The sequence below is a fragment of the Amblyomma americanum genome, chromosome 3 (assembly GCF_052857255.1).
Source record: "Amblyomma americanum isolate KBUSLIRL-KWMA chromosome 3, ASM5285725v1, whole genome shotgun sequence".
Taxonomy (NCBI): Eukaryota; Metazoa; Arthropoda; class Arachnida; order Ixodida; family Ixodidae; genus Amblyomma; species Amblyomma americanum.
The window spans coordinates 36,874,189-36,946,277 of record NC_135499.1 but is presented as its reverse complement, the minus strand read 5'-3'; the positions used below and the strand labels follow the sequence as shown (position 1 = coordinate 36,946,277).

The 72,089-nt window shown below is 46.8% G+C and overlaps 1 protein-coding gene across 1 annotated transcript; it reads left to right on the top strand.

Moving 5' to 3' along the window:
* The first annotated feature begins 39,796 nt into the window (after nt 1-39,796).
* LOC144124521 (uncharacterized) lies at nt 39,797-60,060 on the top strand. The gene is made up of 3 exons (XM_077657244.1): nt 39,797-40,175; nt 40,253-40,414; nt 47,596-60,060. The coding sequence occupies exons 1-3, from the start codon at nt 39,924-39,926 to the stop codon at nt 47,842-47,844; spliced, it is 663 nt and encodes a 220-aa protein (XP_077513370.1). The 5' UTR covers nt 39,797-39,923; the 3' UTR covers nt 47,845-60,060.
* Nucleotides 60,061-72,089: the final 12,029 nt, after the last annotated feature.

The following is a 72,089-nucleotide window of genomic DNA, read 5'->3' as shown; positions in this document are numbered from 1 at the left end:
TTGATGGGGTCAGGCCACAGTACAGGCTGCTATCAACAGACCGTAATTATAACCGGGATAATCACATTTTTCAAATAGTTAAGATTACATACTTAATATTTTAGTCAGTTATTCAAAATTGCACACTGCAGTGTTTTTGCACTGCTGACAGAGAAAAAAATAATGGCACTTGCAGCCTTTCCTAAGGGGCCTGTCACACTAGCCCGACACGACGCCGATGCAGACACAACGACACCGATGATCGGCCGACCGGGTCGGCACACCGTGTCTGTGGCAGACCAAGCTGTCACACTAGGCCGACAACGACACCAACGCGTCCGACGGCCAGATGTCTTCGTAGTGTGACGTGCTTTGACGCCCGCGACGCCGACAAACCCAGTCTGCCGACCGTGTCGACGCGAGATCGCTCGCCGAGCTAAAACATTCACCAGACACGAACACGATTCCGCTCTAGTGCTGTTTGTTTAAGTTCATAACAAGCTCTGGGATAGATGAATGTCGAAAAAAGTGTCATTACTGAGGATCGTTGGCTAATACCAAGGTGCTGGTTGAAGTGATAACTACGATACAAGCAAATTTCAGCCGCCTGCTGCTGCTGCTGCTGCTGCTGCTGCTGCTGCTTCGTGCGGCTCGCCTGACGTCTGCTAGATCCGCTGCTGAAGGCGTCGCGGAAATCGAGCATAACTTTATTTTATTATGGGACAGGTTGGCAGTAAAGGGGTGACTAGAGAAGTTTCTTTATTACGGCGCTGGCTAGTTCCAAGGCGCCCTGAGCTGCGGCATCGATGCGAAACCAGCTAGGCTTAGCGACGAGCACGGCACCCAGGAAGCAGCGCAGTTCGTCGCATTGGCGCTCCCGCAGGCGGCGTCATTGCCGAAAGCGCAGCTGTTTCGCAGGCATGCTGTCGTTGCTCGAATATAGCAGGCGGCCTTTCTGATAGCATGGCTGTTTTGTCTTTTTTTGGTGCGAACGTGAAGTAAACCGAGCCTGCTCGCCGGCAGGCCAGCCTGGATCCCGTCCGCCGCCGTAATAAAAATCAGCTTAAGATTGTTTTTGACGTAAGCAATAAACGCTGAGACAAAGAAATGTGCCAAATGTATCATTCCTGAGGATCGTTGATCAACACCGAGTTGCTGGTAAAAGCAACAACTCTGATACGAGCAAAATTTCTCGCCAGAATCGCCTCGCAAGCTGCCGCTGGCCCGCCGTTGCGGTTCGGCTCGCCTGTCGTCCGCTGGCTCCGCAGCCGAAGGTGTCGCGGATATTGACCATTATTTTAGTGGAACCGGCGTGGAACCGGCGACATGGCAATGCCCATCTCAACTGTTCTGCTGTTAATGCAGGTTTTGTCTGCGTGCCAGACTGCTGGAGGAACGTCTTCGGAGCCTACCTTCATGGACGACGTGTGCCGGCTCAAGGATGAAAATCACCGTCCTTTTTTCAAGCCCGAAAATCAAGTGTGCCCAGCTACCGACAAAGCCGAACTTTTTTCAACGTTGTGTTTGCAACAGTGTGCACTGGGCGTAAACGATCTTCGGCTACAAATGCTGCGAAGCGGCACTTCACCAGCGGGGCGTGGAACCGGCGACATGGCAATGCCCATCTCAACTGTTCTGCTGTTAATGCAGGTTGGTTTTCATCATCGTTCTCTTACCCGCCAAGCTTTTTTGCTGCCGGTTCCACCCCACACGTTGTTTTTGATTGTGTCATCACAGCGAAATTATGTGCGGTCGCGAAATGTTCATGTTAGACGGCAACTATCTCTGTTTCGTAATCCTGCATTTTATTTTTTCCTATTGCTGGTGTGTTGCGGAGATGTTGAATTGAACCCAGGTCCCTCTGAACAGCTGACTCAATTACTCGAAGGCCAAAAAAATATGATGTCGAAATTAACATCAATAGAAGCAAAACAAAACCAGATTACAACGGAAATGAATGATTTGAAAGAGCGTCTATGCTCTCTTGAAAAGCAGCTTACAAGAATGGATGACATGAGTAAAGCAATAGATTCTATTTCAGTAGAACAGCGCCAGGAGCATGAAGCGCTGAAGTTTCTCAATGCCAAAATTGAAGATTTAGAAAACAGAGGAAGGCGGAATAACCTGATCATTTTTGGTTTCGAGGACTCTGAAAACGAAACCGCTGCCAAGTCAGAAGAACTTGTCCTTAGTCTATGCGCCTCCGAACTTTCACTTCCCTCATTGGCAATTGAACGCGCTCACAGGCTAGGTAAATTCGAAGCTGGCAAAGATCGGCCTGTCATTGTAAAATTTGCCTCTTTCAAAGTACGGCAGTCGGTGCTCTCAAGTGCGCATAAGCTGAAGGACACTTCTTACAGCATATCTGAAGATTTTTCACGTGGTGTGCGCGAAAAAAGAAAGATTTTGTGGGACTACGCAAAAAGAAACAAACAGGATGGAAGGAAACCAGTGCTAAAGTTCGATACGCTGCACTTAAACGGAAAACGTTATCAGTATGATAGCGATTCAGGGGGTGTGGTCGAGCTGTGACCACTGGGCTCGTCCCTGAAAACAAGGCCGCTGAGTTTGCTGCTCATAAACTGCCAGAGCATTAAAAATAAAATTGATGAATTCTGTCTTCTTGTTCAATCTACAAATCCATCAATTGTTCTTGGTACTGAGTCATGGCTCGATTCGTCTGTCTTGAATTCTGAGGTTTTCCCTTCCGGATATCAGTGTTTTCGTCGCGACCGTTGCACAAGAGGCGGGGGTGTGTTCATTCTCGTTGCTTCGGGAATACCATGTGTAATGTTAGACTCTTCTACTGTTACGGAGTCTGTGTTTTGTAAATTAAGATTATGGAATGGAAAAAGCCTGACAATTGGGGTATTCTACCGCCCACCTGGTTCATCGCGAGCAGAATTTGAGCACCTATCAAGTATTCTCGACACTGTTGACGGTGATCCTATCTTGTTGGGCGGGGACTTCAACCTCCCTGGCATAGATTGGTCAGCCAGTTCCCCGAGAGACAGTGCTCAAGGTTCCTTGTATTCGACATTTTTCGATTTAATTGATTCATTCAGGTTCCATCAGTACATTCATGATGCGTCTCGCAATGATGGCTCTGGGAATATTCTTGATCTATTGCTGTGCAATACCCCGAACGTTATAACAGATGTTAGAGTACTGCCGGGAATAAGTGATCACAATATAGTGATAGCCGACATTTCAATTGGAAATGTGTCAGTCGCAAAGAAACTCGCGCGAAAGGTCTATGTATTTAGTAAGGGAAATTATGAGAGCATTAACATAGAGTTAGAATCATATTTTTTGGTTTTCGATACATTGGCTGATGAACTTAGTACTGAGCAGTTATGGACCATTCTAAAAGAAAAACTCTTACAGCTACAAGACATGTTCATCCCCACGCAAACTATATCTCCTAGAAGAGCTAAAAACAAACCATGGTTCAACAGCCAGTTACGCGCTCTCACGAAAAGAATAAAGCGAGTTTATCTGAAACTTAGAAAAAGGCGTTGCCCTGGGAATCTAGCTGAACTAAAAAGGTTGAAATTTGAGTTTAAATCGCTAACAGGAACAGCGAAACTTTCTTACTTTTCTTCACTTGGAGACAGGCTGGCACAGGATTCGAAGCAATTCTGGAAACATGTTCGCAGTCGCGGCAAAGATGACTGCTCGGTACCAACGATAAAAAGTGGTGATACGCTCATTGAAGACGACGCATGTAAGGCTGACACCTTTAGTAAATATTTCTTGTCGGTATTTACTTCATCCCACTCGCGAGCTTTACAGATTCCAGCAAGTGCTGATCTGATGCCAGAAGTTATCTTTAGTACACCAGGAATTCGCACGTTATTGCGCAATCTGAACCCGTCTGTTGCAAGCGGCCCAGATGATTTACCAGCAGCAGTTATCAAAAATTGCGATGATACATTGTCATTGTATTTTACACGATTATTTGAAAAGAGTTTGCAAGAAGGCACTCTGCCGAAAGACTGGAAATTGGCTCGCGTTGTGCCTATCCATAAAAGTGGACCGAGAAATTTGGTAGAAAACTATAGGCCAGTGTCTCTAACAAGTATAGCTTGCAAGACAATGGAGCATGTAATTTACAGTTCTATCATGTCGCACCTCGTTAAACACAATTTGCTTAATCCTGCTCAGCACGGATTTCGCCAAGGTTTGTCTTGCTCTACACAGTTGGTTGAGTTTACTTATGATATCGCAGTTGCTATTGATAAACAGAAAGTTATTGATTGCATTTTTTGGACTTCCAGAAGGCATTTGATATTGTTCCGCATGATCTCCTTGTTTCTAAATTACGCAGCTACAATTTGAATGAAAGAGTCATTGTATGGATCTCTGAATACCTATCCCTACGGGAGCAGTGTGTAGTTGGTGGTCGCTCCTCAAACTATGGTTCTGTCACTTCTGGCATCCCCCAGGGCTCTGTTCTGGGGCCACTTCTTTTTTTGTTGTATATAAATGATATTAATGCTGATGTTACTTCTTCGTTCAGAATGTTCGCAGACGACTGCGTGATTTATAGAATTATAGATAGTTCACTTGATGTGCAAAGCCTGCAAAACGACTTAGATAAGATAGCCATGTGGTGTAATGATTGGGACATGAATTTGAATACTAAAAAGTGTGTACACGTCACCTTTTCGAGGAAGCGTTCCTACCCTGCTTATATCTACACTATCAACCATGCGGCCTTGAAAAAAGAACAGAATTTTAAATACTTAGGCGTTTATCTTACTGCTGACCTGAGGTGGTCAAAGCATGTTAATTACGTCGTAAAGAAAGCTGCTGGTATATTAGGTTTGTTAAGAAGAAATTTCAGCCACCTTCCACAGCATCTCAAAGAACAGCTATATTTTACTCGCGTCCGCACAGTACTCGAATATGCATCAGTGTGCTGGGACCCACACACACAAGAACTTATTGACAAATTGGAAAAAATTCAAAATAGGGCAGTCCGCTTTGTACTTGGAAACTATTCCAGGACACTCAGTATCTCGGAAAGCAAAAGGAATCTTCAGTGGCCAGAACTTAAAACTCGAAGAAGAGACCTGAGATTAAAATTTTTGCATAACATTTTCTATTCCAAGACTGGCATAGACGGATCAAAATATTTGAAGCCGCCTTTCTATGTCTCGAAGCGAAGGGACCACAATTTAAAGCTTCATGAATTTCCTTTTAAAGGTGACGTACTCCGTTATTCGTTTTTTCTGCGAACAGTTCGCGAATGGAATGCTTTGCCGCCACATATTGTTAATGTTCTACCTAATGATGCCTTTTTTCACGCGTTAAGTGCATGATTTTTTTGTTTTTTGAATGTGAAAGTGCCCCCTGCTGTAATGCTGAAAGGCGATGCAGGTACCAAATAAATAAATAATAATAAATAAATTATACTGTTAACACCAAAGCGATATTAAGATATATTATAGCGCAGGCTACTCGCGAAGCGGCGTCCGTTGCGCTGCAGGCAGCAGCGCAGTTCGTCGCCTGACGCGACCGCAGGCGGTGCCGTTGCAGAAACCTCGCTACTAGCCCAAGCATGCTTTGTCGCTGCTCGTGTATAGCAGGTGGTCTTTCTGATAATACGGCTATTTTGTCTTTTATGGTGTGAACTTCAACACCAAGCCAAGCAGTAATCAGACCGCTGCGAGTGGCAAAGCGTACGCTTTGAGCTCGAGAGCATGAGTCGAGAGGCGCAGCGATGCTTGCTGCTGTGTGTCCCTGCTTACAGTGGGGCTGCAATTCGCAAGCAGCGACCGGTGCAGCGCGCCGGCCGAGTTTTCGCACATGGGTCGCCTGCTTTTTACTTCTGTCGCGAGTGTCACACAGGTGAGTGCTCCTCATCAGCACCTCTGAAAACAATGAAACACTCTGTTCTTCATGGCGTCGTGGGTATAGCAGTAGCTTCGCATTCCACAGGTTCCTTGTTCGAATCCGCGTGGTCGAGAATTTTTTCTTTTTATTATTTTAGTTTTATATCTCTCCCGTCTTGTTTACCCGCGAGCGACTGGATTTATTTTTCGAGCCATGCCTTTCTGACTCAGCAATAAGTTCCGCTTAGTATGGGCTGCACTCAATCTAGGTTCATAATCAGGAGTGTTGAGTTTGTTTTACTATGGTGGGATTTATTTAAAAGAGTGAAAAATGAAGCGTCCAGGCCCATGAATTTCGCATAGCAGGAAATGACAAAAGAAGAGTGAGAACGAGAAAGGGCCCAGTCAGCGGGAGGTGTCGCACGTTGTCTCGCATGGCATGGGAGTTGGCGAACCATCGGCCAACTGCCGTCTTGTGTGAGAGACGAGCGCCGACGCCGACAGTCGACCGACTGTTTTCGTCGGCGCAGTGTGACATAAAGCCAGACATCACGACGACATGGTTTTGGCAGACCGAATCGGACGACTGTTGGCCTGTCTTTTGCACAGTTGTTGTCATTTTAATATGTAAACAACCTCCCCCCCCCCCCCCCAACTACCTACTGTCAGCTGACTGCTAATGCAAAACACATGCTTATCTATTCAATATATAAGTTGTGTGTGTGTGTGTATCTGAATTGTGTATGCATTAAAAATTCACATTTTAGCACACTGCTGTCAAACACATATGCAGATAAGAAATTATGACTTTTCCAGTTGTTTGGAACCGGTAAAATCAGTTCTAATTAAAGCTGTTCTACATTTTACAGAACAGTGACACAGTAACAATAGTGACTTATTTTTTGTTGTTTTTCAGTCCATAATTAAAGCCAAAATAGAAATAGCACTGTGTGACTGCAAAGGGGCTTAGACATGCATCGCTTGGCTGTAGTGCAAGGCGCTTTGTTCTCGACAGAGACAGCGGGCCATCAGGTAGTCCTTTAGCATATCTTCATCAGCTGATATTGCCGTTGCACAAGTCAGACTACAGCATTGAAAACAAGTATGGGAAGTTCTGCTGAAGGCCATGTCATTGCTGCCATGTACAAAATAAGCTGGCATATACTCTGTGCAACTCCAAAGCATCCTCAAATGTCGCAGTGAGTGGAAAACAAAGTGGGTGCCTTTGTATTGCATAAGAGCCTACACATGTGTTTCTATTACTATAAACATAATGAGATGTGCGAGCCAGTAAAGTGGATTACAGGTAGAGGAAATGCAAGAACCAATTTGGAGGGTTTACACTGCAATGGCTCCTGGCTTAGGCTGGGAAAGAATACTTTGTACAGTCAGGGAAACAGGATATAATGACCGTATAATCTTGTTATCTCGAGCAAACACCAACATCTCAAGCAGAATTTGTAAACTTGGATTTCCAGTATGAGGACTATGATGTTGCACAATAAAATGAAATAAAAATTGAGCCATTTAAGTATGTGACAGGCATATATGCGCATGTTCTCTGATACAACTTTAAAGCAATGTTTAAGAATTATTTTCACTAATTAGTAAAATGTAGACTGGTTGAATGTAAAGGTGACCAGTTCACAATCTAGCAAGCAAAAGTGAGCATTGCTTACTGTTAATTGATGTTTATGCCACTCAACATGTGTTGAATTTTAGAGTGTGCTATTAGTTGCCGACTATCAGCATTTTCAGCAAAATATACCTATTTCACTGCCAGTCTGGTGTTCAAAGAAAGAAATTAATGGAGGCATGGATAGGCATCAGAAACTTGGAAAAGACCAATTTGCAGTTAGGCCGAAGAAAGCTAAAAAAAAAAACCCAGAAAATCAGTGATGACTTTTGCCTTTACTGGTGTCTCTTTGCTGAAAATTGAAGTTGACGGCCTTTGTGCTCAAGACGAACCAACAGCCCTGTTAACACTATCCTGAATATATAAATATCACATGCATAAACATGCATTCGCAGCATTCTCACTGAGCCATGTTATGAAGGCGGTGTGTTGCTAAGCTGAAGAGACGATAAGAGAGAGAAACCAAGAAAAATCTGACCTAGATAGGCACAATAATGCATGCTTAGATTTTGACTGCACAGGTTCAGTTGGCTAGACCTAGCTTGTGCACAGTGTGCAAGCTAGCGTAAATGCAACTGTATGCCGTCCGACAAAACTATTGTGTAAGTCTGCCCCAATATTACTTGAAATAGATTGTGAGGAAAGTTCTTACGCGTAAGAGAACATTGCGTTGGCTTGCCGAGCTGAGCAAGTGACTAAGAACTTCATTAGAACAATTTATTTGAACATTTATTATACCAAAACAGTACTAAATGACAATACTTGAGTGGTCAGCTTTGTGTAGAAGTAATCAACCATTAGCATCCAAGTACAGCCATACGGCTACAAAAGAAAGCTTTGTAGCTCTTCTTTGTGGCCTTATGGCTGAACTTTGGTGGATGTCAGTGAGTGATTACTTGCTTATTACAAATATTCTCTGCCTTGAGGGAATTACTTTAATTAGTGGACGAGCATCATCATTTATTGCGTGCATTTCTGCAGTGACTAGCTCAAGGGACAAGAGGTTAGTAAGCCATGCGAGGTGGAAGGCCATTCCAGCCATTAGTGGCAAAAACAAAAATCAATATTGAAATGCAGTGGCATGAGCTAACTAGGCACAACAGTACTAGTGCGGCTAGTGCAGAAGGAAACATGAGTAAGAACAGATTAGTTGGTTATGTGACGGTAAAGAGTGAAAAAAAAACCCTGCAGTTTCTGCACGACATGAAGAAATTTGAAGATTCACCTGTGGTGCTGTGAAACTGGAGCTTCAACAATAGTCTGAGAAAATAAAACAAGGGCTCAGGTCTGAACTCATTCTAGGATTTTGGTTAAGTTCGGTTTGTGCCATGCACCATTAGAACGCCCAAGGTGATGCCACACAGAGGATTTGAACGCAAGTATCTTGGAAGACGGCGATGCTAAGTACATGTTATGGTGTAAATATCCTAGGCTGTGGGAGGGCGTACAAGCATTATGAGGAGACCATGCGAGCCATGAGAATGGCTGAGTGTTTCAACCAGTATCCAGTGAATATACCTTTCTCGGTAAGGCCTTCTAAGTAGGCAAAATGTAGTTTTGCTTACAATAAAAAAATATGAGTGCATTCTTAGTAACATTAGCAAACAGGCCATTCTAGAGCATGCAAAATGTTGTTTTGGAGAACTAAAATATGGGTAATGATTGCAAGTTGGCAGACCACTTAATATAGCCATCAATGAAGGCATGTAACAAAACACTGAAATGAAATCCATAATGTAGGAAGTAAAAAGCTGAGGCTCAAGGGCGATGCCTTGGGGGACATCCAAGAGTGCAGGAAAAGGCAGGATGCTTAAGAATTGGCAAGGGAAATCTGCCGACAGCTGGCTTGGATCCAGTTTAGAGCGATTGGATACAAGTTAAAGCACGAGGAAGTAAAAAGCTGAGGCTCAAGGGCGATGCCTTGGGGGACATCCAAGAGTGCAGGAAAAGGCAGGATGCTTAAGAATTGGCAAGGGAAATCTGCCGACAGCTGGCTTGGATCCAGTTTAGAGCGATTGGATACAAGTTAAAAGCACGATGAAAATGCCATACATAAATAAGCGAATCACATGCTTTTTCAAAGCCAACAAGAAAAGCATCGAGGGGGATATTGCACTCAAGGTGCATGTCGCGAAGAACAAGAGCAAGTTGGCTATTGCAGGAATGTTTTCTAAAAAGCTTGCCAATTTGGATGAAACAACTTAATGGGCCAAAAAAATCTAGCTGGGCAAGAGTACAAAATGTGTTTGGTGATTTGCAGCACATGGCAATGGCATAAATAGGGCCATACGTGCTGGGAAATGATGGGTAAGAAACATAGAGGGGCCGAACTATGATGAGGCAGGAAGCTATCTCCACAGTATGCACTAGATATGCGTACACCGGGCTTCCTGTCCTGTTGATGTTTACTACAAATTTCACAAAATTTGGTACGAGTGTACTGTCGGGTGAGCCGGCGGTAAGTTTGCATGTTGAAACTGCGTTAAGGGACGAGGACAACAGAGTAAGAATTGCTACTATGTGCAGTGGTGCTGTTTTCTGTCGACTTTGTTCCTAACATACCTTTACCAGCTCTACAGGGCTCATTTTGCAGTTTGCTGTTTTAAGTGGTGTCAGGTAAAGCCAATCGCTATTCTTCAACCAACAAACTGCTGTGCCATACAACACATCCTTCTAATCATCTTCATCATTTGCAAGATAAATGTACTTCTTTAGTCTCATATTCAAAATAACACAGATTAATTGCTTGCGTCATCATCAGAACTAAAAACATTAACCATACTTTCACATATACAGCCATTCCTCATTAGTGCAGTCCTTGTTAATATGGGCTCAAACTATTAGCAGTATGTCTGGGGAAAAAGAAATGGCCGCTCTATCAATAAAGCGGATCAGGTGGCGTAAAGCCCTGCGCGTTTCCCAGGCAGATGCGCCCGGGAACAGTAGTTCGCCCGAGGTAGCAGAGGGAAGCCCCAACTCCCCATATTCTATGCGCAGTGCGGTTCGCGGTCCCGAAAATGCGGGACACTTACATAGTAGGTAGTCCACTGTTTCCAGCGCGCCGCAGTCAGCACATAGACCGTCCCCGACGCCTCCTATTCGCTGGCGGCGTTCGGCAGTCCACACACAGCCAACTCTGATACGCAGCAGGAGACGTCTAGCCCTGGTGCCGAAGTCCACGAAGCTTATAAGGCGCGGAGGGTTCCCGGATGCAACATGGGGATCCGGGTGTCGTGCCATCAGCCTACGGTGGATGGTGTTGCGGGCCACGTCAAAGGGCGTCACGGCGTCGCTCTCGGGAATCACACTGTCCCCATGCGCGTTCTTCGCTAGCCGATCGGCTGCCTCGTTACCGGGCAGGCCAATGTGCGAAGGAACCCTTTGCAACACGATGTCACAACCGCGATCGCGCACTGCACGCAGCTTGGCAGACAGTTTCGCCACACAGGGGCTGCCGCGGTCGGGATGACGTAGTTGCAGCAGGGCGGCACGTGAGTCACTCGCTATCACCACAGCTGTCATCCGGGACTGTCCGGCGATGATGTCCGCGGTGAGGTGGAGCCCAGCCAGCTCGGCCACAGTCGAAGAGGGACAGTGCGGCACTCTACACTGTCGCTCGATTCCAAGAGCCGGGACGGAGCAAGACGCTGTGGCGTACTCTCCATTCTCCATCACAGAGCCGTCTGTGTAGAGGACCACTCGGTCTGCATAGTCGCCATATAGACGCTCGGCCGCCTCCTGAAGGATGGCACAGCGGGGGGTGTCGCGCTTGGATCGCACTTGCGGTAGTTCCGTCTCTATGCTCAGCGGCCGATTTCGGTGTGGCGGCGGCACGGCAGGTGGTGCGATGGAGCAGGTTAGCGGCGCCCACTCGTCAAAGAAGCGCGCCACGTGCCCCATGCGCGAGTGCGGCGAATTGCGGAGCCTGGCTATGAGTTCTGCTGTGCCCTGCTCACGGTGAAGACGCTCGATGTGATTGAGAGCCGCTCGCTCTGCCCGGAGTGAAACCGGCCAGGCCCCGAGCTCGGCGTAGGTGGGGCCCGCCTGCGAGGTGTTGGGGAGTCCAGCAAAGCGACGCAGGGCCTTCCTGTGGTCGGCATCCAGCTGTTTCCACTGCCTGGCGCGGACACCAACCAGCGGGAGCGCATAGAGAGATCGCGCCACGGCTATCCTTCGTACAGTTGCCTCGCGAGTGGGATTGAGATTCCCTCGCCGCCTGCGAGGAGACGGGCAACATACCCTGTGATGCGGCGATTCCGAGCTCGGAGTCCTTGCACCGCCGTCTTCCACCGCAGCGCGTGGTCAATGGTCACCCCCAGGTACTTGACGCTGGTCTGTCAAGGGAGTGGGCTTCCGAAGAGGTGGAGCTGTGGTGTGTTCTTGCGATAGCTCGGCCGGGGGTGCACCATCATTGCCAGAGTTTTCGCAGGCGAGATGATTAGGCCGATGTTGCCCAGGTGGTTGACGACCGCATCCAGGGCATTCTGCAGTTTCCGCGCGGACAGCTGGGCCTTCGTAGGTTGGACCAGAGGCAAGGATCGCCACATCGTCCGCGTATACCGCCATTTGGACGTGGTGCCGGGAAGCGGGGAGACAGCGGGGCAGCCGTGCAAGCGCCAGGTGAAAAAGGAACGGGCTCAGCACGCTTCCCTGCGGGACGCCGGAATGGATGGAGCGGGGCGAGCTGATGGAGTTGCCCACCCGCACTCGGAAAGTTCTGCCGCTAAGGAAGGCCTGCACATATGCTAGCAGCTTGCCGCTAACGCCCAGTGAGCGCACGGCAGCGAGGACGATGGCGTGCGGCAGCAGATCGAACGCGCTGCGTACGTCCAACAAGATGAGGTATGACACCTCTCTTCGTCCCCTGGCATCCTCGAGCGCCGAGACCACCTGGGAGATGCAGTCCGCAGTGCAGCGGCCTCTACGGAATCCGCTTTGTTCGGGGTACGATCACTTTGGCGCTTGCGAGAGAGGCGGATGGTCCCAGCATTCCGATTGGCACGCCCGACAGTGCCTGTCGTCGAATCGCGTGCGGCGGTACAGGCATGCATGCTTGTAGAAAAACACGCAGATTTCTTGCAGTAGGAATAGCCCGTATTAATTGCGGCGTACTCGAGACATCCGTTCCGTTAACGCTTTTTTTTTTGCCGCAGGATTTTCGTCGAAGGTACAATCGTGGTCGGCTGTGATATGTGTGGGAAACGACATGTGGACCATTTATATCCAAGAGACCGAAAAACGCGTCACATCGCGATCGCGAACTCCTCCTCGTTCGATTGCGATGTTTTCACAACGGTCGACGATTTGCCAAAATAACAGAAGGCTTCCCCCTCTGAAAGTTAGGCTACCCTCTGGATTTCAGAACAGCGACGCGATTCTTATTGCGAATTCTTGATGGGGTCAGGCCACAGTACAGGCTGCTATCAACAGACCGTAATTATAACCGGGATAATCACATTTTTCAAATAGTTAAGATTACATACTTAATATTTTTAGTCAGTTATTCAAAATTGCACACTGCAGTGTTTTTGCACTGCTGACAGAGAAAAAAATAATGGCACTTGCAGCCTTTCCTAAGGGGCCTGTCACACTAGCCCGACACGACGCCGATGCAGACACAACGACACCGATGATCGGCCGACCGGGTCGGCACACCGTGTCTGTGGCAGACCAAGCTGTCACACTAGGCCGACAACGACACCAACGCGTCCGACGACCAGATGTCTTCGTAGTGTGACGTGCTTTGACGCCCGCGACGCCGACAAACCCAGTCTGCCGACCGTGTCGACGCGAGATCGCTCGCCGAGCTAAAACATTCACCAGACACGAACACGATTCCGCTCTAGTGCTGTTTGTTTAAGTTCATAACAAGCTCTGGGATAGATGAATGTCCAAAAAAGTATCATTACTGAGGATCGTTGGCTAATACCAAGGTGCTGGTTGAAGTGATAACTACGATACAATCAAGTTTCAGCCGCCGGCTGCTGCTGCTGCTGCTTCGTGCGGCTCGCCTGACGTCTGCTAGATCCGCTGCTGAAGGCGTCGCGGAAATCGAGCATAACTTTATTTTATTATGGGACAGGTTGGCAGTAAAGGGGTGACTAGAGGAGTTTCTTTATTACGGCGCTGGCTAGTTCCAAAGCGCCCTGAGCTGCGGCATCGATGCGAAACCAGCTAGGCTTAGCGACGAGCACGGCACCTGCAGGAAGCAGCGCAGTTCATCGCACTGGCGCTCCCGCAGGCGGCGTCGTTGCCGAAAGCGCGGCTGTTTCGCAGGCATGCTGTCGTTGCTCGAATATAGCAGGCGGCCTTTCTGATAGCATGGCTGTTTTGTCTTTTTTTGGTGCGAACGTGAAGTAAACTGAGCCTGCTCGCCGGCTGGCCAGCCTGGATCCCGTCCGCCGCCGTAATAAAAATCAGCTTAAGATTGTTTTTGACGTAAGCAATAAACGCTGAGACAAAGAAATGTGCCAAATGTATCACTCCTGATGATCGTTGATCAACACCGAGTTGCTGGTAAAAGCAACAACTCTGATACGAGCAAAATTTCTTGCCAGAATCGCCTCGCAAGCTGCCGCTGGCCCGCCGTTGCGGTTCGGCTCGCCTGTCGTCCGCTGGCTCCGCAGCCGAAGGTGTCGCGGAAATTGACCATAATTTTAGTTTATGGTGAGATTATACTGTTAACAGCAAAGCGATATTAAGAGATATTATAGCGCAGGCTACTCGCGAAGCGGCGTCCGCTGCGCTGCAGGCAGCAGCGCAGTTCGTCGCCTGACGCGACCGCAGGCGGTGCCGTTGCCGAAACCTCGCTACTAGCGCAAGCATGCTTTGTCGCTGCTCGTGTATATCAGGCGGTCTTTCTGATAATAGGGCTATTTTGTCTTTTATGGTGCGAACTTCAACACCAAGCCAAGCAGTAATCAGACCGCTGCGAGTGGCAAAGCGTAAGCTTTGAGCTCGAGTGCATGAGTCGAGAGGCGCATCGATGCTTGCTGCTGTGTGTCCCTGCTTGCAGTGGGGCTGCAATTCGCAAGCAGCGACCGGTGCAGCGCGCCGGCCGAGTTTTCGCACATGGGTCGCTTGCTTTTTACTTCTCTCGCGAGTGTCACACTGCTAAGTGCTCCTTATCAGCACCTCAGAAAACAATGAAACGCTCTGTTCTTCATGGCGTCGTGGGTATAGCAGTAGCTTCGCATTCCACAGGTTCCTAGTTTGAATCCGCGTGGTCGAGAATTTTTTCTTTTTATTATTTTAGTTTTATATCTCTCCCGTCTTGTTTACCCGCGAGCGACTGGATTTATTTTTGGAGCCATGCCTTTCTGACTCAGCAATAAGTTCCGCTTAGTATGGGCTGCACTCAATCTAGGTTCATAATCAGGAGTGTTGAGTTTGTTTTACTATGGTGAGATTTATTTAAAAGAGTGAAAAATGAAGCGTCCCGGCCCATGAATTTCGCATAGCAGGAAATGACAAAAGAAGAGTGAGAACGAGAAAGGGCCCAGTCGGCGGGAGGTGTCGCACGTTGTCTCGCATGACATGGGAGTTGGCGAACCATCGGCCAACTGCCGTCTTGTGTGAGAGACGTGGTGCCGACGCCGACAGTCGACCGACTGTTTTCGTCGGCACAGTGTGACATAGAGCCAGACATCACGACGACATGGTTTTGGCAGACCGAATCGGACGACTGTTGGCCTGTCTTTTGCACAGTTGTTGTCATTTTAATATGTAAACAATCTCCCCCCCCCCCCCCAACTACCTACCGTCGGCTGACTGCTAATGCAAAAGACATGCTTATCTATTCAATATATAAGTTGTGTGTGTGTGTGTATCTGAATTGTGTATGCACTAAAAATTCACATTTTAGTACACTGCTGTCAAACACAAATGCACATAAGAAATTATGACTTTTCCAGTTGTTTGGAACCGGTAAAATCAGTTCTAATTAAAGCTGTTCTACATTTTACAGAACAGTGACACAGTAACAATAGTGACTTATTTTTGTTGTTTTTCAGTCCATAATTAAAGCCAAAATAGAAATAGCACTGTGTGACTGCAAAGGGGCTTAGACATGCATCGCTTGGCTGTAGTGCAAGGCGTGTTGTTCTCCACAGAGACAGCGGGCCATCAGGTAGTCATTTAGCATATCTTCATGAGCTGATATTGCCGTTGCACAAGTCAGACTACAGCATTGAAAACAAGTATGGGAAGTTCTGCTGAAGGCCATGTCATTGCTGCCATGTACAAAATAAGCTGGCATATACTCTGTGCAACTTCAAAGCATTCTCAAATGTCGCAGTCAGTGGAAAACAAAGTGGGTGCCTTTGTATTGCAGAAGAGCCTACACATGTGTTTCTATTACTATAAACATAATGAGATGTGGGAGCCAGTAAAGTGGATTACAGGTAGAGGAAATGCAACAACCAATTTGGAGGGTTTACACTGCAATGGCTCCTGGCTTAGGCTGGGAAAGAATACTTTGTACAGTCAGGGAAACAGGATATAATGAACGTATAATCTTGTTTGCTTCTTCCTTTGTGTCGCGTCTTCTGGCTGGTTTAAAATGAATACTTACCAACTCGCCCAGTCCTCAACCTTGTTGAATCTCAAGCAGAATTTGTAAACTTGGATTTCCAGTATGAGGACTATGATGTTGCACAATAAAATGAAATAAAAATTGAGCCATTTAAGTATGTGACAGGCATATATGCGCATGTTCTCTGATACAACTTTAAAGCAATGTTTAAGAATTATTTTCACTAATTAGTAAAATGTAGACTGATTGAATGTAAAGGTGACCAGTTCACAATCTAGCTAGCAAAAGTGAGCGTTGGTTACTGTTAATTGATGTTTATACCACTCAACATGTGTTGAATTTTAGTGTGCTATTAGTTGCCGACTATCAACATTTTCAGCAAAATATACCTATTTCACTGCCAGTCTGGTGTTCAAAGAAAGAAATTAATTGAGCCATGGATAGGCATCAGAAACTTGGAAAAGACCAATTTGAAGTTAGGCCGAAGAAAGCAAAAAAAAAAAACCAGAAAAGCAGTGATGACTTTTGCCTTTACTGGTGTCTCTTTGCTGCAAATTGAAGTTGTCGGCTTTTGTGTTCAAGATGAACCAACAGCCCTGTTAACACTATCCTGAATATATAAATATCACATGCATAAACATGCATTCGCAGCATTCTCACTGAGCCATGTTATGAAGGCGGTGTGTTGCTAAGCTGAAGAGACGATAAGAGAGAGAAACCAAGAAAAATCTGACCTAGATAGGCACAATAATGCATGCTTAGATTTTGAGTGCACAGGCTCAGTTGGCTAGACCTAGCTTGTGCACAGTGTGCAAGCTAGCGTAAATGCAACTGTATGCCGTCCGACAAAACTATTGTATAAATCTGCCCCAATATCACTTGAAATAGATTGTGGGGAAAGTTCTTACGCGTAAGAGAACATTGCGTTGGCTTGCCGAGCTGAGCGAGTGACTAATCACTTCATTAGAACAATTTATTTGAACATTTATTATACCTAAACAGTACTAAATGACAATACTTGAGTGGTCAGCTTTGTGTAGAAGTAATCAACCATTAGCATCCAAGCACAGCCATACGGCTACAAAAGAAAGCTTTGCAGCTCTTCTTTGTGGCCTTATGGCTGAACTTAGGTGGATGTCAGTGAGTGATTACTTGCTTTTTACAAATATTCTCTGCCTTGAGGGAATTACTTTAATTAGTGGACGAGCATCATCATTTATTGCGTGCATTTCTGCAGTGACTAGCTCAAGGGACAAGAGGTTAGTAAGCCTTGTGAGGTGGAAGGCCATTCCAGCCTTTAGTGGAAAAAACAAAAATCAATATTGAAATGCAGTGGCATGAGCTAACTAGGCACAACAGTACTAGTGCGTCTAGTGAAGAAGGAAACATGAGTAAGAACGGATTAGTTGGTTATGTGACGGTAAAGAGTTAAAAAAACACCCTGCAGTTTCTGCACGACATGAAGAAATTTGAAGATTCACTTTTGGTGCTGTGAAACTGGAGCTTCAACAATAGTCTAAGAAAATAAAACAAGGGCTCAGATCTGAACTCATTCTAGGATTTTAGTTAAGTTCGGTTTGTGCCATGCACCACTAGAACGCCCAAGGTGATGCCACACAGAGGGTTTGAACGCAAGTAACTTGGAAGACGGCGATGCTAAGTACATGTTATGGTGTAAATATCCTAGGCTGTGGGAGGGCGTACAAGCATTATGAGGTGTGACCATGCGAGCCATGTGAATGGCTGAGTGTTTCAACCAGTATCCAGTGAATATACCTTTCTCGGTAAAGCCTTATAAGTAGGCAAAATGTAGTTTTGCTTACAATAAAAAAATATGAGTGCATTCTTAGTAACATTAGCAAACAGGCCATTCTAGAGCATGCAAAATGTTGTTTTGGAGAACTAAAACATGGGTATTTATTGCAAGATGGCAGACCCTTTAATATAGCCATCAGTGAAAGCATGTAACAAAACACTGAAGGGAAAGCCATAATGTAGGTAGTAAAAAGCTGAGGCTCAAGGGCAATGCCTTGGGGGACATCCAAGACTGCAGGAAAAGGCAGGATGCTTAAGAATTGGCAAGGGAAATCGGCCGATGGCTGGCTTGAATCCAGTTTAAAGCTATTGGATACAAGTTAAAGCACAACAAAAAAATCCATACATAAATAAGCGAATCACATGCTTTTTCAAAGCCAACAAGAAAAGCATCGAGGGGGATATTGCAGTCAAGGTGCATGTCGTGAAGAACAAGATCAAGTTGGCTATTGCAGGAATGTTTTCTAAAAAGCTTGCCAATTTGGATGAAACAACTTAATGGGCCAAAACAATCTAGCAGGGCAAGAGTACAAAATGTGTTTGGTGATTTGCAGCACATGGCAATGGCATAAACAGGGCCATAGGTGCTGGGAAATGATGGGTAAGAAACATATAGGGGCCGAACTATGATGAGGCAGGAAGCTATCTCCACAGTATGCACTTGATATGCGTACACCGTGCTTCCTGTCCTGTTGATGTTTGCTACAAATTTCACACAACTTGGTACGAGTGTACTGTCGGGTGAGCCGGCGGTAAGTTTGCATGTTGAAACTGCGTTAAGGGACGAGGACAACAGAGCCAGAATTGCTACTATGTGCAGTGCTGCTGTTTTCTGTCGACTTTGTTCCTAACATTCCTTTACCAGCTCTACAGGGCTCATTTTGCAGTTTGCTGTTTTAAGTGGTGTCAGGTAAAGCCAATCGCTTTTCTTCAACCAACAAACTGCTGTGACATACAACACATCCTTCTAATCATCTTCATAATTTGCAAGTTAAATGTACTTCTTTAGTCTCATATTCAAAATAACACAGATTAATTGCTTGCGTCATCAACAGAACTAAAAAAATTAACCATAGTTTCACATATACAGCCATTCCTCATTAGTGCATTCCTTGTTAATATGGACTCAAACTATTAGCAGTATGTCTGGGGAAAAAGCTTATTTCAATTTACTTACGCTTTCCTAACATAGAAACTTGCTGATCATAGTGGACAGAGTGAAAATGCGTACGGCCCATTGTCGCATGTGTTCTTGTCCCATTAATGTGCAGAGGGGAAAGACTTAAAACTTTGGATTTGAGCAGATAAATCGAACGCTGCCTGAATCATATAGCTTTCTTGCACACTGGAATTGCCATCACAATGCTTGCCCCACTGTCTGCACAGACTGTTATGCTAACCCGTGGACTGCGAGGCACACTGATTTCTAACCAGCTCATACACTTTCTGGTTGCCAAAGAGCTTCTCTTTCTAGTGTAAAAATCACTGTCAGGGCTCGGCGACTCAAATCCTGGCTTGGATTTCTCATTGCACAAAATGAAATAACCTGCTTAAAATTAAAACATCAGAATCGCTTGCTTATATTATAACCTCACATATGCCTCCCCGCAGCCCGCAATGCTAGGTTAGCACCTTTTATACTGAGTACACCGCAGAAGAAAAGAAAAATGCAACACTCCTGATTCAGGCATGCGCAGCAGGAAGAACAGAACTAGGCACCGGTGCAAAGCGGGGAATCCGCTAATGCAAGCAGCAACAGCCATTTCATTCAAGTAAAGGAACGGGTTCAAATAAATGTGGTCTTTGCCTTGGCAGGTCAACGGTTCCATTGATACTACAGGACTCTCAGAAACAGGGCAACGTCGGTATTGCAGAATGAACCACCATACAACAATGCTTAGCACATTTCAAAGAACTGAAATAAGCCTTGTTATTGTAGCTTTGAATCTGTGCAGGAATGGTACTGTCGTGACCACACAAATGTGAAAGGATAAGCGGGCCAGGAAACCTAGCCGATCACTGGGGAAGGTGCAAATATGCGTCTATATGTCAGCAAATAAATTTTTGTTAGTGTAAAATATAAGGAGGATTAAGGAAATCTCGGAAGCGTTCTACGCTGTCGATACACAGCTGATTTTGCTCGCCATCGCCGTCACTCAGCAGACAAGTAATCATGTCCGTAGCAAGCAGTCACAGGCAAATGAAGGTAGCAGGGTGCATGTGCATTCTGAAATCCCCTTCTCAAGTCTTCGAAATTGTGTTGTTAAACAAACTGGCGCGGCTGTCCCAGGGAGTGCTGCTGAATAACTACTTAACACAAGCAAAGCAGAGTTCACGAGCTGCTCTGCAACAATAGCATTGTGCACACATCCACTTTCGTACCGCTGATCTTCTGATCGAAAGGGACCGTGAGCAAAATCAACAACAGTGTCACGGTTCATGAGGCGCTTCAAGATCACCGAATTTTTCTGATTACGGTGGAAACCCAGATCCCACTTCAACTTCACATTGCCAAGAATTTGACAAAGCAAAAAGAGAAAAAAGCAATGGGAAAGATTTTCTATATATATATAAATATATATATATATATATATATATATATATATATATATATATATATATATATATATGTTCATCAAGACTCGTTATGCCCAACTTGTTCTGTGGACAGTTTTTACCCCATATGCTGCAGCCACAGTTATTTTTTTTTGCGCAACTGAGTGGAATGCACATTGAAAAGTAGACTCATGAGTTAACACATATTAGAGATTCCACACTGTGAACTAGCCGTGATTTAAATGTGGCAATGATTCTTGTTCGTAATCGCGTAATACCAAGTTGTCACAACCTAAACCGAAATGGCTAGAGGAAGTGTTCAGTCACCCATTCATCGCGGAAATTTTTATTGCAGACAAATGTCTGCAGAGCGGGCAGGAAATAAAAAGAAATGACGCCCCCGAAGATACATCTGCACTGCACACCCGTTTTGACAAAAGTCACACAGTCGGCCGGCCACTCGTAACCCGAGCACCCATAATCACAAAATGTATTGAATGGAGCACCGAGACGCAAAAGGATGGCGGCGTTGCTTTTGTCGCCGCAGAAAACAGTCCGACGGCCGTGCAGCCAAGATCGTGCCACGTCGCACACAAGGCAGTACCCGAGCACAGTGCCCGCACGAATCGCGGTCAAAATGGTAATGGATACATAGCAAAAATAACATCGTGTGGTCGCGATCACTGCAACCATCGCAACGAATGCGACTAGCTGCGTAACGCCACGATCATTTCAGCATTCGGAAAGCACGGCGTCCGTCGTGAGCTTTCACAGGTACACATTTCGCTGCCTTGACGTAAAAGCACTCGCTCCGATCGCAATCACGTTCACTACGCGGACACTTGTCACTGTGCTATGCAGCTCATGCACGCAAAAGAAATTGACCGTGAGCAGCTGTTACTCGCCGCTGTCCGTGATGATCCTCGCAGGGATTACAAACAGCTCGAAATAAACACTTCGTGACACCGCCACTGCACAGGTCTTGCATCGGTTTGAAGCGGCGCTCTGTCACCTCCGTCAGCGTAGATCATTACAGAATTCAACTAGTAGAAGTATCGCTCGCCACTGCTGAACGCGGCGAAGTTTGCAGTCGCTCTGAACACTGGTAATATCAAGATGTGTCCAATATAGCACGCTTCGCGACATCGCTGCCACTGCCCAGGCCGCGCTCCCCAGTTCAGTCGACGGATGGCCATCTTGCCCCGGCAGGGCAGAACCGAGGCGGAGGGGCTCGAGACGTGACTGACGTCACGGGAAAATCAGCCAATAGCTGCAATCCGGTCGCCTGCCGGATGCGCTCGTCCGCCAGAAAGGCAGTGACTGCTACAACCAGTGTATAGTGCCTAGAATATCCTACTATAGTGTGTCGAGCGGAGCGCTCTCCCAATGGGAGAGGGTGGCAGCGCGCGCGATGCCTGCCAACTTTGGCCGCGAGGGGCACTGCTCGTCGTAAAGGTGCCGTCGCTACCGGACATGCCGCAATCGTTGCAGTTTCGTTGGTCGTGCGCGGTGTGGATTATAACATTTTGGTCGCATCTGCGCTTTTTTCTGTTGTTTTGTCCGTGCTGTTCCATGTGAGGGAAAACCACAGCGACTAATGATGGTAAAGTCGAAGCATCAAGGCGGGAAAAAACATGTTTCGTGCAGCGCCGTCGGAGTGGCTACCGGTCGAATCCGAGCAAGGCTTCCATGTTCTGGGTGTCCTCGGACCCAACACGGCTTGCGCAGTAGGAGCGGCTGATCAAAAGACAGGACCGCAACTTGACTCCAGCGTGTGTTTTCTGCGAGAAACATTTTGGAGACTGCTACATCTAGAGATGGAGAACGGTGTCGTCAACGAGCTCACCAGATAGACTACGTCTCACGCCCGATGTCATGCCAGCAGTATTCGACAGCTATCCGAAATACCTTCTGCCTAAGAAGACATCGAAAAGAAAAGTGAGGAACCTGTGTGACCAACCTGTCACTAAACGGCAAATGCGCAGTGCAGGTGGAGGACCGCCAAGCACGCTCGACGATGTTTCCGACGGGCCGGCAGCAACAGAGCAGCCCAGTGATGCCCGCAGCAGCAGATGGGTTGTATTGCTATTGAAGATCAGCATCCGTTGGACTCAATTTATATTCCTGCAACCTGGACCAAAATATCTGAAGCACCTGCTGGCGCTGTAGCCTACGCACGTTATGGAGCGGAAAAAAACAACTTTGCCGCTTTGTATATAGAAAGAATGGTAACATTTGGAAGCTTGATGCCAGAACGCAGCCTTGTGGTCGCTACAGTGTATTTTCTCGGAAAAGAACAAAGCAAGCGCGTGCCTAAAACAAGCTCTGTTTTTTATCTGTTTTACTGTATTCCAGATTTGTAAGTAAGAATCAATGGTACAATTACCATTTTCTTTTGTTCCATTACAAAGGGCAGCTCAAGCTTATACACACCTGCATAAGTTGTATGAAGCAAGCTGTGATTTGCAAATAAAACACATCAGTAGTGAGACCTATTCCAACTGCTTGTGTTGATCGTCGCATGCGGTTTTTGAAGACGGACCCCGTGGTGGGAAAAGCGAGAGTGTCCTGCTTTTCTTTTACCTATATGCGACGCCATTCCGGGTTTGATGTTCTGCTCGCCATTGAGAATTAATGGGGGCCACGACTCTGTCTTTCCACCTGTACAGAGCTAGCCGAGCGCTCACTCCGCATGAAGGTGTATACGATATCCTTCGCCCGCGATCGCGATGCGTGGATCGCAACTACTTGTGTTCCCCCCATTTGCCTAGGCCCGCACGTCATTCCAGTCAGCGAATCATCATTGTTTTTAGCAGAAGAATTAGATCGCCATTTAAAATTTCGTTCCCATATTTCTGGCATTAACTGGAAGATAGCATATGGCTTAAGAATTCTCATCAGAACTCGCCCTTACTTTAATCAGTCTGTACTTTTAACCTTGTATAACTCATTCATACATTCCCATCTCTCTTATTGTATAACATGCTGGGGTGATACCTACAATACTCATTTGACATCGTTACAAGTAGTTCAAAATCAAGCAGTCCGAATACTAACACACAGCCCCTTCGATTTTAATGCTCAATCTTTACTCAATTCACTGCGAATTCTCTCCGTACCTCAACCTGTCCAACTTAACCTTGGTATCTTCATATACAAAGTAATTAATGAACATATCTCATTTCAATCCATCCCAAGGCCAGAGCTCACCAACACCAGCACCACGAGATTTGCGATTAACAGGAACCTAATTCTGCCTCAAGTACGCACCAATTATGGGAAGCAAAAAGTTTATTTTTCATCATTCTCCTTATGGAATACCTACCGGTGGAATTAAAAAACACTAAACCTCTATGTAAATTTAAAAATGAACTAAAAGCCCCGCCGCGGTGGCTCAGTGGTTAGGGCGCTCGACTACTGATCCGGAGTTCTCGGGTTCGAACCCGACCGCGGCGGCTGCGTTTTTATGGAGGAAAAACGCTAAGGCGCTCGTGTGCTGTGCGATGTCAGTGCACGTTAAAGATCCCCAGGAGGTCGAAATTATTCCGGAGCCCTCCACTACGGCACCTCTTCTTCCTTTCATCTTTCACTCTCCTTTATTCCTTCCCTTACGGCGCGGTTCAGGTGTCCAACGAATATATGAGACAGATATTGCGCCATTTCCTTTCCCCAAAAAACAATTATTATTAACTAAAAGCGTTAATAGTTCACAATAGCTGTTAGACAAGCTACTACATTTTAGAATTATAAGGTGTTACATCAGATGTACACCACATGCTTTTAATATGTGCACTATTTTTCCTATCGCCAATTTGCTGTTCAGTTTTTCGCTTTTTTAGTAATATTGTAATTTATAAGTAGTACTGAATAACTGTATAACTATAAACACTGTATAACTTCTATTTTCATTATTCTGCTTGGTTGTTCTATATGCCTACTCACCCCTGTATATTGTAACCGTTGTTACAAAAGGAACTGCAGCGACTGAACGAGGGCACCAGAGAAACGGACCTACACTTCAGCGTCGTCTACTTCTAGAGGCTGCGATCTCTTTCTTCTTCTACTTCCAATCCTCGTGTCACTGCCCCCTCTTCAGGAGCATCGCCCCGATGCGGTGTTACCGTCAGACCGAATAGCGGGGAGAAAAAGTGTTCAAGAGGTACACCACGAGTCTGACATCACGGAATATGACTACATGCAGCCGGAAAGTCACACGGGGTCGCTCGTAGTACGGCTTCATTCGCACCACGTGCAGTACGTCGCTGTGCTTGCCGTTGTGCGATGAACGAGCTGGCGATGCTGGTGCAACTTCGTACGTTACGTCGCTGAGGCGGCGGACAACAAGGTAAGGGCCGAAGTAGCGGCGGAGTAACTTTTCGAACAGCCCGCGACGACGAACGGGCGTCCAAACCCACACATAGTCGCCTGGGTGGTAGGTAACGTAGCGGCGTCCAAGGTTGTAGCGGTCAGCATCGATCTGCTGCTGACGGTGAATGCGGTGCCTGGCCAGTTGCCGTGCTTCTTCCGCGCGCTGAACAAGGTGGCGACGTCGACAACAAGTTCACTCTCACTGTCAGGGGGGTCCACGGGTAGCATAGCATCGAGGGGGGCGGTAACCTGTCGACCGAAGACTAATTCGAACGGAGTTTTCTGCGTCGTCTCTTGCTGCGCGGTATTATACGCGAATGTTGCGTATGGGAGAATTTCGTCCCATGTCTTGTGCTCGATATCAATATACATGGAAAGCATGTCGGTCAAGGTCCTGTTGAGGCGTTCTACCAAGCCATTTGTCTGCGGGTGGTAGGCTGTTGTACGTCTATGGCTGGTGTGCGTGAGCTTGAGTACAGCCTGAGTGAAGTGGGCCGTAAATGCAGCTCCACGGTCAGTAATGATAGCTGCAGGAGCGCCATGACGCAGGACGATGTTGTGGACGAAGAAGTCGGCGACTTCAGCAGCAGTACCGTTTGCAAGTGACGTGGTCTCAGCGTATCGGGTCAAATAATCTGTTGCGACCGCAATCCACCGGTTTCCTCTGGTCGACTTCGGAAAAGGGCCGAGGAGGTCTATGCCAATTTGCTGAAAAGGGGTCTTTGTTGGTGCTATGGGCTGCAGAAAGCCGGCTGGCTTCAGAGGAGGAGATTTGCGCCGTTGGCAATCCCGGCATGTTGTTACGTATCTACGCACGGTTGGGAGTAAATTGGGCCAGTAATACTTAAGCCGAATCTTTGCCAGTGTGCGACTAACCCCCAAGTGGCCGGCGGATGGTTCATCATGACAAGCGCTTAAGATTTCGGAGCGTAACTGGGATGGCACAACAAGCAGAAACGTCTCTTTGTTGCTGTCAAAGTAGCGCTTGTAGAGGACTCCACGCCGCAGAATGAAGGTCTGTAGTCCACGGCGAAACACACGAGGTACATGAGAATTCAAACCCTCCTGATACTTAACGAGTGGCGCCAACTCAGAATCTGCTCGTAGAAGCTGCGCCATACGGGAGATGCTAATGGCAAAAAGAACAGGGCAATCTTCGGGGATGTCATGCGTAGCCGGTTCCACGGGCGCTCATGATAAACAGTCCGCGTCCTGGTGCTGCCGACCCGATTTATAGACGACCGTAACGTCGTACTCCTGTAAACGGAGGCTGCATCTGGCCAACCGGCCAGAAGGGTCTTGAATGCTGGCCAGCCAGCATAGCGAGTGATGATCGCTGACAACACGAAACGCTCGGCCGTAGATGTAAGGTCGAAACTTACTCAGAGCCCAGATGACGGCAAGGCACTATTTTTCGGTGGTCGAATAGTTCCGTTCCGATCGAGAAAGTGTGCGGCTCGCGTAGGCGATTACTCGCTCTGCGCCGTCCTGCCACTGTACGAGGATCGCTCCGAGGCCGACATTGCTGGCGTCAGTGTGGACATCGGTCTCTGCATGCTCGTCAAAATGAGCTAGTATTGGTGGACTTTGAAGGCGGCAGCGGAGTTCCTCGAAGGCTGCGTCTTGGGCACTTCCCCATACGAAGGGTGTGTCATCTCGAGTCAAGGCGGTCAATGGCTCAGTTAGGCGAGAAAAATCTTTAACAAAGCGGCGGTAATACGAGCAGAGGCCCAAAAAACGTCGCAGGGCCTTCTTGTCGGTTGGGCGTGGGAAACTGGAGACGGCGGAAGTCTTGTCGGGGTCTGGAAGAACGCCTTTTGCGCTGACAACATGTCCTAAGAAACGGAGCTCCTCGAAGGCGAAATGGCATTTCTCTGGCTTGATCGTTAGTTGTGCAGACTGAAGAGCTTGAAGGACAACGCGCAATCGCTGCTAGTGTTGTTTGAAGCTAGACGAAAAGACGAAAAGAAAGGAACTGCAGCGGCTGAACGAAGGCACCAGAGAAACGGACCTACACTTCAGCGTCGTCTACTTCTAGATGCTGCGATCTCTTTCTTCTTCTACTTCCAATCCTCGTGTCAATATAATATGTGTGTCGCCGCGGAAATATGTAACGGCAAGATTGTTTCATCAGCTTCTTGTTACTACTGCTATGTTTGCATTTATTTTAGCATCTTGATAAACAATATAGGAGGTCACAGTACTGTCGCTGACTACGGGACCTCCTTCTGTATACATTTATCCAGGCTGTATTTCCTTCTTGTATAAATAAACATGATTCTGATTCTGACTGGCCCCTAGTCGAATAAAATATTGATCGGAAGTTTCCATGTAGCAATAATGAGTCCGGACCATACTCTTTCGTTCAATCACAACAACGTAATGCGGCCAAAGCATCACCTTTCGTTGCTTATTTCAAGTTGGGTACCTCGCTGAAAATTAGGCAGTCAATATGACTTCTGCTTAAGTCCTTCCGCGGCTCGCAACAAAGAATAAACGAATAAAAATTCAGCAAACTGGACCGGTGGTACGTGTCAAACGCTTCGGCGAGCGCTGTTTCAGTCCAGGACTTTCTCCTGGTAATGCCAGGCCGGTAAGATTATCTGCAGCCATTAGTGTTTTTATGCCAAAAGTGCTCTCAAAGTGTTCAGAGACTGGCTTTCGTAGTGAAAAGCGCAGCGCACCAACGCCAGACTTGCCGCACCTACGCTGCCTCGGCAGCGAACGCGGCGTGGTGGCACCTTAGCGACTGGCAGCGCCACCACGCGGTGGCTGCAGGAAGGCATTACCGCAGCGACCACGCGAGCGCGCACCCTCGGCACCCTAGCAAGTATATTCTAGGCACTATAACAAATATATTCTAGGCACTATAACCAGGGGCCCTATTCTCGACATTTCGCCATTTTGTTCAAATTGTGACGTAGGCGTGACGTAACCATCAAGGCGGTGCCAGGTTACGTACCCACAGAATCTGATTACGTGAAGAGAAAAAAAAAGTGAAAACTGATCTAGAAATAAATACCGTCGTCGGCTACTATTGGCGCCAAGTACGGAACAGAACGCCGCTCCGGGAGCTTGTGCTGAGCCTCTGCGTTGCAATCTTCGGTGCATACGCGTCGAGGGGCAGTGCGAAGGAGTGAAATATGTTGCGGCCTCTAGAGTATCATGTCGGATGTCCGGCAGCAGCTAAGGGCAGACCGACTTAGGCTACTCAGTGCGAAACACTCGCACGTCGGTTGTCAAAGGATTCATCGAGTTCGATGCGGCGGTGCGAGCGAGGGCGCAGCCTAGACGACTTTTCAGTCGAGGTGAACTGATGGCGTACCCGCGAGTCACGAGCGGCGCCACACGCGTGCGTACTGTTGCCCAGAGAAGCTGGCGAACATCAGGAACGGGGCCAGGGTATTCGTAATGGCGTACGTGCCGAATGGGAACGGAAAGTGAAAGCTTTGGCCGGCATGATGCCTTTGTCGCATTGCTCCTAATAACGATCGACGACAGCTTCGCACATTTGCTTACCAGCCACAGTTGAATGCAGGAACTGAGACTAAGGCAGTTTTCTGGGGAAAAAGTCATCTCGTCCGGGCCAGGAAAGAAAGCAACGAGAGCTATATATTTAGAGTGGTGCCGCCACTGCTGAAAAGGCGCCCGAAACGGCGCCTAAATACGCGCAGGCCAGCAGTCCCTGTCCGAGGACAACGCTCGCATACTTAGCGTTGTAAACTCTGCGGAAACCCACTGTTTCCTAGGCGCCGCGTCAGCTACCGTCAGGTCAGCAAGGGTGCTAAAGCTTTTAATCGCTACGTATCGGCTTTAACAGAGAGCGGGGTGTAGCGGAGTTGTATCTGTGTGCGCTTGGAAGGCCTCCAAGATGTGTTTAGTGCTGAAATGCGTACTTGGCAAGGCAAGCCGATGTGCACATTTTAGGCAACGCGTTGCACCAGACTCTGTTGTTAGTCATGTTTGCATGCACCCGCGCACGAAACGAAACTGCAAAGCGCGGAATATCGGAGTAAATCTCGTCAAGGAGAACACACCGAGTGCGCATCCCTTATTGTCAACTTAAATGTGCAAAGCCGGGGAAAAAAGATTCTCTTCTGGCATTAATAACAAACAACATAAAACAAAGCGAAAACTCCCCCCCCCCCACACACACACAACTTAAGTTGAATAGAGCGTACCCTCACAAAATTCAGTGATGTACTCATATTTTGCTTCGCAAGCCTGCACGCATGCACTTTTGTGATGTAAGTGGCACATATATTACTTCATAAAAATTACAAATGCTGTCAGCAATTTTGCTTGTTTTTCCCTTCCTAGAAAGGCATAAATTTTTTCTACTTGTTTAAGTGAATGCGTAACACTCACGACCACCACACAGAAGGAGCTACACTATATGTGCGATGCAAGTAAGCACAACATTCTGTCAGGTGGGGCAAAATTATTTTCTTGAGCACTTACAGGCCGCCTCACCTCCCTTGCTGTCCATACAAGCAACACGAGTCAGGCAGTGTCTTGAAGTTTCTTCGTTGTATAATAACAGTTATGCACCTACCATAAAATCAAGCTGCTCCTTTAGATGCCTGATCAAGTACAGTACAGCAAGCTTCCAAGTAAGAGAGAAAGATATATGCCAGGAAAGGTGGAGAGGTCGGATAAGGAAAAGTTCCCTCCCCTGTTATTCCACAAAGGGGCAGGGGAGGAACATAGAGGTAGAGAGTAAATATCGGTGACGACACCATATTACAGTAAGACACATGCAATGTGCAAGATACTTGCTTTATTTGCTTTGTTTTATGGTGTTTATGATCCCAAAGCGACTCAAGCTATGAGAGATACTGTAGTAGAGAGCTCTCGATAATTTCGACCCCCTCGGGTTCTTTGCCGTGAACTGTCATCCCACAGTACACGGGCCTCTACCGCTGCTGCCGGGATTGAACCTGCGTCTTTCGGGTCAGCAGCCAACCACCATAACCACTGAGACACCGCGGCAGCTTTATTTGTATGATGCAAGAAACTTAATTTAATGTTCATGTATGCACACTCATTGCCTAGTACACGTCGCACAAAGCCCGGACATGGGTTTTGGGGCCAAGCATTCCAGTTGATCTTGCACGCAGTATTTAAAGAGACAACTAAGTCGCACCATGAGCCGAAGAGCTGAAGGAGAACAAAAACATGACAGTAAACTTAAGAGCACTACAGACAAGGAGGAATTTAATTTATTTCCATACTCTGAAGGCCCGGAAGCATACAGAGAAGAGTGGGGGAACACATAAAATTGGTAACTGCTTTTTCGAATTTAATACAGCCAGATATTGCAGCAATAGAGGCAGGAACATGGCAGGAAAAACAAAAGCGTAAGATTAGACAGAAAATAGGCAAGACATTCAATGTTGATGTCGCCCTCAGGACAACATATGGGAGGCACCAATACAGACAGCGGTAGTGTTCTGGTTAGGGTACTATTAAGATAAAAGTCTCCAGGATGCACAAAAAGCAATCTAGCCAGCGACGGTAGCAACTGGCTTTCGGTAGGTTTTTTAATGTGTGCACCGCATAGGATGTATTCATGATAATTAATAAACCACAGGAGATTGTTCAACACAAAATAAATTATCCTCACAGCACCATACAATACACAGCTAAAAGGAGAAGTCAGCAGTAGGAATTGCACCGATACGGTGCATGTAGACCCCTATGTGAAGACTTCACGCCACAGGGCTCACTTTTTAGCTGTGTAGTGGAGTATTCAAGGCACCCATCATGCTATAAACTTCTGCAAGGTGAGGAAAACCCTTGTTTTAGCCTTTCAAGGCCCTTTAAGCTTCAAGAATACTGAGTGTTGCGCTTCGGGGATCAAAAGCAGACCATGTGGCCTGAAGACTTGACTACAACCCTGCAATTCATTACAATTGAAGACAGCTGGCGCACCATTAAAAACCAAAACAGAAATGCCAAATACAAAGCAGAACAAGCATTCCAATTTTCGATCTAGGCATTGTTTACAAACATACATACTGAAGCAGTTGCTCTTCTGTTGTATTCTGCCAGAAAAATATGTGCTGCAACCATAAAAAGCACCCTATTTAGAGGACGTTGGATGCGAAATGGGATTGAAATGAATAAATCGGTGACAACTAAAGCAAACCACGAGAAAAATTATTTCGTAATGTACGCAGTTGTGTACAAAGTGCCCTAAAGGGTTGAATGCAGTTTTCTCATGCATTTAGTCATTTGCATCTTTTTTTTCCCGAACATCAGCACAGCCACGCATGCACAGGTAATTTTACACAGGGGTGGAATTAGACATTGGTGGCACTGACACAGTTAATTGCAAGGGAAGGTCCGAGTACTGGGTAAAGTAGACAATAAACTGGTGATCAGGATAGATGTAAGTGAAACTGGTGCATTTTATTGACTAAACAAATCAGCTGTAATACAAAGGCAGAGGAAACTGCCATATTTAAGTGGAAATTGAGTGCACTGCAAGATATATTGCAGAAAATGTGAGCCCCCTAAAATATTAGCTTGTTTTAAAAAAAATAATTGCTTTGCGTCCAATTTTCTTTTCAAGCTCAAGCAAAATTTCGGAGCAAGTCAGTGTTGTAGCGGCGGGTGCCGCTCAAGTACATGAACTGCTAGCAACCAAAACCATCCAGGTTTATTTCCACATACAGTCATATATATACACATAGCGACACTGGTGCCTCTGCCGGCAGGTGATTCCCAAACCGAAACCACATATACAACATATTCCCTTCCTTATAAAAAAAAACAGCTACATGGGTTAGTGATTTAATAGTGGTAGTACGTTAGTACTCTTTTACGGAATTATATTTACAGTAACAACAATGTGCTTGTCTTATGCACTTAATACAAAAATATAAAACAAAAAGAGGAAAACAAGATACAACTCCATTTATGTCCATATTTCACAACGTCACAAACTCAACACTCGTGCAGATTGTGACACGTTCACGTTCACTGCAAAACGTGTCTTTCTGTACTTAGTGTCCATAGCGGTCTGGAGGTCGTCTATTCCTTAATGGCTGTACCCTACGCTGAGGTCCCGATGCTTCTGAGAAACCACTGGCGGCAGGCGAAGTTTCTTCCGGCTCACAGCCGGTCACTGGTGACATAGGCGGCTGCTTCGCAGCAGCCACAGCTGAAGTTCCGGTTGGCGCTTCTGAAACGGGTCTCTCCAAGGTAGGCGGTGAGCTGCTTTCCCTAGCGGTGTCATTTGTATCACTCCTTTCCCCCCACCCACAGATAGATGCAGAAGCTCGTGGCATCCTTGACAACTTTGAAGCGTTCCACGTTTTTCCATCATCAAGTTGGAAGGACGATTGCCCCTGTTTTCTTATCACTTTTCTTGGACGGCTAAAAGCCAGGTCACCTTTAAAAGCAGTTTGTCTGCGTACTCGTACAAGGTCACCAACATTCACTTTGGTTTCCCTTGCGGCCCTGCGAGCGTCTGTGTATAGTTTACTGGATTGCTGCTTTTGCTTCACCCGCTCGCGTAGGCGGTGGAGCTCTGAAGTAGGGTCGGTTGCAAATATTGCTGACGGATACCCAACGACATCGAGCCGAGTCCTTGGTAGACGTCCATGCAGGAGAAGTGCTGGAGCAACTGCAGTTGTGGCATGCTGCGTACAACGGTAAATGCCCAAGTATTCTGTTACCGTTTGGCGTAAGGGACGCTGCTCGAGTGTAGCCACTTGAACAAAGCTTTTAAAAACTCTGTTGAACCGTTCTACCTGTCCGTTTGCTTGCGGGTAGTATACGGACGAATGCCGCAAGCGGATGCCGCGATCCTGCAGAAAAACTTGGAACTCTCGAGATGAAAACTGTGGCCCGTTATCGCAAACAATTTCCTCTGGGTAACCTTCACGTGCGAATACTGACACCAAGAAGCCTGTTACTGTGCGTGTTGTGACTTGGTTGCAAAAGTATACTTCGGGCCACTTAGAAAAGTAGTCGACCAGCGTGATCGCATATCGACAATCGTGTGGTGCTCTCTCAAATGGGCCAACAATGTCCATGCCAAGCTTTAGCCACGGTTCCTTTGGTAAGGGGACCGGGTTCAATGGTGCAGCCATAACCTTCGTGCTCTTGTCCGCTGCCTGGCATATACTACACGTTTGAATAGCTAGCTCGACTTGCCTGTCCATGGCTGGCCACCAAAATTTTTCTCGCAGACGTGCTTTCGTTCGTACAATTCCAGGGTGAGCCTCATGAGCAGCGGTAATTATCCGCGCTGTAAGTGAGGCGGGAACCACAAGGCGTTCGCCACACAAAATCAAATTGTCCACCACTGACAGTTCATCGCGAAGTTTGAGGAAAGGTTGAAGCTCACCCGGCAGAGATTTTTGCGCAGGCCAGGACGATTCAATGTAGGCCTTGATTCGTTGCAGTGTGCTGTCTTCCGACTGGGCCTGTTCAAACTCTTCCCTGGTAATGCAAGATGATATAAGGGCAACTGATACAGTTTCGTCTGGTAAAGTCTCTTCTTCCTGAGGAGGTGACGCAGGGAGGCGAGAGAGCGCATCTGCTACTCGATTTTGCGAACCCTTCCGGTACTTTACTGTATAGTTGTACTGCAGTAGGCGCTCCGCCCACCGTGCTATTCGCAAAGGACGCCTTCCTGGCCCTTGAGTAGACAGCAATGCGACCAAGGCTGGATGGTCAGTAAGCAACGTGAAATGGCGTCCCCACAAGTAAACATGCCACTTCTCGCACGCCCAAACACACGCAAGCGCTTCGCGTTCTCCTACTGAATATCTCCTCTCTGCAGATGAAAGCGCTCGAGAAGCAAAGGCGACAGTGTGTAGTTTCTCTCCCTCCACCTGTTGGAGAACCGCTCCAAGCCCACAGTCTGAAGCGTCAGTGGAAACAACAACTGGAAGAGATGCATCGAACATCCGCAGGACTACGTTGGACGCAAGTGCCTCTTTGGTCTTTCGAAAACTGGAGTCTACCTCGCCAGACCAAACAAATGGTTGCCCCTTTCGAAGCAGAACGCGCATCGGTTCAACCATATCGGCAAAGTTGGGAACGAACCTAGAGTAGTATTCGGCCAGTCCCAGGAACGATCGAAGGCTGGCTGTATTGGTGGGTTCCGGTGTATCCTTGATGGAAGCAACCTTTTCCTCCAGCGGAACAATACCACTTGCTGTGATCCTGTCACCCAAAAATGAAAGTTCCTGCGTATCGAAGATACATTTGCTGTTCAGTTTGAGTCCTGCCTCTTTAATGCGTTGAAGTACTGCTGCAAGGTTATCTATGTGCTCCTGCCGGCCCCGCCCGAAGACTATAATGTCATCTATATAGAAGAGCACGCCCTTACATCCTTGCAGGACTTTGGACATCATACTCTGAAATTCAGAAGGCGCGGAAGCCAGTCCGAAGCACACTCGTTTAAAACGAAAGAGGCCTTCGTGAGTTATAAATGCGGTCAAATCGCGACTCGCAGGGTGAAGCATGACCTGGTGGTAAGCTGATGCGAGGTCTAGCTTAGAAAAATTTGTAGCCCCCACTAAACTATGCAATAGCTCTTCTGTATGAGGAAGGGGAAAGCTGTCTATTACGACAGCTTTGTTTGCTTGTCGAAGGTCTACACAGAGGCGAATACCTCCCTCTTTCTTCTTAACGACCACAATGGGTGACACCCATTCAGATGCCTCCACCCTCTCTATCACGTCCAGATTTTCCAACCGATGGAGCTCTTCCGAGACCAATGGTCGTAGCGAGAGCGGAAGGCGCCGAAGTTTAGATTGCACTGGCTGCACCGTGGATCGCGTTTTGACGTGATGCACAAAACCTTTCGCGAGGCCAAGGCCTGGATCGAAAAGAGATCCAAACTCGCCAACTAATTCCTTTGGGAGGTTAATATCCTGCACGGCTTTCGTCGGGTCAGGGCGCTGTTCCCTTCGAGAGTTAGAAGTTAGCGTCGTTTCAAGGCATTGCAGAGATGACCCATCAATCTGTAGACCGAGGGCCTTGATGGCATCGATACCCAAGAGTGAGGTGCCTTGTTCTACGACGTAGAAAAGAAGGCTTGTTGTGCTAGCTTTGTACGTAACGTCAGCGAAGAAACAGTCACGAACCGGAATTGGCTGTTTTGAATAGTCCAGTAACCGAATAGTCGGGGCCAAAAGTACTTGGCCTTCAAAATACTGCTTAAAAAGATCGTGTGCAACAATGGAAACTGACGACCCAGAATCTACAAGAAAAGTTATGTCCGCACGGTCAATCGAAACTGTGACGTAAACAGTGGAGCGAGCGGCCGTCGTCACAGCTAGAATGCTCAAAACTTCCTCGCTAGGAGAGTCTTGGCTGTCTACCTCACGCACCGGAGCGGAGCCTCGTTTCTGGCAAACTGAGCGGAAGTGACCCATGACACCGCAATGGTGACAACGCTTGCTTTTGGCTGGACAGCGAACTGATGCTGCATTGTGCCGGGATGAACCGCAGCGATAACAACAATACTGGCGGTTGTGCGACCACTTCGAGCTCTCGTCGGATTCTGGTGTACGCGTAGGCGTATTTCCACGAGTATTTATGCGTCCAACATCTACAGAAGGAAATTCTTGCAGATCATTGTACGCCAGCTCAAACTGCCTTGCCAGTAGTACTGCTTTAGCGAACGAGAGGGACGATCCTTCAAGCAGAAGACGCTCGCGCAAGCTCCGAGACGAAATACCAGCAACGAACTGGTCACGCCGCGAATCTTCTTCGGCAGGAAAAGAGCATGTAGCAGAAAGCTCCTGCAATGCAGTGATGTACTCATTCACTGATTCACCAGCTTGCTGAACTCGCCTACTGAAACGATGCTGTTCGGCAACAACATTGCTTGTTGCCGAAAAAATGAGCATGCAGAGCGGCGACTGCGATATCGTACGACGATACTTCAGGCCTTGTGTCGCCTGTGCCCTTGCTATCTTCCGACGTTTTCTCAGTAGCAGTTTGCTCACCGAGCTTGACGTTGTCCAACGATGGAAGTGGTAATGTGTAAAATATGCGCTGACCTTCTACGCCGAGGCTGTGAAGAAGTAGTGCTTTGCGACGATCCGGCGTGCAGTCAGAGGCCCCCGAAGCAAGCACGTAGTTCTCGAAGATGCGGAACCATTGCGGCCATGCAACAGCAGGTCGACCAGGCACAGGCAGGAACGGGGGCGGCGTCTCGAGTCCAGAAATGCTCATGGCGCCTGAAAGCAAGCGGCGAAAGTCAAGCCCCCCGAAATTATCCCGTCCTCGTCGCCAACGTTGTAGCGGCGGGCGCCGCTCAAGTACATGAACTGCTAGCAACCAAAACCATCCCGGTTTATTTCCACATACAGTCATATATATACACATAGCGACACTGGTGCCTCTGGCGGCAGGTGATTCCCAAACCGAAACCGAGACCACATATACAACAGTCAGCTGTAGAACAAACTTCCTTTCTGCAAAGTATCACAACAAACACAATTGTTTTTGATAGAAAAGAAAATTTCGTGACTGCTGCAGGACATGTGATGGCAATGACAGTAATGAGCCGATTGCTGCTGCCACACAGCAAAAGTGGTAAAATCCCGCACACATCAGGGTCACAGAGGCAGATTTCTCCAGTAACAAGACAAGTTGCAATGTGTGAAAGAAGTGTGATGCGGTATATGTGCACATTGATAATGCCCATTTCACGAAGTGCCAAATCCAGTAGATTCCTGTGTTTAATCAAAAAATAGCAATGCGTTCATTGATGCCCCAGTTTTACCAAAGAAACATAGGTTGAACAGATTGTCTGGATTTTTTGTCAAATTCGCCTAACAGCATTAGCAGCAGCCAAGAAGCATAATGCCAGCCACAAGGTTGGTAAAAGCAGGGCCTTACACAGCGAAACTGGTCGAACTAGCAGACAGCTGCCTTGTCTTTCATTCATACAAGCTTGGCAGATGGCAAACATGAAAGAGTTGCCTCACTTTTTGCTCAGAGGAAAACTAGTGGATCGCTGTATCACTACACATAGCATTTAAAAGCAACAGTAGAAAACAGGCACAGAGGCAAAGAAATGTCAGGAGACAAAGCTTGCTTTCCTCTGTGAGCACACACAGATGACACATTAGGGACCTCCTATCGGACGAACAGTTGCCTACAAAATCAGACTGCGCCGTGAGCAAAATGTGATAAATGACTGCATACACATCCCTATGTTTGGTGCATGTCAAGAAATTTCAGTGAAGCAGTAATCACGTCATGGAGCACAAACTTTTAACAGAAATCAAAGAGAAGTACTGGTTCAAAGCTCTGCTGGCAGGAGAAAAACATTTTGGTGACTTCCTCTGTTTCACTGCACTAAAGAACCAACATACACATTCTGCATAAAGAGAGCACACAGCATTGCAGTACATTAAGAATTAGCAACTGTTCAGTAAGCACACATCCGGCCAATTTGCAGATGGTAGGATTAAAGTTTCTTCTACGCTTCCTGTAACGTGAAGAACTGCAGCATTAGAGAAAAGCCTAGTCTACACATCAAACACACCTGTCATTACACACTCTAGTGACAAACTGAAAGCAAAATTTGGTCCTGTTTAAAGAGCAGCACAAAAATCACAGACTTGAACAGCTTTCTTGCTGTGTGCTATGAAACTTGAAGCACAAAAAATGTTTACATAGACTGATAATAGCATGACTACAAATGAAAACTATGGCAGTGAGTCCTGCAGGTAAGTGCGGATGCATGCAATGTGTCAAACAGTGCAAGTTGTGATCGCCTTTGAAAAGAATCCTGTTCCATATGTACAGCACTTGACACCTGTGAAGACATCCAATGCAACCCTTCCAAAGAATGATTCTTTGCTTGAGAAGCACTCTAGCTGAGAGGTGAACGATGTTGAACCTTGCAGCAGCATTCCTCAGCACATGACTTCCTAGGATAGCAGTGATGCATCGAAGAGGCACATTATACACATGTCACCTGGAAGGCAATCAACACTGTCTTTAGTGCGTGAGCTTGAGTGCAATGCAAGTTTCATACACACAAGAGAAAATACTCAAATACGAAACATCACAGGGCTGTAATTATCAAACTAAAGTTTCATGTATGACTAACTACTACTCAAATAAACTGCTTTTGTAACAGTTATATTTTATTGGCCATCTCTATCAAAATGACGGAGGAAGTAAAACAAAACTATGAAAACAGCTTGACCACAGCCAGACTGATGGGTATACATAATTATTACATATTTATTTTTATTGTGTTGCAGCGAAGGCAACTGCTACAAGGCACATTGTAGGGGAAGTCCAAGGTTAACTTTACCTCAGAATATTTAACTGCACTAAAATCTCACTACACGAATGCTTTTGCAACTACATTTATCAAAATGCAGATGCCAAGCCATTGCGTTTGTGTGCAATGAAAGAAAACAATAGATATGCAGACGCCCTACGAGTAACCCACATCCGCATATTGTAGTAATCTGAAAACTCGTTGTGCGTTTTACTTTACAGACAATACTATTTTGAAATGCTGTTTTTATTTGCGCAAGGCTTCCTCGCTTAATAGACTACAAATAAATGTGCCATGAGATTCATAGCTGTTTGCATGTTACCAAAAAAGGGTAGGAACATAAGGGACTTGTTATTACACACCCGAAGAAAGCCACCAGCCATCAATATGAACTTTGCTTGCAGCCATCTGAAGAAAGTCAACAGCAATTTTTCGTTGCTGTTTCCCTTACCTCATCGATGCTCGAGACGATGTACCCGACACATGTACGCTGCCTTGCTGACACCGCTGTCTTCAGAAACTGCCCTTATGCACACAGACACTGATGCACACAAATTAAGCACAGAGATGATGCACTGATGAGCACAGTCCCGCCGACAAGCCGAACACATTCTGGAAGCATGTTGCTCAGCCGGCAGACAACCCTTTGTGCCGCCCTCTCATCACTCACGCCGTTGAATATCAGGTCAGCGACAGCGTGTAAATAGAGGCAAACACCGAACTAATTGGTGTCCAGACGTTCACAGCTACCGATCGCGCCTTGAAACACAGGATGGCCGGAGCACCTACAATACCATGTTTAAGGCAGACCAAGGTGCTCAAGCGCTGCCTCTTGCCGCAGATCTTCTTGCACAGCCACTACACCATATATCACTGGCCAGGCAGTCACACTCACGAACCGGGCAGTCCTTCGAAAACACTGAGGCGCACTCACGAATCCTTCGCTTCTCGCAGCCCGTGACAACAAACGGCAGCTACGGACGCCGCCATATCCGCGCTGTAGCAACCGCGACTGCGCGGGCCGATAAATTCCTAGCATGAGAGAACCATTTGAAACGGCAGCGCAGCTAGAGTCCTCACGCGGGTGTAAAATTACGCTGTGATAATTAAGGCTCTAAAAGGCTGCCTAATTAAGAGGTACCATTATAACGCCGTTTCAATGCTTCTACATTCAAAACAACCATGTTTCTGAACAGTTTATTACTTAAAATAAGCGCCTAACAAACTACGGTGAGCTAACAGCCGTATAAATCAGTGTGGTCATAATTCGACTATGTCCACCATAATTCGACCAGGTACCTCAAATTATGGCGGCCAAATGGGGCATTTTTCAGCAATGGCAGCATTTCCTTTGCGTCACTAAACGTCATTTTGACCTCACTGAATTATGCTTGCGTATCACGTGAATCACGTGACATTCCTCCAGCCAATCACATTCCAGGAAGGAACCCCCCCCCCCCCAGTGCGAACTTTTTTTTCTCAAAATTGCTAAAACGAGCCAAGTGTTTTCTTCCATGCCAGCTGTAGCTTCGTTTCTCCTCCACAGATATTTAAATTTACCAACCCGGCACAAAATATAACTGTGCTAAAAATCAGTCTTCAAGTACACGTCATTTTGACGTCACGGCAGAAAGCTATTTCGAAGCCTGGTGGTTTCGCGCCACAAATTTAAAACTCGTGACTTGCACGTGATCGCCCAATGAGCCAATCAGAGAGACAATATGGCGGCGAACGGCGGCCATGCGTGTCGAGAAGAGGGCCCCTGGGGCCGGACGCGACTAACCTCTGCGGAATACACTAGGTACACCAGCCCTCTAGTGTCCCTAGCGCGTTGAGCCTAGCGTTTTTAGCTGCTCAACTTATTGAACCAAGAGCTTGACAGTCCCTAGGCCACATTGGTTGCGTTATTTCAGTTTAGTAATGGCTATGCGGAGCGTACTTGGCGTACTTGTCGGCGACAGCCAACTCAAACGATTGTGCAGAAGTCGCCTACGTTTATGCCCATCGGTTGAGACCTGTACGTTTAGCTTCGGGGGCTACGACGCTGTGCACCTCGCAAGCGCTGTGCGGCGCCTTAATCTCAAGCCAGCAGATTTTGTTATACTTTACGTAGGAGGGAATGACCTTGCGAGGCCTAATGCCAGTCCGCAAGCGATATGCGTTAACGTCAAGGTAGTACGTAATTGCTGAGAACTTCCAATTGCTGTCGATTTCAGTACGGAATTCTCATACATCTTTTCGTACCACAGGCCCTTGTCCTGCTTCTGCTGCGCGACGTGGCACCTGTCGTGCTTGTGGCAAAGGTGTTGCCGCGGTCCTCGACGGACGCCGAGGCAAGTCGGCGCTTGCTTAACCGCAATTTGACGGCTGCGCTGAAGCGGATGCCGTGTGTGGGCATCTTGAACCCAGACGTGAGTACCGATTCATGCTTCTCTTAACCAAGTGCGAGGCAAGTGCAGTCAGCAAGCCTGGCGGTGGCTGGAGCGGTTTGCCGAGGAACCGTAAAAGTGAAATATTGGCTCAGCTGTTCTATAACTGGTACAGTGCAGTCGACAGGACGCACAGCGTGCCAGTGCGCCTTCGGTCTAGCACCAGCATAATATTGACAACCGAGTACAGGTTCTAAACTTTCACTTTCTTGGTGGTACACGGTGGCGTTGTAGCGCTTTAAATAGGTGTGCTGACGACTGTAAATACAAGATGCGACAAATATAGTGGTGCCTTGCAACAATATTTGTGCGTGGGGAAACAAACAGTCGTGTAGAAAAAGTTAACTCCTGCATGTGACCGTGAATTTGCGAACTGTTTTGATACAAGTGAAGGCGAGCGGACAGTGACACAGTCCCCTTGCTATTCTCAGAGCCTGAACTTTCCTGCGTCAATCGACCTTTGTTTTTTTTCAGAGAGCGTCCGCGAATTGAGGTGTGTACCCACAGATACTGCAATGCAGCTACCCTTCCAAGTCCAATTTCCAGGTGGCTGGCATACTCTTGAAAGCATTCTAATTATTGCTTGCTGCACTGGAGGGGTTGCAGTATACCAGACACACTTGCCAAACTCTTAAGCAGTAATTGCATGAACTAATGTTCTTTGGTGATGTGCCCCGCGACACAATCGCCTGTCACTCGTCACCTTGATCATTCGCCTCACGGCATTGAAGAAGTGTAATTATACTAACTCCCCGTTTTTAGGACTCAGCAGCATGAAGTATGACTACAGTACTAATGAAAAATCTTCTAGTAATATATTGTATTTCTAACGGATGCTGTGAGTGTTGCAAAAATTTGGCAAGAAGTGAGTTTAGTCTCCCACAACCACAATAGTTAATAATAAATAGCCTAAATGACCTTCCTGGCTCTATTATGCCCACCAAGTATTCGCTTAACTATTTCAGCGAGCTATAGCTCAGATGAAGCGAGCATTGGCAGCTTCTTCGCTGAAACCATGCTAAAAAAAACTTCCTTCGCAAATGCTGCTGTGATTGGCTAGTCTTGTGAGCTGATTTCGGGCAGGCGCCACTTTCATGTCACTTTTCATACAGCATAAATCATGCCTACTAAAGCCTCAAAGGGGATGAGTGGCAGTGTCTGTCAGATAGCGAGCAATGGTAAAGCAAAGGTAAATAAAGACAATGAATTTGGAAAAAAAAGTCAGCAACACAGAGAGACAAATATTGACACAACTGCTATGCCATCAAGAGGGATGACAGTAATTTGAAATTAAGACAATGACATTAGATGAAATAAAGGGCAGGAAGCAATGCAGAGACAGACTGCAATATTTTTTTCAGGGTCTATTTAGTATTCATGCGAAATACACTAGGTGGCAAACTATTGAATGAGGCAGGTACATAGTATTGACGTGTGCGCTTTCCATACCGGGTTGAGGAGCAAGTAACATGCCGCTGTTTGTAATGTACTGCACACACTCCAGTGTTTGGTCAGCTACCTTGGCCACCTTTTGGCAGCTCACAGATTCCAGCTAAGTATCATAGCATGGCAAAACGCAAGCTGTTGTGTGTCTGGTGTGTCCCGATCCAAAGCTAATTTCAGAATAATAATAATAATTGGTTTTTGGGGAAAGGAAATGGCGCAGTATCTGTCTCATATATCGGAGCACACCCTAACCGCCCAGCGCTGTAAAGGAAGGGATAAAGGAGGGAGTGAAAGAGGAAAGGAAGAAAGAGGTGCCGTAGTGGAGGGCTCCGGAATAATTTCGACCACCCGGGGATCTTTAACATGCACTGACATCGCACAACACACCGGCGCCTTAGCGTTTTGCCTCCATAAAAATGCAGCCGCCGCGGTCGGGTTCGAACCCGGGAACTCCAGATCAGTAGCCGAGCGCCCTAACCCCTGAGCCACCGCGGCAGGTGGCTCAGAAAAAAAATTTCAGAAAAATAACGCTTTGCGTGCGCGTTGGCCACGGTTTTGTAAGTTCTAACATCAGCGCACACTTGCAAGAAATGCGACATCTTTTTTTTTTTAAGGAGAAATACCATGATCAAAGGAATGAACAGAAGTGAGTGAGTGACCTTCTAGACCACCAAAATCATACCTGTCATTCACACCAAGAGCAAAGTCTGTGGCGCTGAATGTGACAACTCGTGCAAACAGAGGAGAAAAGACATCCAAACACCATGGTGTGTGCTCCTGGGAAATTATACACGTTGTTAATGAAAGCTGCAAAGATCGAGTTACAAAATATGCGGGGTTGCTTGTGCTAGTGACATAGTTTTTTTTCCTTCGCAAAGTCAAGGTAGCAATGACTGGTGCACTGGCAGACAGAGCAGACTGATCATGATGAGAGTGAATGTTTATGGTGCAAGGGCATCTGCGGCCAAAGAGCGCCATGGCACAAGGTATTTTCGTTTGCTCAATGTGGAGTCAAAGACCCATTTCCCAAGCATTTCACCATGAATAAGCCGAGCACCAAGCAGGGGAAATCTTGTACCCATTGTATCACCGGTGGGAACCCGGCGACACTGGGGATCGAACCCTGTTCCTCCCGCATGCGAGGTGGATGCTCAGCCACTAGGCCGCCGCTGCGGTCCAGAACAGACTGTAGCTCGGACCAAAGGAAACAAAAATCTCTTAAGCAAGCAGCAAAGTGACATTCCAACCACATTGCTTATCAATTTGTAATTGGTTGCCTATACACTATTTACAGTGCCATGTCATGGAGGCTGCCATCTTTGATAACGTGGTCACGCTGCCATTGCATGCCTCCCGACCGCTGAGCTCCTGCCTCGTCCCAACGGCTGCTGCTTCTGGGGGTTTGGCTCAGATAGCCAGTGTTTCGGCTGTTATGGTTGTAAAGGAGTGGGAAGGTGACACTAGCATAAGGCTAAAGGTTCAAAGAACATTTTAAAACCACAATTTGATCACTTCAGGCGTGAAAACGTGATTGGGCTGCATGTCGTGGAGATACACTCAGCTCTCAGCCTCTTCGAACCGACGAAGGCATCGCTTGAATGCTACACTGTTCAACACCGCAAGCTAGCAGGTCACTGCTCTTATGTTTTGAAGAGATATGCAAAAATCTCGGCATATTAGACTCGCTACCCGGCATTGCTCAAAGACGAGACGCACTTCCTGCATGGTACAATTTGCCAGTAATCTGTGATTTCACGCAAACTTCTGTAAGAAGCACACTCTATAACAGATTATAGAAGAATTTCTTGTACTCAAAGAAAAATACAGTGGTTCACGGACTTTTATATGGATGGCTGGAAAACTTGCTTATGTTGGAAGCGCAGTGGTGAAAGTGTACTGAGTGTACTTTCGGCTCTTTAATTTAAAAATGTAATCTCTCCGCTTCTTAGCGACATCATACACAACATAAAATAGCCACAGCTCAAGGCAGGGAAATGCTCGTGGCAGGGAAATAAAAACGCACATATCCCCTTTAATGAAAATTGAAGCAAATAACAAACCTCACTTTGCTATGCCAGTTTTAGATGAATGGAAGTCTTGCACCTGCCTGAAAGGTCTTGAGGAAGTGGCTATCTGCCGTCATTCGTATAGGACATGCACATGTCACACATAACTTCCTACTGCCAAGCGAAGAGAAACCTGTTTGCAGAAAATGCGGAGATGAGCTTACAGCTCACAATTTCACCAGCGCTGCGACTAGGAACAAGAACAGAGAAGGAAGACAAGGACAAGCGCTACTAACAACTGAAAGTTTATTTGAAAAAAACACAGATTATATGCACACAACTGACAACCCAAAGCGCCTGCGCTTCCCCCACCAGGCACGCAAAAGAGAGTTAAAAATCTAGATACAAAATTTCACACTCATGTAAGTTTACAGATGGTGTGCTAACGCACATGTCGATGTTCTTGTGAATGTGATAGGCTTCACACAACTCCCTAGTTAACTGATCTGGATGTCTGAATTTAATCTTAGCCCTGTTAAGCAGAGGAAAGCATGCTTTTTTGTTAGACACACCGGGTTTGTTTAGAAGACAATCTCTGTAATGAAGGGACAGATTTGATGAAGGAACACCATTCAAAGAGGTTCTATGCTGACGTAAGCGTGTATTTATGCATTTACCGGTTTGCCCAATGTAACTCTTGCCGCATTTAAAAGGTATGTCATAAAACACTCCCTCTGCACATGGCACAAAGGTTGACTCATGCTCCACCTGGCATGCATTTTTTCTTTTGCCTCTTATTTGCTTCTGTTCCCGGGCTCTTTTGTCAACAATAGCACAAACCTTGCATAGTTTATTAGGGACCGAAAAGAGCACTTTTACCCCATATCTACTGCCAACCTGCTTAAGCCTATGGGATAACTGATGAATGTAGGGTATTACCGCATACTTAGTTCTGTCATTGCCGGAATTTTCCTGTGCTTCATGTCTACCAAACGACTTCATCTTCTTCAGGATCTTGTTGCTAGCAAGCGCTATCACATCTTTGGGGAAGCCCGCTGACCTTAGCCTTTGAACTTGCTTATCGAAACTGCTGCCTAAAGTATGAATACATGACTTAGTAAGTGCAGATCCTAAACAAGACACTGCTATGCCACATTTAACTATTTTCGAGTGCCCAGACTGATAATTTAGCAAGGGCTTTTCCGACCGCTGTAGGAAGGACCAACAAACATGATTCACCTTTTTCTCCAATCTAATATCCAAGAATTGCAGCTGATTATCTTCCGGTAATTCAAAGGTAAATTTCAGACCAAACCCGCAGTTTTCAAAAGTCTTTAAAATGTCATCCACATGTGCCTTGAAGTCATGGGATTCAACAAAAACAAGATAATCGTCTACATACCGGAAGATTTGTTTTACACGGTTGTCTAAGTTAACTTTAATGCTCCTATCTGCATAGGAAAGAAAGATATTACTAAGTACCGGAGCCACTTTTGAGCCAATGCACACTCCTGTTTTTTGAACATATAGCCTGCCTTCCCAATCAACAAATGTGGATTTGAGATAAAATGACACAAGCTCCAAAAACGAGCCCACAGAAACGCCACACTTTGAAATGAATGCTTCTTCATCATTATCCTCTACTATACATTTCTTAACACACTGGAGGAGCCTATCATGTGGCAATGAATAGAATAAATCCTGCACATCAATACTAAACATATCACACCCACCAGGATTATTTAGTTTCAGATATTGCACAACCGCCTCGGAATTAGATACAAGAAACGGGTCTTCTACTGTCAGTGAACACAATTTACTTTGCAAAAAACTTGAAACGGCATGTTGCCAAGTTCCCCGTTCAGTAACAATGCAACGGAAGGGGATGTCAGTTTTATGAGTTTTGGCAGCAAAAAACACTTCTAAAAAGTTGCCTTTCGCCTTCTTAATGGATGCATGCAGGCCAACTAAATTCATATCACCTACCAGTCTTAACGCCTCGCTTTTTTGTTTAAGGGCACTGGAACGCACAGGCTTAAAGTTTTTGGCAACTGAATTCCTAGCCTTCTCACGGAAAAGTTTCTCTGGCAGCGTAACGAAATAACCTTCTTTATCCGAGACAACCACGCGAAGTTTTTCGGACGTCAAGAAATCGGTCAAGTGCGCAAAGTCCCACCTTTTGGCCGGCCCTCCGCCACTCTTCTTGAGGGCCTCAACACATTCCACAACGCACCTAGGCTGCTCCTCTTTCCGTGCTTGGCGCGCGATTGACCTTCCAAGAGCCAACTTTTCTTCTTTTCCCAAAGAAGGCTGGACACCGAATTTTGGACCCAACTTTAGAATCTTCTGGAACTTCTCTGGCACCGGCTGATCACCCAGGACCAAGAGCTTTCCTTCGGAGCACGGAGACGCTGTACTGGAGGGAAACCACGGGCGGGCGGTGTACCAAAGGAACTCGGTATGTTTTTTCGCTTGTTCGCACCACTCATGGAAGAGCCGCACACGATTTTTGTCCTTCCCACACACCACCCAAAGGCAATCCTTGTAGTATCGATGTTGACGCCACCACTCTGATGATGCAATCCGGCAAATCCTGCGGCTGTGCCCTTTAGATGGGAGGAGGCCACCGCACATAACTTGGACCTCAACTGGGCAAAGAGCACGTCTGGCATGCCACGAAGCTACCCTTGCTTTGAAGGCACAAACTGCAATTAGGGAAGCCAGGGCTGCCTGGTTGTCAAAAGGAGCGGGATTAGGACATAGAAAAGAGCTCAATGTACTAGAAATGAACTGTAGCAAAATGGTGGTTTGAGCTTTTTATTTTATTTTATTTTATTTTATTTTCATGCACAAAACTTTAATGACTGGGAAAAAATATTTTACCCCATTTTATAAAGAACACATTCCTTTTCCTCCAGCCGTGATTTTAGGTACAGATACACTGGTCGATATGCCAGATGTTTTTAGCTTTTTAAGGGAAGCAAACATGCTTCATAAACTCTAAATGTTGGCCCTATGCTTCGCTACATACACTGAAACTTCAGCCACTTTCGCAGTCCTGAGAAGATGGCGGAGGCCTTTATCTGAGTTGCGGGAACCTCCAGAGCCTTGCCCACGTTGTGGAGGTTACCCGATTTTTTCTGATTTAAAAGCCGGGTCCTGCCTTAAGGTCCCTTATTGCGTAGAAGGTGCGGTGCGTTGTAAACCTTTCTTTTGCAGCAGGTAGTGTGTTAGACAGGCTGGGTGGCGTCATAATGAAAGACTCGCGTGGCATGCTAGCAGGATAAAAACTGGCCATGTAGGACTTGGTTGCACACTGTAGCTCCAGTGGGTTCATGCCTTGGCTCAGACTCATTCTCAAAAACATAAGTAGGAAACTATAGAAGCTGAGAAGACTGCAGTAGGAGGCGATAAAGGTATCAATATATGTCAGTGTCTTGCCAGAAAACACTCCTAGCGCAAGGGGACATCCGGGTCTGTTCTTATCCTTGTGTGTGTGCGTGGTTACCTGCCATAGATTAATTACGGCATTGTAATTTGGTTCTCATTGAGCACTGCATTTGCGTGGATGCATTCTTTCTGCCTTCTTTATGCATTGTTTACAGGAAAGCTGTGCCAGAAAACCGAAATACTTATTGTAGCTCTATGCTGTTAGGACGTCATGCTTGCTCAAGCTGCCTTATTTATCAACGTATCTCATTTTGTTTTCAGCATCGCTTCCTGGATGCAATGAAGGCACCCAAGAGGCACCTTTTCGCCGCTGATGGCTATCACCTGTCAGCTGGCGAAGGTATCGAGCAGCTGGCGGAGGTCTTCGTCAGGGGCCTCGCAAAATTCTATGGAGCGGGTATCCTGGCACCGTTCTCAGATGCACCTGCCAGGTATATCATCCACCAGTGCCATCAGTGCGGATCCAAGGGCCACCGGCATGGGGACTGCTATGAGTACTGCAGGCCATAGGACCTGCACTACAGCCTGCAGTACTTACAGCAATGGGCAGTGCAGGGATTGCAAGGTTTTGATGAGTAACTTGGTGGCAGTGAGACCTGTTCCTGGTGTGTTTCTGAGCTGCATCTGCTTTGTGGAGTCTGCAGCATTAAGTGGGTGCTCACTGACATTAGCCAGCACCGAGGCATTTTTCCATTTAGACTTCATTGAATTTGCCATTGGTGTGGCTTAAATTAATTGAAAGCTTTCCTCGTTGGCGTCACTTATATCCAATGTGTACATTCGTGACAAACCCCTCGTGGCAAGCATTATCCACATCCATTAAACTGTTAGCCTACTTCATTATGCCAGGCATTGGTGAGGCAGAACTATATGAAAGGAAAAAATAGTTGGTAATGATATGAGGAATCTGTGAAACCTCTAAGCTGTGTCCTTGTGAATGACAAACTGGCTTTTAAATGTGTAGTGCGGCCACATCTTTATCTAAAATAGCAGTGCCTCACAACCGTGTAATGCTGTGTGTTAGCACAAGGTGAATCTTTTCATGCAGCCATAGCATGCGCAGAACTTTGCAATACGCTTTCACAAATGTCGTTGCCACTATACCAGGTTCCGTATGTATTACAAATGCTTTTCAACACAATGTGCAATGGTTTGGTTTGCTGTGGGTTTGTCCCAAAGCGACTAAGGCTATGAGGGCTGCCGTCGTGAAGGTATCCGGAAATTTCTACCCCCTGGGCTTCATTAACGTGCACTGACATCGCACAGCACACGAACCTCTAGAATTTCGCCTCCATCGAAATTCGACCGTTGCGACCGGGGTCGAACCCACGCCTTTCGAGTCGGCAGCCGAGCACCATAACTGCTAGGCAACCGCAATGGACTATAGTGTGCAATGGTAGGAAAAGTTCACTTAGTAAAAGAATTGGCGCCAGATACGTGGATTCCTATGGCTGGTTCAAAGAGGGTTCAACGCCATTGCTATATTAAATCCATCATTTCATCATAAACCATTTTGTTCTAGCAAGGCTTGACTGAATTTTTGCTATCTGAAGGATGAAGCAGACATCCAGTTCCTCTCCAGTGGTTGAATGAGTGTCCGGACGAAATTTTGGATGCAGTGACGCTGTGACTCAGCTTCATTGCTTTGCCTGCCCCCTGTGTGACTGGAGCACTTGTGCTTTCGCTCTTCTGCATCTTCTGATGTGACTGTAAGGGATGTGCTTCCACAAGCATGAACCACACACCGTGCTGGTTAGCGGGGAAAAGGCCCAAAGCTTTATTGCACATGACATATGTAGCCGAGAAAGCAGTGAGGCCACCTAGTGCAACACACACTACATCCCCCCTTGTTTAAGAAAGGAACAAAAATGCAATCTATGCTCAGCACTACACAAGCACTAGTTCAGTCTTATAGGCCTCCAAATCAGTTGTCTAAGTCTTGACACTCAAAAGGGCGAACTTGAAGGTTGTGACGGGGGTGAAGCCATGAAATTGGGCCAAGAACTACTTGCATCCCTGCTGTATTAGCCTCACTCCTTGATGGCTTCCTCTCGGGTTCATTCCAGTAACACGTTTGGCAGGACCCTCGGACATTGGGACATTGAACAGTGGGATGAGGAATAACCTGTAGCATTGAAGAACTTTATTCAGGTCCTCCACTACATACGGCTGGGGGATGTTGAACTGGTCCCAGAACCATCGCAGGGTTATCTGCTATGCACCCGAACTTGCCCACTCGTCTGAAGTGGGCACTGTACCTGAGGTGAATTCCTTTTCCTATTAGCTTGATCGCTCAGATTAAAAGACTTAGACAATGGCCAGCCTGGTTCAAGCTGCTTGATGTCTTAGGGACTCTGGTGTGCGTCTGCCTATGAGAAGTTGTGCTGTGCTTAGTTCACTGACGCTAGGAATTTTATAGTAGACAAGCGGTGCGAGGAAAACATTGTCCGTCTTGACGGTCCACGCTATCCTAGGAGTCCACCTCAGCTTTTGACTGTTGGAATCTTGGGCTGCTGGTGATATGCCTAAAGCCTTAAAGGATGTGCAAAGGTAAAGACGACGTCGGATGAGGATTATGGACCATTGTCGCTGTGGGCTACCTCTGGGATCCCATGGCCGGCAAACGCTCTTGATGGCTGCGATAACTGCCGGTGTTGTAGTAGAGTGCTGACTAGCGACTTCAAGGAAGATTGGAAGAGGTCAACTCCCACCTCCAGCTGGGGAAGGCTTGGAGTCTAAGGCATTGTTGGTTCTATGCTCTTGCCACAGTTAGTCTTGGTGTGCCTCTTGACTATAGGTCACCACATTGAATCTTGAGCAATGGCTTTGCATTGGTTACTACCTTGATGCTCGTCATGAATGAGATCCGTATGGAATGATGAAGGGCCATTGACATTGCAATGAAGGCTCCTTTGAGAAGTGGTTGTCGAAAACACTGAGGTTTCCATGATGTGTCCAGTACTTCTTAAATGTGAAGCAGTATTGTCTGCTAGTCCAACCTTTGGTGCAATACTCGAGCAGAAGGTTGCACGTTCGTCTTAGCGAGTGGAGGAAAAACCTACGAGTGTGCAGAGTCCTTTCATGAGCTCAACAAGATCAGCTTGCCTGGGCAGTGTGCCATCCGGTAGCGCACATCGGAGCATGTCCACAGTGGCTAACAGCTTGCTGGGTACATATGGCACCTGGCACTGGAAGTGCATCAGCTTCAGTCAAAACCGCTGAATCTGCGGAGGTAACAAGCAGACATCCATGCTCCCATTATTGCCAGTTGTAGCTGGTGGTCTATCTCAAGGAAGAAATGTAGACCACAGACATACTCATCAATGCGAAGCACTGGCTAGCCTGCTGCCGAAGCCTCCGTCTCTGCCTGATTGTGCCAACGTTTTGCTGTTGTGAGTGATGGAAAAACTGATTCACACTCACGGGAAGGCTGCTTCAGCAACAGGATGGCACCAAGACCGAAGGAGCTGCCTTCGGTTGATACTTTCGTCTTGATCCCAGTGTAGTACCAAGTACGAGCAGAGCAGTTTCTTAAGCTTGGCAAAGGCAGATTGTTCAGCGTGGTTTTTAGTCCACTGCAAAGGCATTGTTGGTTCTATGCTCTTGCCACAGTTAGTCTTGGTGTGCCTCTTGACTTTAGTCCAGCAGCAAAGCTCTGATCTGTGATTTTGCTTTTGATATACGAGGTAGGAAGCATCCAGTGCAGTTAACGAGGCCCAGAAGTCGACGAATGCCTGCGGCACCTTGAGACACTGGCATGACTTTCATTGTGGCGATGTTGTCTGGGTCATGAAAGCCTTCGTTTGTATGTCATCGCATGACACCTGGAGACCCTTCACACGCTCCTCTTCCACATAAAGCCTCAGTTCCTTTTCTTGAGCTTCATACCTCCCGGTTGCTGGCCCGCGAAAAGCACAACGCCGCCCATTACAAACAAACAGTCGGACCCGCTGTTTCCGCCAACCCCTAATCAACTTTTCATTTATGTCGAATTCACGCTGAGTGGAACTGTTCGAGTTCTCTGCAAGAAAGAATCGCTTGTCGCTTGAAGCTGGCAGTGTATCTTTGTCGATGTGACATGTCGCTCAAGTGCACAACTGCGAATGCGGTGGCAAAACGGAGGCGCAGAGGGAAACAACAGACACAAAGACGGGCATTCCGAGTGACTGGTATACGAGCCCTGTACGAAGCCTGCAAAGTACACAACCTGAAAGCGGACGTCACCGCCACCTTTATGAATTAGTTAAACCAGTGATTTTTTTAATTGCACTAGTGCTTTTGCTGGGTTTTAACTGTCGCAAATTTTCCATTTTTAATATTTGTGTGATGCGCGACTGCGGCTTCGACATGTCGGAGCGTTTGTTTTGATCACGACCTCTTCTATAAACTACAATACACTGGCTTTCGTACCTATTTAAACGCCAAAATAGACCGCTTTCTAAGCTGTCTACCACAATAATACCACAAAAATAAGTGAAAGAGCGATGCGGGTCCACACTGCAATTCACTGTTATCTTCGACTGAGAGGCCACACCTCCACAGCTCTATCGTTTGCTCGTCGGCATGGCCGTCTCGAATACAGTCGACGGCATTCAAAGTAGTTCCAAACGTTTTCATTAGACTTGGCAACGCTGATTTTTTCTTCATTTTTTGTGTGTGTATTTACTGTGAACACAAGTATAGTCCCAGTGTAGCCGGCGCTGCTTGAACGGCAATAAGACTGCATTAGCGCGCTGCTTTTGCTCATTTTGGTCACGAATATAAGTCAAGCTTCTTTGGTCACGAATATAGCTCGACAGCTAATTGTGGGTAACATTTCTGAAAAAAAAGTCTACCTATATGAGAGTAGATACGGTACCTTTTTCATTCTGAACTATGCCTAGGAATTCTACTTAGTGATGTCCAAAACAATGTTTGTTTTTGTTTAGCTTTACATTCTCTTTACACCCATGTTGCCCACATGATCCATAAGTTCAGCAACTTATGATCATGCTCTTCTTTCTTTCCCAAAAAAACCTGAATGTCGTCAAATTGACGATTGGTTTTCGAATATTTTTGCCATTTCTTTTTGAAAGAATACTGGGGCAGATGTTATTTGAAACAGTAGTTAACAGTATCAGCAATGAGCAGCAGGCACAATGAATTTAGTCAATTCGTGACAATGTTCGCGAAAGACAGATTTCATGAAGTCCAGCCCTGGCATCCAGCTTTGAGAAAGCCTTGCCATCACCAAGATAGATGGCCTAAAACCCGTCTAACTCTAGGTGGGACATTCCATTCCCTAAGAACTTTCTTGTTGAGCATCGCCAGATCCATATAGAGGTGGTATCTACCCAAAGCGTTTAGAGAACCACGTTTAGGCTAGCACATCATGGTGTAAGTTTATCGATACTTTTCACAACTCCTTGTTTTTCAAGGATGTCAAGCTCTTCCTTCACCACATTACGAGAGGCTGGGAAATGCTACAAGGTATGCTAATTGTGAAAGGCTTGGTATTTGGCTGGAGTCTGATAGTGTATTCTGCACCGAAAGTCCCTAGGCCATCAGATTTCTTGCATTTGCAACTGAGAGGGATAGGCACCCTGACTTCCTTGAGGAGAATGTTGAAGTGCATCTGCAAAATGAACAATTCCAATACCTGTTACGCTGAGTAACCAAGAAGTGGTGACGGCGACGACAGCAGGACATAGATTCTCTGTTTTGAAGTGCAACCCTTCTATTTGAGAATAGTGAAAAATTGACCAGCAACCCTCAGCTGGCAGTTGTGTGGCCCGGTGAGAGTCCCCTTCAGCGTGCCCAGCAGCGACGGAAAGCCTGGAAAGGTGTCGGGCACTGTAGTCACTTCTGCACCTTGGTCCACTTAAATTTTGGGAGGAAGTCTGTTGACCTTCATGCGCACAAACTTCGTGTCAAGTCTTTTCCGCCTTGATGGGACAGACATTGCGTGCAAGTGTCTTGGAGATAAGCGTTGCTTGGCGAGACAGACAGTTTTGCGGAGACGCTCTCATAAGGTCCTTTCTTTTTGCAATACCTACATACAGCATTGTGCACAGGGCAGAAGGCATGCACATCAGCTTTGGGTCCACAAAAGTTGCCAAGCTTCATCTGTTTTTTGACGTGTGTCTGTTGGAATGTATTTGTGATGCACGTGCCTGCGTGCACAGTCAGAGACCCATCTTGTGCCCTTTCCTTTCTTTCCTTCTGTGCGTCCTTGTGCAAGCAAGCATGCAAAAATGCTTTGTCAAGAGTCAGATCTGGCATGCGACACAGCTGTTCTGAAAGCTTGGCGCCGAGCAGGCCAACAACAAAGCCGTCAATTTCCAGCCTGTCCTCGACAGTTAAAGGCCCAAAGTTACAGCTTCTTTACCATCGAACGCAGGGCAAAGTAGAATGCGTCTACGCTCTCGGATCGTTGCCGTATGTGCTTATGAAAGCGAAAATTTCTGCAATAAGCTGTGAAGTGTTGCTTGACTTGTGTGTACTCACACATTCCACCTCTGAGTGTCGAAGTGAATTGAGGACACGGTGCACTTAAACTCCCGCACACTAGAGATGCATACGAACCTTGACTTCATTCATTGCCAAAGACGCTGCCGTAGCAACAGAAAATCTTCAAATTGGTCCACCCGTGATGACCAGGAAGCCAGCTGATCGAAGTTGGATGCTGGTGGTGGTGCTAGGCCTACCAAACCGGTGAACTGAGGTTACATGTCAGACCGACAGTGGAGTATAACGATGAAGCGTGAGCTTTCACTACGAAGAAGATGGTCTTGAATTAATGTAGCTTGAAGGAACTTGATCCTGGATTCCAAGCAATTGTGACGCCATGTGGAAATGGCAGTGTTACAGAATTCAGTCGGCCGCTAAACCTAGCCTTGATTTAGGCTAGCAGATGGAGCCACAAGAACTGAGACGCTCTCAACACCAGAACGCAAAAAGCATTTATTTCAGCCAGCGTGAGTAAAAAGATTTTGCTTGGTGCACACGCAACTGGTGGAGATGAATTAAATGGGCTCCATACTTTGAGCAGGCACGACGTTTACAATGTAAAGTGCAATTTTCATATTGGATATGAAGAGCAGAAAGACCCAGATGAGTCTGTCAGCATGAGGATGTGGATTGATGAGTTTCAAGAAACCTCAGCTTTGCTGTATGCTTATAAAGAGCTTCTTACAGAACAAACCATACGGAAGTTGAAAACAGCTCTTATGAATACCACACGGAGGGAATTCCTGCTCGATAATGGTAAGAAAAGTGTGTGCACAGGCTCTACTCATGGCAACTAATTCTCATTGCTGCAACTAACAACATTGCTGGTAATTAGCGACGACTGGTCAGGTATTCCACGTGCCTACCTGCTCTCAAAAAGTACTACGGAGGAAACTATGGTTGCTTTTTTCAGGCAATCAAAGACAGACTTGGTGAGTCACTTGGCTCTAAGCTCTTCATGTCAGATGATGCACCAGCATATTACAATGCTTGGGCAAGGGTAATGGGGAGCCCCCAGAAACGCGTGCTCTGTACTTCGCATGTGAAGCGTAATTGGAACTTGCATGTCAGTAAAGTGACCAAAATGACATTCGTGTAAAAGGCCCAAAATTTCTTTCCTGCCCGTGAGTGGGACAACAACACAGGCTGCGTAGAGTAGCAGATCGTCCTCTACTGTGGGCTGCTGACGCTCGTAGAAGGATCTCACTTCAAGGGGTAAATCTCGTCGAGAAGGCCTTTCTTTTGTGCAGAGTTCTCGGAGATACAAGCACACACAATCTGATTTTTGGGATTCTTTCAGCCACTCAAGGCAGTGCTGCTTGATGGGAATGGTTGTCCTCACCTTCCTTGTGACGACGCTGACAAAGGTTAGCACCTGCAAGTCTTTGATGGCGGGCTTGCCAAGTCAAGGAGAGCGGACATCTTGCAGGCATTTCTATTAATCAGGTGTGGCCGCTGCGGCAGAATATGACGCTTTTTATTGTGACAAAAACTCTGAATACAGACCCTGGTATTCTGTCTATACAAGCCACCTTCGATTTCTACTCAATTTCCCTTTAATAATTAGTAAACTAAATGTATAGAATGACCTATTAAAAAGGCTTGTTTTTGTGTGATCGCATGCACTACAGCTAATAACATCTGTCATCATAACATCAAGTGTTCCTCAATGGCCTGTATTAGGACCTCTCTTCATAATCTATACTAATAATCGTGATGTCATAACATCATCTGAGTATGTTGCAACCATTGGCAAACAGCCTGAGACCTGTGCACCCCATCCCCCAACATTAATAACATTTCTGCTTGGTGCAACACTTGGCTAATGAAGCTAATTGTATTCATATGTAAAGCACTTCGTGACATGAATGCCTCACGAAGCTAATATACATTTATCGTTTTTAAAGGGCTCTACAAGAGTGCTCTCAATAAAGGTGCAGTATGCCTTGGATGTTAAAGGTCGACACAATGAATATCCTGCAGTAAAAGTTTCGAAGTCCATGCTCCACTGTGTGATGACCCCCCATAATGCGCAGGTCCACACGGGACGGAGAGGCAATGAGACACTGTATGGCTCAGTTTAAACAAACAGATATATTCAATAATTACACTTGATTATGATTATACATCAGAGGCTGGGGCGTCCGAGCTTACGTGCCGACGGCTTCATGGGGACGATGGAGGGGCTCCGGAGTTGAGCTCGAACGGTTGCTGGCAGAAGCTACACGCCGTCGGGCTTCGGCGCTGAAGGCTCCCTTGGCGAACGATGTCGTCCTGAGCGTTCCCCTTCGGTACTCCTTGTCGATTTTTATATCCTCTTATCCCCACACTCCCTAGGGTGAGGACGCCCACGCCGGAGGGGGGGGGGCCTAGGGCTTTCACTTGGGCGCACAAACACACCACCGCACATATGGTCTCGCCCCCCTCACGTGTTGAGTCCGAGGGAAAGAAGGTTGTCGTCGAGGTAGCGCATAGCGTCGGCTGTGGTAAGGCGCGCTCTGGCCCGCTGTCGGTTCCCGCAGGTCACCGGCCTCCGTTCTCCATCAAATGACACTCGCCCCTCAATGCCGGAACGCGAGGTCACTAAAAGGCCGGGAAAGTGGTCCCTTGTCCTGGGATGTGCTCGGGAGGGTTGATTGATGATGCCCGCCGTCTTGCCACGGGGCCAGGCCCACCGAAACGAGGCCCCCTTGGAACCGCCACGGCAATTGGGGAAGATAACGCCCGTCTCCCCGCGGCGGCGGCGGCGGCGTTCGACTCGTGCCGACACTATGGAAAGGAGATCCGGTTGTGCTTAAACCACTTCGTTCTGGTCGTTCACTCTCAACGAGTATGGCTCGGTAATTGATGATGCCGCTGTCATCTGGGTCGTCTCCGTGCGGTCCACGGCGGCAGGCCCAAAAGCAATCTCACTCAAGTTGCTTGCAGCCATATACAGTAGGAACATGAAAGGGGGTCCGGTTGTGCTTTCGCCGCCACTGGGGGCTCCGTCTACGCCGCGCCGTCGAACGCGGACCCTCGTAGCACACACAAGGAACGTCACAACTGCATGGGGCCGCATGCAAGAACAGTTCTTGCATTGACATTGCATGCTGAAGTAGACTTTAAGGCCGCATCAGTTGTCGAGAAGGCATTCACCGACCACTTCGTACATCCACTCAAGCTATATGAATCTGCCTATTTCCACCGCCGGATGGAGCAGCTGGGCGAGACCGGTTTTTTTCAGTGCTGTCCATACAGTGGTTAAGCACTAAGAGTACGCACCATCTGCTACTGAAGATAGGCTTGTTCCGAGATTGCTTCATCATCGGTTTGCTTGACTACAATCTTTCAGACCAGCTCTGTTGGAGCCCGAAGTTGTGCGAGGCATTTGTATAGGGCGCTGCTCTGTCCCATTATTTTTTAAATTGGCTTGGTGTGTGATTTGAGAGGGAAACACAGAGGTCGTTTTTAATTGCAGATACCTGTAGAGCTACACAGCTTATATCCTCTTTAGAGGCCAGTCTTGCAAGTGTCATGACGAAATATGCAAAAAGGAGGCGCGAATCACTGAGGCTGACAACCATGCATGAAGGTTACGTTTTTAAAAAATATCGAAGTTTTGTTCTGAAAAACTGCTGATGCACCTTTATCACACGGGTAAGATGGTGAACAAGACATCCCGAATGTTGTAAGCCAATGAAAGCCTGTAATTGGTTGCACAACAGGTGGCCAGCTGAGTTTCGGTACGTTTTGAGGTCCCTCGCGGCTATGCGCTTTGTGTGCCCACGTGGTTTCGTTTCACATTCCTCAGTTTACAAGGGTGGGGCAGCAGCGGACCTCCAACTGCCAACGAAGTTCATGCACCATCAGGCACCTGCGACATGGAACACAGCTGCGGCTAGCTGATGTTGCCAACACCTCGATGTTTGCAAACACACCGCTCAGCACGTCTAATTCGTCACCGTACCGAGATGCTGGATTGCATAACCAGCCCTACGAAGACCATTATAGCATGTGCCAGTTTTTACACATTTGTCATGGTAGTCGTGGCTACCGACTCCTCTGCTTGGAAAGCTCGGAAAGCCACTGCTAAGCCACTTGGAATGGGACTGCCCGTTCGATGACTCCCACCGTTTTGTTGCTATTTAATGTTTTATTGAAGGTCACGTAGCTTTCTCTTGTGGACACTTATCACATAGATTTTAGGGCATACCATGCAACTCTGTCTTTCGACTGTACGGCTCCAACGGACGCAACGTCTCTGGTAGCCATTGTTTTACTAAGGCTGTTAGATGTGGGGCTACGACCCCATAGCAGGCCTCTGGTGTTGGGGGATTGCGCTTTGATCCCACCACTGCCACCAGTTGTTAGGTGCGGGTCCCTGGTTCGCCTGTGCTGTCTCTCGCCAAGGTCGGTGTCCGCGGGTTCCGGATCGGGAGACTGCTGTTGTGGGAGTGACGAAGAGATGAGAGGGTCTTCGAGGTGAAGAACAGACTAAAAGGGTTTATTTACATTTTTACATAGTTCGAAAGAGTGAATCTGGAGCTGGCTGATCACACGCCAGATCGCTGCTTAAATAGGGTCCGCTGTCCCCAGGTCCCTAGTTGGGGAATTTAGTTCATTAAAAATGCGTCCAATCACTGTGACGTAGGACACGTGTCCAGTCTTTAGGGTCCGCCTTCCAGGACGCCCCCCACAACACACTCTTGCCACTTCTGGCAGATTATGGTCCGCGCTGTCCAGGCAACAGTGATGAATAGCCCGAAGGGGTCCCATGGCAGCGTCGAAGGTCAGTCACCTGCACTTTACAGCGGTAGCATGGGGACAAAAGGTTGCCACTGCAGTTTGCAGAAGGTTCCACGTGTAGCGTGGGAACTAAAGGTTGCCACTGCAGTTTGCAGAAGGTTCCACGTATAAGGAAAAGCACTTAGTCTAAGACGAGGTTGTTTTCGAAGCACGAGGATTCCGGCGTCGTTGGCTTAGTCAAACACGACCGCATTTGCCACGGCTCATTTGCAGCCCTGCACCGCTCGTCGGTTCCCCCGCCGTCCCCTCCGGGAGAAAGACTTTATGTCCCGGGTGGGTCCGGCGTTGACAACAAACGACAGGTTCACCAAAGCCATTCTCAGGTAGCGGACGGCCGTTTCACCCCGTAAACAGCAGTGGGGGGGGGGGGGGGGGAAGGACCCTTGTAGACGCCACCACCTGCACTCGTGGCGCTGCAACCACGTCGACGGCCCTTTGAAGCCTCTGTCGATTGATGCTTCTCAGTGGCTTAAATATTCTTGGCACGTTGGCGTCTCCAAACGTAACAGGGCATAGCATGCAGAAAAAGTGTCCCCAAAAGGGACGAACTGCAGCACTCCCTTCCTTGCTTGTGTAAAAAAATGGGTGTGTTAAGATGTTCCATGACTTGTGTAAGCTTAGTAAAACCTGAACAGTTCGACATCCTTTAAAAAGATTTTTAGCAGTGAACTGAAATGTATGCCTGGTGCTACTAATGTGAAATGGTTTAGAACTTGTGTGTATAGAAATGAGACTCTTACTTGGTATGAATTGTCGACCTCATATTGCTTTTCTGTCATATATGTGCACATTTTTATGTTATGATTTCTGCTCCCAGTCACGTTGTGTGATGTGCCAAAATTGACAGGAGCAGTACTTCTGTTTTTGCTTGTTTTCAATGGGTGCAAGATGTTGGAGGTGTTACACAAATAAAACAAGCAAATGTTCTGGGCCTTTGTCAGCATAGTCAAACTTTAAATGGCTTTATATGCTTTGAAATAGTTATACTTGGAGGTAAACTGGAATGTGTGCCTTGTGAGGACAGTGTGTGAATTTTAGCACTTGTATAGTATTGTATTTATGGAAGTGAAATTTCTTGTGGCATGAATTGCCGACTATGCTAGTGCCCCTTCATGAAGATGCTCATTTTTGTACTATGGTTTGTGTTTGCACTCACTTTGTTTTATGACAAGAGTTAAAAATTCAATAATTTGAGTTTTTCCTATTCGGCTAGATTTTTTCGGAATGAATTGCTAATTCACTGTACCTCCTCATATTTTTCTCCAGCTCCTCAAAGGAAGAAGGGTGGTGCAATGTGCGATTGTAGTTTTGCAGTTTACTGTGAATTTGATGTATTTATCATATTATATGAGGTGTCGGGTTCGAATGCCTAGATCTGTAGGGTGACTATGACGAACTGAGATCATGATAAGGAGTATGGTTACAGTGGCAAATACAGGCGTGAAGCAACAGAGGTTGCCGCTTCACTGGTTTGGTTAAGTAATGAGGGATGAAGGGTACATTGGAAACAGGGTGTCAAAGATGAACAATAAAACAAACGATAAGCATGGGTAAGACCAAACATATATAGATAGCTGGTGGAAGTACACCTTTTGGAGAGGTAGTCAATGGATGCTTTTGAGGACAGAATAGTACGAACTGCACCTCAACCATGAAATTTTAGCTGCTAGTCTGCCATGGAGTCTTGGCTGTTCCTTATACCTCCTTGAAGCCAGTATTGCACAACGTTTACTGCCTTGTGTAGTGTGTGTGCCTGTGTGTCTCTCTTCGTCTTACCCTAAAAAGGTGAGGTGTGCATGCAGCCTTTCGGAAGTATGTATGGCTGCATACTAAACCTATCTCGCATTTTCTTGAAACATGTTGTGTACTCCCATTTGTGCTGTTTGTTTCGTCTGGCGTTAGTTACATCTAATAAAGTAAGTGGCATTGTGCAGGCTACGTCTCTTCCCTCCTTGTCGGCCACGTCGCGTTCATCGCGTTTTACGCAGCGACCTTGCGTGTCAAGCAGGAACCAGCATTGGTTTTCTGGCAATCAGCTGTACGAACGGCACCATGCGTTTGCTACATAAATCAATGTGCTTTTCTTGGCAGTCGTTTTACCCAAATGACATGGAGGTCACAGGACCAAAGTACTTGCAGAATTCGAGGTGCGCAAAAGAAGCTGTTCATTTAGACATGCAAAATTGTCATGCGACTGCCATGTAATCACACGGGAAGATGTTTCATTTTTCTCCGTCTCCCCGCAAGTATCACACTCATTCAAAGGCAACGATAGTAACCAGCGTATCGTATCGGAGAAATTCAAAAAAACCTTGCAGTGGGCCTGAAGTTGTGTTGCTAAAAGGTCGTTTTTCATTAAAGAAAAAATATGCACTATCTCGTTGCAAAGTTACATCCATCGAGGGCCAAGACTAGCCACAAGCCTAGCACAAATCCGGTAAACGAATACCAACATGGCGGAGTAATAGCGGCGCGGAGTTTTATCAATTCCCCTGGTTAACAGCAGAAGCTATCGTGAACTTGTTGAGTATTGAGCGAGAGTGGCTACTGTTGCCCAGCTGGTGATTCAGAATTGCAGCGCCGAGAGGATCGAATGCAAGAGTCCGTGATGGCAGCTGTGGTAGCGTGAGTGCTGCAGAGCGGAAGAAATCTTTCTTGGGTTGCTTACTAGGGTTTAAGCATGCGTTTGGCCGGAAATGTTATACGAACTTGAATTTCTTACGTGTTATCATTCACCTTAACATTCGGCGCGAACATCAGTGCGGCCATAAAAAAAATACAAAACACGTCATAACACGGCCTAGCTGGCGCGAGTGCTGAAAGCAGACTGCGGAACGCACGAAAAAAGTAACATGTTGAAGTGTGCTCTACATTTTGGTCGCGCCTGTACAGCTGTTTAACCGAGAGAACCATTTTAAGATGCGTGTTTAGGGTCGAAAGTAATCTGGTCCGACACCTATCCAATGCTCACCTTATTCCTTCTTTCCATAATAAATTGCAGCAAACAAGGAGACACCTTTCTCGCTCTTGACATCAGTCTTCCGTAGGGGTGTTTTCGCTTTGCATGCACAAATTGAGTATAATTTTGGCGCTTGTTTTTTTTTACGTCTTTTGCCGCCCGTCTTGCCCAGAGTTGCATGGAAAATTTTTCAATATTGCACTGCTGTTGTCACTGTCGTGTGCTACTTGCAAGCAAGCATGTCTCTTGCAGTATGGGGCTCGGGGTGGATCCCAGAAGAACCTAGACGAGTCTTGAAGATGAAGAGTGTACGTTGAGCAAACTGTTTTCGTAGGATGCCACGGTTTGTAGCCATGTGCACAGCACTACGATAGATCATGTCTATACTATCAACTAGCTGATAGAAAAATACACTGAAAATAACGCCTTTGTATAGCAGTCAAAATGTCAGTAGCCACAGAGATATTGTGGAACTAAGGTGCAGAATACGCATATGCGAAAATACTGCAAGATACTTACAGCGGCTGCGCAACGAATTATGCCTCCATAGAGAAAGCAATAAAAGGTCAATAAAGAACGATGGTATACAATGAGACAGTCTCTCCATTGCTATCCATTTACATGCATGAATTATTGCGAGACCTGAAATGGGAACAGTTAGGGAAAAGTAATAATGGACGATACTTTAGTGTTCCGCGATTTGCTGATGACGTTGCCTTGCTAGGCCATTAATTGTCTGAATTGCTAAGCATCAATGTTGCAGGTAGACAAAGCAAAACATTGGGTCTAAAATTTAATATGCTGATAACTCAGCCAATGTTGAACAGTGTTCAAACAATGTTCAACAGGAAACAGCAGTTTACATTTTGCAGCGAGGTGCTGGAAGTGTTAGGAAATATGTCTACTGACGGGTAACGAGCACGTTGTGCAAGTGTGGTAGTAATATTCAGTGTAGAAAAACTCGGGGTATTTTTAAATTTAAGTGAGACTTGAACTTCTGCCAAGTATTATTATGCCAGGCTCTCTGCAAGTTTGGTACAGCAGTAAAGCACATAAAAATTTGTACTGTTGAAACTGGTCGAATTTGTATTCATTTTTAGTTAACTTCCCAGTACTTGTGCCAACTGGCATCCCTTCATGACAGAAGAATAATTTCAGCTCTGAAAGCCAAGTCGCCCCGCACCCCTTTAAAAGGTGCAGTTATGGTTAATTACAAAACAATAGAGATAAATTTGTGATGCATTCCAGGTCTTCCCTTCATTCAAGAAACTCTCCCACTTTATGGTGCACTGGCCGCCTTTAGTGTATCTGTACATTTACAGTACTTTACTTATTTACTCTCAATTCCTGAAGTGCTTGGTGAGGGCTAATCTCAACCAGGAAGCAACAGAGAAAAACGCAACGTCTGATTTGGTCTCCAGATGTTTCCCGTACAACAGTGGGTGCACCTGCTCCTGTTCATGCCTGTGGAGTGCATCTGTAAATACCCAACTATTGCATCATTGCTCTTTCCTTCAAGCAAGATTCTAGAGGCAATTCGATTAAATAACATTAAAGCATTGTGCTTGCCAATTTGCTCGAGGGTAGTATATTGAAGAGTGGCCAGGTTTGCATGACTTCCAAAAGAAACTCTAACCTCCATGGTGGTTACAAGGGATAAGAACTTAGCCTCTGGCCACCTTGGGGAAAAATCTGATATTTAGATGTACATAGATGGTGCTCTTTCAAATTGGTGAATTGGTCTCCGCAGGTATGCTATAGAACAGTACATCTGCAAATGCCCAAACATTCTACAATGGCTGTTTTCAACAAGCAAGTTTGTAAATACAACTGGATGAAATGCTATTCAAGCATTCTACTTGGGAATCGGACACCATACTCTGGGACTGCACTGCCTGTTATCCAAATTTTGAAACAATGGGCCTTTTGGTCTAGAAAGCACAGCGACACTGCACAGTACGGGCCTTGAAGTATGCAATCCTTGTAGAACTGGAAGCAAAAAATCCCGAGGGGCACTTTGCTTACCTGAAGTGCGGTGAGGCAAAACCCTTTAGCGCGGTGTTGCTGCTTGTGTCACTGATGTGTGCTTAAGAGGTTAAGTACACAACTGTTTGTGGATTTTAAATGCTGGAGACACTGGAGGGCATTTGGGAGGCATCCGTCTGATTCCACGCCTTTCCACAAACACTCTCCAGCGTCCTGAACAAGTAGAATTACATATGCATTGGCAGGAGGTAGCGTAGTCGTTAGCACGCTCGGCTGCGGAATGGAAGCATGGTATTCGTATCCCAACGTGCACAAAAATTTTTTTTCTTATAGAGGTGCTGAATGTAACGGACGCCGGACAGATCCATGGCTGCGAGTATGAGCCATTTAAGGCTTTCTCCTTAAAATTCAGGCTATAGAGACAGTGCCAAGCAGCCAATTAGGCAAGCAAAACAAAGTTCAAGGCACACTGTTGTGTAATTCGTCAAATCCTCTGCTTCTGCCAATCAAGCTGGACTCCAATTCAAGTACTATCGGTAGTGACTCATCCTTGCCTTCAACTAAACACGTATAGCCGTCACAAAAGTGCACAGCAAACCTTCCCCTCGCAAGCCTGAGTGTGAGGCAGAATGAAGGCATTTGTGAATATGCTGACCTGTGTTCCTACCATGCATATGTGCTCTCGCAGCTCAGCAGAAATGCGAAGCACCTTGCCAAACCATGCCGGAAGGGGGTGGAGTTTGACGCGTTGTGAATGGGACACAGCCACAAATTCAGGTAAAAAACAACACATATATTTCTATGAAGACACACACGCAGGCAAATCAAAAAGCATACTACATTAATCAAAGACTGCCATGTGATAGATACTGTAAACACGTGTATATAGTGCTCTCTATCGTCCGTAATTGTAATCACTTGTATGCGTGTAATCTGCATACGTACAAGTGATTACAATTACGGATGACAGAGCACTATATACATTTACAGTCTGCCGCTGAACTAGATGCAAATTGAACACATACACTAGTGGTTAGGATTAAGAATGTCAGATAATAATTAGAATGAATCGAAATGTTCGCAATGAATACGAATTTAAAAACACACAATGATCGCGGCGCAGCGGCAGTCCATGCACACAACACAGCGGTTCTCAAAGGCAGTGGCCCTTTCGGAAAACAAGTTGTGAAGGGTGATGTGGTGTCGTCACCATCTTATAGTCCCAGGAGTGCTTGGCAGTGGCACACTTTCACACAACTTTGCCACTCCTTGGCCTTCCTGTTGCAGTGGGGTGCAGGTGAATATGGTTGGTGGTCGTGGTTGCGGTCAATCTTGCGCCAGCTAAAAAAGTTGACTCTCGTGGACGCTCTTTTCCCCCAGTCACCTCACCCGGAAACCTCACGCACTTTCACACACCACTCTGCCAATGCTTCTGTCTGCTGCAGCGGTGTGAAGGTCACTTTGGTTGGCAGCCGTGGTTGGTTGACTCTCTTCCCTCAATCACCTCACCCCTGATGCCTTGCTCACTTTCACACAGCACTTTGCCACTACTACTTCTTTCTGCTGCAGTGGGGTGAAGGTAACTCCGTTTGGGGGGCCATGGTTGGGGTCAGCCTCGTCCAAACCAAAAAGTGCACGACAGAGACCTAAATCATAAAGCTTAGGGCACATATGTTGAAAGCGAATGATGCCTACATATGTTTAAAAAAACATAGCTGGATAAATGCCACGTTTATGACATGTAATGAAGACAAAGTGGTCGATCATTTCTGAAACACCTGTTGGTCCGCGGGTGCAAGCACCACTCCTACCAAACAAAAGCTTGGCAAAATCAGTTTGGCATCGTCCTTCAACTTGAAAAAACCAGTCACAAGAGACAAAAGGAGTGTTCACGCCACAATGACCAGTCGTGGCGTGAATACTCTTTCTCTTGTACCTTGTGACTGGCTTTTTTTTCAAGTTGCAATGTACCAACTGTCCCGCATTTCAAACCTTTTTGTACTTCAACCGCTTTTAAGCTCTTGTGCCAGATGCAGCACTATGCTGCGGCACTTGTAGTGCCTGCTGAAATCGAAAGCACACCAGTATAGCACACAAGTATTTAGAGGCCTTACTGAACACAAACACTATAATGGCAGAGGAGCCTCACTCACGCACCATCCATGCTACCACCGTACCAGACTGCATCGGTACTAAACACTGAGCCCCATTCCAAGCAACACTAGTCTATAAACCTGCAGACCACTAGCTTGCCAACACACACACTATCAGCGTCCAGAGCAGACCACCACTATGCACAATCTGTAACCGACTGTTTTATGCTACAGAACACTTGACTGCCTGAGCAGGCCATACGAGAAGCAATGGAGGCCCTCTCACTCACGCACCATCCATGCTACCACCGTACCAGACTGCATCGTTACTCGACACTGAGCCCCATTCCAAGTAACACTACTCTATAAACCTGCAGACGACTAGTTTAGCAACACACACTACCAGCGTCCAGAGCAGACCACCACTATGCATAATCTGCAACGCACTCTATTACGCTCGAGAACACCTGATTACCACACGACTGGAAGAATACGCAGCATGAAGGATATGACTGTTCCTATTGTTTTATTCAGCACAACACTATTTCTACCCAGACAGCCTATATGAGCAATGTTGGCACCTTACGTGCGCACCATCCATGTTACTTCGTACCAGAGCAGAGTGCTCATTTACACTGTGCAATTACATGTTGCAATAATGGGCAGACCTGGTGGTTAGTGGAATAAACAAGAACTATTCCTATTAAAATTTACAGCCACACTGCATCATCATTATATGCTGCACAGGAACGCACAGGCAGTCCGTACCGAAAATCTGGAGGTTGGAGCAACACACGACTACATATATCATAAAAAACCTCAGTATACATTTCCCCCTATTTAATTCCCGGTAAAACGAGGCGCGATGTAAGCCGAAACGACTTCCTGCAGCATGTGTTATAATTAGAGAAAAGTTATTATGACACTGAACTGCATGCCCGAACTGCGTACAGCACTAAAATTCATGGTCGCTGTTGGTATGAATAACAGGAACCTCTACATCACCGAGAAGCATTTGTTTTAAGTAGTCCTGCTGCAAAACCGTCGGTGCTGGAAAGCATGCAGACGAAGCAGATGCAGAGGTGCGGTCGAAATGCATTTATTGCAAATTTTTTGTTTTATCCTCATATGGCTGCTAAGAACATGATTAACTATGCTGCCAAAAAATATTTACCGCAATGCATGCACTACTACATTCATTCAATCAGTCAGTCTATATTTTGCCCAAGCAAAAGGCAGATGACAGAAGAAAAGTCTGTGATGAGCCTTTATGTACATTCAAACAATGCTTGAGCCGTAAATGCACCAAAGCCATGAGGTTCTAAGGCCTGCCATGCACAGAACATAGTTATCTTTGGCCACCTGGGGTCATTTTCATTTGTTCACAACATAAAAGCAGCCCGTGCAGGCTGCTGCAGTAACCGCATCGTTTGCAACATAAAAGCAGCCCGTGCAGGCTGCTGCAGTAACCACATCGTTTGCGACCACCATGAGCCACCGTAACAATTTGCGCAATCTGATTCGCACCATTGTGCGTGAAGAGCTTCGCAAGTTTTGCAGCTTACGCTGGGTTTGATCTCCGCTCGTTTGCAAAAAGGTGCAACAGGCGTCCCGGGCTCTATTGTGGAAACACCACGTCCACCGGGAGACTACCATCTATGGTAAGGTTGTGCAGCATTTGGTTCCCACTTCATCAGCACCGATTCATGCAACCCATCCTGTTATGCTGCCCTCAGTGCCAACAATGATCGCGAAGCGTCCGTGTGGAAGGCCGACATCTGGTGCACACCTGACAGCTGGCCACATTGCTTTCAATGCGGAGAACCAGGCCACCTGTACCGCTATTGCTCTTACTGACGCCTCAGCCTGCAGGGTTGTCGCACCAATTCTCCGAGACCCCAGTTTGGCCACCAACCCCCTGCCATTAAAGACTTCTTTGCGGAACAGCGACTGACCCTTTATATCAATTCACTGTAGCATACTTCTATCCCGTGTACCACGTTAGTTATGTTCATCTTCGCTGACCCCGCACAGCTCTCTGGGAGCGGCACAGGGTCCATCGTCCAGACCTCGCCGGGAAAACTGAAACCATCGACCTTCAGGGGGCGAAGTTGCTAGTAGTCGCTGCGCTGAAGACCTACCGCCGTCGCTGCTACACTGCGAACACGAACTGATGGCACCCTCGTCCAACCCAGACAATCGTGTTTCTTTAGGCATAGGTTATTCTCGACGGTCACATAGACTGTGCATTAGTGGACACTGGGGCCGACTATTCGATTCGATAGTTGTCATCTCGTTACCGTAAAGGGTATTTGCACAGCTGGCAATCAAATTAATGGATCTACGTTTTCAGTTGCGTCGTTATGTGCGATTGCTCCTGGGATCTGATTATCGGCATTGACTGTGCAGAAGTATGGTGCAATCATCTACAACAAATTTTTACCTTTTCGAGCGGCATGACAACCCAACTGACCAGCTCTTGCTGCCATAGTGCCACGCTTCGAATCTCTGGAGACATCGTCACATTGCCACCACGGAGCAGTATTTTATTGGAAGTCACCTACGACAACTTGCATAATGCTGAAGCAGTAAGAGGCTAACCATTCACTCTTGCTGACTCAGGGCATCTGCGCTGCTCACAGCCTACTGACGCTTCATGGTGGCCAGTCTGCGATCCTTTTCACTAATCTTTATAATGAGCACCGGCACGCTTTTCCTGGAACTAGTATCGCTTCTGCTTTGCATCCGCTGCAGCAGGCACTGACGAGCCCTACCTTGAAAACGTCTACATCAACTGCCACCTGTCCGGGGAGCAACGGCTGGCCTTGGAGCAACCACTGCTCGAATTCAAGCTGTGCTTTGGTTCTTCGCAGGTTCGCCAAACACCCATCACTTCATGTTTCCGCTAAGGATCGCAAGTTCAGGAGATGCTCGACAATGGAGTAGCTAAACCTTCCCAAAGCCCGTGATCTTTGCCTGTCGTCCTGGCTAAAAAGGACGACGCTGCTCTGCGGTTTTGTGTCAACCATGCAAAACTGAACAGTGTGACCGAAAAGGACGTCTACCCGTTGCCGCGCAATGACGACACGCTGGACAAATTGTGTTGCACTAAGTGTTTCTCAGTCGACTTGGAAAAGCGGCTATTGGAAAACTGAACTAGATGAAAGGGACCACAAGAACACCGCTTTTTTGACACCACATGGCCTCTATGAATTCAAAGTGCTTTCTTTCAGCTTGTGCAGCACCCCTTCCATGTTTCAACGTATGATAGACACTGTCCTCACAGGTGACAAGCAGCAAATCTGTCTTGTGTACTTGGGTGTCATCGTTTTCTGAAAACACTTGAGCATCTCCAGGGACTGCAGGCTGTCCTCAAGGGCTCCGGTCTGCAGACCTGAAGCTCCAGAAGTGCCCTTTCAGTTAGAAAGACCTCAAACTTCTTGGTCCCGTTGTGAGAGCTGAAGGAATGCGGCCGGACCCCCGAGAAGACTGCCGCCGTTGCACATTTTCCCGTTCCTACTGACAAGAAAGCCCTCAAGCACTTCCCGAGTCTCTGTGCGGATTACTGGCACTTTATTGCTGACTTCACAACTACAGAGCCGTTGACGTGCCTCACTAGTAATATCTCTTTTGTGTGGGCCGCCAAGCAACACACTGCTTTCACCATGCTACGCCAGCACCTTCAAGCATCTCCCGTTTTTGCACACTTCAAAGAAGATGCCAACACCGAGGTTCACACCGATGCCAGCAACATCGGTTTTCATGCTGTCCTTGTCCGACACCAAGATGGCCTTGAGAGGATTCCTACATATGCTAGCCACACTCTTTCTTACGCCGAAAGCAATTACTCTAAGTCTGAGAAAGAATGTCTTGTGGCCATGCGGGCCATCATAAAATTGCCCTTTCGTAACTGATCATCACTATCTACGCTGGCTGGCAAATTTGCGAGAACCATCTGGGCGCCTGCCACGATGGAGCTTACGGCTCCAGGAATTTGACATCACTACTGTATAAAAGTCAGGCCGTAAACACGAACACATGGAAACACTGGCTCGCACACCACCTGATGACCCAGCAGCAGGCGGATGCGGACATTCACCCTATCATTGGCCACCTTGAAGGCAACAATACGAATCTCTCTTGACACTTCTCTCTATCTCAGCTCCTTCTGTCTGCGGCATGGTCTCCTGTACAACTCGAGGCCACAATAGAGCTTACCATCTCGTAATTCCAGCTGATATTCATGCTGACGCACTTTTCACTTGCCACAATAGCCCACATGTGGCCACTTGCGTTTTCTCACGAACGCTCGTCACAGTGCGGAGCATGTACTACTGGCCGGGGCTCACCGGCGCTGTCAAACGTTACATTAAAAGCTCCAGAGAATGCGAGCACCGGAAGACGCCATCATTTAAGCCCATTACAGCCACTCGCGCTCCTTTCGACCAAACAGGTATGGACTCCTCAGCCCTTTCCCTTTGTTGCTGACCAGAAACAACGGGATAATAGCTGGCGCAGGCTATTTCATTCGCTATGCCAAAGCCACGGCAATCCCTCGTAGTACAGCTTCTGATATCACGGAGTTTTTCAAGCACAATTCTTGCGGCATGGCGCCTTTCATACACGATTACTGACAGATGATCAGCGTTTAGGCCGCAGTTAATTGATTTCTCAGTTGACCTATCATTCATTGAACACAACCATCGCGGACATGCTGTCAATGTATGTAGATGCACAGCACAAAGCTTGGGATGAAGTCCTGCCTTATGTCACCTTCACCAACAACACCCCCTGGAGGAAATTATGCGCTTCACGCCGTTTGACCGCGTGTACATATGTGAGGTACATAGTATGCCTGATCTTGTGCACAGATGATGCCCAACTCATCCCAGGCACCCAACAATTTGCCCAACAAGCTGAAGAAGGCAGTCGGCTGGCCCACGTGCAGATCCGGAAACATCACAGCACAGGTGCACGCCACTACAACCTTTGCTATCGCCGGGTTGACTACAAACCCGGCGACCAAATCTGCATATGGACTCCTGTTCATTGCCACCGCTTGTCTGAGAAACTACTGTGGCGCTAGTTTGGCCCTTAAAGAGTGCTACGGTGCGTCAGTGATGTCGACTATCAAGTGCTTCCGGACAGTGCCATGAAACCATGACGCCAACAGCTCAGCTCTTGGCATTGTGCACTTTGTGCGGCTTAAGCCGTTCTATACACGGTAACGGCAAGCAAACATGTTGAAGTCGTAACACGCTTCAGCTGGAATCCTTTGCTCACTCTCCCCCCCCCCCCCCGGTTATTTTCAATTTTAACCTTCTGTCGACCGCAATGCTGTCAGCATCACGACAATGCTTCTCTTTCTCGGAAGGGGCAATAGTGCCACCTATAGTCGGACACAACCTAAACAAGAAAAGAAAGCGGTTGCTAACAGTGGGTCATGATCCGCGGTGTATTGTATTACTCCGCTGGCCAATCAAAATAGTAAACTAAATCAGCTTTTCACTGAGTACAGCAAACAAGCCACGTTTTCAAAACTCTACAGCTTACAATTATTTTCCTTGTAAGTAGCTTTTTCTTTTGGTAACAAGAAAAGTTTTAACGACAGATTACTTTTGTTGTGGAAGAATTGTGTGGAGAGGTCCTGAATGTGGGCCGGAGCTTCGCGCCAGACTTGAGTTGTATCCGACTATAGTATTGCCAGGTGGCATGTGGCTGACCTGGAAGACGGTGATTTAGCGCTCATGCTGTGTCGTCTTGACCAGCACCATGTATTACAACACCCTCCATCAACAAGTACGTTACAATATAGAGAGAATTGCGCATGCTCTAAAGAATGGACGTAGTCTAAAAGCAGTGACGAGGAAAGTAGCCATAGACAAAAAAATTGGAAGTGGCATAGCTCATCTATGCCAGAATATATGTATCGAGAGGTATACGTTTCCCTGGCTGAGCTTGCTGTGGTCATTGTATGCTTAGCAATGAGACACTGGGCTCCATGTCGGCGGCTTAACGCCATCTATTACGCTCGGCAGTCTGGCATCTCAGTTTGGCAAGCCGTTCCTCTATTCGGGCGTCTACGCTGCTTTCTCCGCCTTCTTACACTAATTTTCTCTTTGCTGAGTAGCCAAGTGCCAGGCGACAACCTCAGGATCGGAAGAGTTAATTTTCTCTTGTCTATACCGCCATTAAAAAGCAGCTGGACTCGCATTCTCTGCATCCATGTCAAACGTTGTGATAGAGACGCCCATTACATCTCTGCCTTTTATAAGCAATGCTGCACTTGCGACGCACGGTTCGGGTGATAGACGGGCGTGTGGCAAGGCGGCGACTAAGAACGCGGCGCACCTGCTGCTCCTCTCCGGTGTCCATGGTAACGGCACATGCGCACAACTGGCCTCTTTTAGCTACCGCGAAATGCTCGACTGGTAGCCCAG

What these genes read in the sequence shown, in the direction of transcription:
- LOC144124521 (XM_077657244.1), top strand. Translation starts at nt 39,924, where the DNA reads ATGGCTATGCGGAGCGTACTTGGCGTACTTGTCGGCGACAGCCAACTC. An exon ending in CGATATGCGTTAACGTCAAG is followed by an intron (nt 40,176 to 40,252) that starts GTAGTACGTAAT and finishes TTCGTACCACAG; the next exon opens with GCCCTTGTCCTGCTTCTGCT. An exon ending in TGGGCATCTTGAACCCAGAC is followed by an intron (nt 40,415 to 47,595) that starts GTGAGTACCGAT and finishes TTTTGTTTTCAG; the next exon opens with CATCGCTTCCTGGATGCAAT.